Raw genomic sequence first — 59,999 nt, forward strand, 5'->3', positions numbered from 1 at the left:
TATTAATAATTCTATTTTTGTGAACCTTATATTTTTGAAATACTAATTATTATAACGAACTAATTTTAATATTATAATAATATGATAAAATAATAATATAATAATAGTAACAATAAATGAAAAAACTATATTTTTCATAACATTCTGTTCTATAATACATGTACCACTTGAAATATTCTACGGTATATATTATATTTTAAAAATTGCATTTAAAAAATACTACGCATTTTATGAATAAATATATATTTTATAGCTAATTAAAGAATGATCTCTCAATTTTATTATATGTAATTTAAAACTTACTGTTTTTAATTAAATATAATACATATTATTATTTCTAAATGAAAAATTTTTAAAATTACGTATGTAACTTTTTTTATTTTCTAATTAATTATATACCTTCATAAAATATATAAATGAAAATACAAAGAAATAGTATATAGTGTAATACTTATGTAAATATATTAAAATCAAAATAATCTTGATTGTATAATGTCTCTAATTAATTATATCATTAATAAAAAAAGATTACATTTTTTTATCAATACATCTTTTAAAACATTTAAACAATTATTATAAACAAAATTATCCACTATTAAGCTCAAATAATAATACAGGTAAACAAGCTTACTCTTATTTATGGATACATTGTAGTTATACAGAGAATTAATGATACACAACATATAACTGAAACTAGAACTAAAATTACGCTAATAAATATTCACCATTCCTTAAGAGTTGCTTGAATTCAAACTCTAAAAACTAATCTTGCATTTATGAAGTATATATTGAAAGAAATTTTTCATTTTATAAATTATTAAAAAAATGAGAATTATAAATATTAAACAGTTAACAATGGTGAATATATACTATATATAATTACGTGTATCCTCAAATTAATATTATATATTTATGTAATATATATATACTTACAACCACAAAAAATAGGGAAAATATAAAATAAATACCTACACATTACTAAAAAATTGTAGAAAAAACTAATTTATTTTTATTAACCCCTATAATTATGAATCTTTTTGCAATTGAGTAAAATATATATTTAAAAATGTTCTATTATGAAAAAGAAAAAATGAAATTTTGTTTATATTATCTATTAATTTATCTTTAATTTTAATTCATCGATTTAATATTTCATTGACATGGAACATAAAAACTATAGTAATATATTTTATAAAATTTTAACATAATATATATTTACGTAATTTTAGAAAAACTGAATTAATGCCACAATTAAGTATAATGATTCAAATAATTAATTGTTTTAAATTTTCGTCTTATTGTGAATATTTAAATTTACGAAGATACTGCAGAATTAAAAATAATTGACATCTAATAAAGAATTTCTTTTATTATATATATATATATATATATACTTTCCCTTTTATATTATGCGAAAAAAGTTAAAAACATGACAAATTGTTGTGTAGAACATATATATATGTTCTATAAGGCATTCCGCATAAAATATATTTTGTAAAATAAATATTAATTTTTCTTTTAATAAAATTAAAACATTTATGTATATAAATGCAAAAAAATACTTGCAGAACATCTCATATACTCAAGATGGAACATTAATCATTAATTATAAACTAATAATGGTCTTATTTATATTAAGTAGCAAATAATCATTATAGAATAAAACTTTATAAAAAAAAAAAAAAATTTAATTTTCATCTTGATTATAAATTATACAATCTTAGTAAAATTATACTAAATATATATTACATGTTAATTTTAATACAAATACATTTATTTCTAATAATAATCTAATTAAAAATACATATGTGTGCACTTTAATCTATAATATATATTTATTCTGCAAGATGAACCTAAAGTATAAATTAAAAAATATTAAAACATAAAATTCACAAAACAAATAAGAACATAAATTTAACTGATAACTCTTAAATGGATTAGGCATATCTAAATTCATCAACAAAATACAATCATTCATAGGTATGTTTATTGAGTAAATCATTAAAGATAGTAGGCTTGTTACTTCATATTAAATAATTCTTTACAAAAAAAAATATATTCATTAATATTCTTTTAATTTTTCCCTGAACTTTATTTTTCATATTTCATAACTTTTTTATAGTAATAAACAATACACATTATAATTACGACAAATATTATAAATATAGGAATGCAATATTTTACAATAGTCGGAACTCTTATTGCTTCCCTAAACATCCAGTGCTTTAGGTCTAATAATTCTTTTAACGCCCCATCTTGTACTCTAGGAAAATAGCCTTCATGACCCATGTCAACTCTTAAAAGAACTAACGTACTTAATAATCGTTTCCGCACACAAAATAAAGGAATAAATCTATTAAAGGTACCAGTAAATCAATATAGACAAAAATGAACCTAAAGAAAAACGTAGTCTACGTTTTTTAAACTTTATTTTTTTGTATGTTCTATTGCTAATTGTTTTATTTATCAAGAAATTCTCTATTATCAAGTTCGCTCAATATTTTTTTTTCAAAATAGGAATATCTGTTTCCTCCAAATACAGAATATTTATTTTTAGTAGCTTCTTTATTATTTCCAGAATTATTTAACGTATCTCTATTTAATTGTTCCTTTGTCCTATGGTTCCTCGATCATTATTAGAAAAAACTTTTTTTATGTTCACTCCACTATCTGATATTCTTTCTTTCTCTTCTACAATATTTGAATTATTATCACGCTTAATTTTTCAGTATCTAAATGTTCTTGTATTTAATTTTCTAGTAAGTTTGTAGTTCGCATAAAAAGTTTTGTTAAACGTATTCTAAAAGAATAATGTTATTATTGTTATTTAAAGGGTAAATAATTTCATAACAAAAAATTATATTCTTAAAAGTAAAGCATAAAATATATAAATAATAAAATATATCTAAATAATATTATCATACCAAATCACTTATAAAAAAGTACATCCAAGTTAAAATAATAAACGCAAAAAATTTAATAAAAAAGGATAGCCTAATTTTTCGTTCCATGATATATAACCTTAATATTCTAGGATATTCAGTAAAAATAATATTTATTAAACATTATATACATTCAATGATAAATGATGCTATCTTTATTTGCTTAATGATTATTATCGTTTCTTGAAATAGACATTAAATATATATAACAATAGCGCATATTACAGTATAGACAAAATAATATACCTATAAAATGAATAATAAAACAGAATATTAATGATAAATTTAAAAAAATAATTTTAATATAAATGTTATAACTTTATTCTATGCATATATTTCAAAATGTATTAATCAAGTAGATACTGTAGCATAGTAATTATATAATTTTTTATTAATACAAATTAAACTTAAAATGATAAAAAATATATGATTTATCTATACATAAAAAAATTGAATTTAATAATAACATATATTGTATAGAATAGAGATATTATTCTGTTCTAAATATTAATGGAATAAATACTAACGCCAATGGTGTTATCTATTTAATAATTCTAATATATGAACATACAATTTTGGAAAAACCATTAATATTTTTAAAAAATATGTATTAATATAGAACTATAATAATAAATGACTAAGACAAAAAAGATGTAGACCAACAACGTTTTCTCTTATATAAGCTATTAAACATAATTTAAATGATAACTAAACTAAAACTTACTATTTTGGATTATAATATTATTAAAGTATTGAATTTGCAACATGGTATCTAATCTATAAAGAAATATAGTTTTTAAATGCAAATAACAAGTAATTTTTTCATTTTTATATCTTATTTTATAAGTTTCTAATATTTAATTAAGTTTAACTTATATTATTATTATTTCTAATAATATGTTTTAAAATTTCTATGCTTAATATTTTTCTTCTTTTCTTTAATTCAAAATATTTACATTAATATATATTAATAAAAAAGAAAAAATATATATATATGAAAAAGATAGAATTATTAGTAAAATTAGTATAAATAAAAATATTTCATACATTTATTCTTATATAAAAATATTTAAAATGAAATGAGTTTACACATAAAAATAATATGTAGTTTAGAATTTTCATATAACATATAAGAAAGAATAAAATTATAAACTACAAAGATTTATGATTTAGTAATTTTTGTGTTGCCAATTTTTGAAATAATATATTATATTTTATATATTCACTTATAATCATATAATGTCATGAATATATTTTAGATGTGATTTATAATATATCAGGTTAAATATAAAACAACATTTTATTAAAAGCATAATTAAGAGCAAATATATATTTTTTCATGTATTACTCTTCCTTGGGTATTGGAAATATTATAATGATAATTGTAAAAATAATATATTCCCCAAATTTTATTTCAATCATCATAAATAAAAATTTATATTATTTTTCTATATATAAAATATTATAATTCCTTGGAAAGAATTAAAAAATAAAAAAATAAAAAAATTATATATAGGTACAACGATTTTTATACTATTTTCATTCAAAAAATAGAAAACAGTACATATTTATTTTTAATTTAATGCTAATAGTAATTTTATTAATATAAATAACCACATAATCATTATACTGAATTGCATAAATTATAAGAACAGTTATTTATAATTAAAATACGGGTGAAGTCATGACTTCAATAAAATTACATACGAATTATACTATTATAAATTAATCTTAGCAAACAAACATATTTGTTTTAAGAATCTATTTAATTACAAAAACATATATATAATAAGTCATATTTAATTAAAATGAAACCATACTTTAAAATACAAATTGAAAAACATTTATATAGTGAAATTCATAGAAAAAATAATAACATATTTTTTTATTTTTACCTATAAAGTAATCAAAATAAATGAAGTCCATTTATAGTATATAAACAGTTATGGGTGTGTTTATTAAGTATATGACTAATGATATCATATATATTATTTTATATTTAAGGCTCCATTACAAACAGAGCCACATTTCATATTATTCATAGAATGTTTCTTTGAACTTTATTTTTTGATTTTTTATGGAATTTTTATAGTAATAAACAACCGCTGTTATAAGTATTATAGCTAGTATAAAGAAAGGCACGCAATAAAAGAGAATACTCACTGCTGTTTCAATTCCTACAAAATTCTTCTGACTTAGTCCAAACCATGTTACTATAGGTCCACTTATTGTAATATCACCACCTAAAAAAAGCGAATTAATCCTTCTGGTAACAGTTACAGATAACAGCCCTAATGTACCCAATAATCCATTTTTTTGTCCCCCATATGTGAATGATAAATCTAACATGGGTATCATTAACACAAGCAAGAAAACTAATAAAAGCAAACCAAGTCGCAATTTATATTTTTTATTTTTTAATTTTCTGTAAGATTCATCATTATTCATTCTTATCTTTTTCAAAAAGCACATTTTATCAAGTGCATTTAAAAATTTTCTTTCGAAATCGGAACATGTTCTATGAAATATTTTACTATTACATTTCATAGGTTCCTTATAACCTTTATTATTAATTAATGACGTTTTATATGAATGTTCACTTTTTTTTTGTTCCTTTTTTCATTATTAATTGTAAAATTTTTTTCATTCGTTTTTTTAAAAACAATAAGGTATCTCCTTCTCTGACCTTCCAAAACTGGAATATATTTCATTTTCATAGATTACTAGTGATCGATAATTTCTTGTATATAACATTCTATCAAAATTGTTTCTCTCATCCAAGTATTTGTCAAATATATTCTAAACAAACAAATTAATCATTTGTTACATAAAAATAAATAATCTCATTCTAAAATAAATAATTAATAAAAAAAATATTAAAAATATGAATAATAAAATTATAATAAAAAATTTTATAATACCATATCACTGTAAAGAAGACATAACCAAGTTAATATAAACGTAAAAATTTTAATAAAAAAGAGTAACTTAATTTTTTGTTCCATGTTTAGTTCCTTAATACTGCAATACATAAAATATACTACAAAAATAAAAAACAGTATAATACTTCAGCAATAATAAAAGTTACTTAGTTTATTTTTTTAATTTTCCTTTTGTTATTTCTTTATAAAAACATAAAAAAATATATAAAATTATGGTACATGTTTACTTTATACACAAAAAAAAAAAAGAAATTACATTTATAAAGCCATTATAAAATTTTAACAGTAAAATTATTTATAAATAATTAAATTTAATCATATTTATATAATTTAAATTTATTCATATGTGTTCAAAATGCATAAGTTAATTATTTAACTTAGAAGAATTATAAAATGAATTTTTCTATAAATCAAATTCCAAAAAAAAAAACTTATGTTTTTTCTTAATATTTAAAATTATTCTTTTTATTTACCATATGTAACCTATAGAATAGAGATATTATACTGTTCTATATATTAGAAGAATAATAATTAATTTCAATTATACTTTCCATTTAATAATTATAAATGTATACCATTATAATTATAAAAATGTTCTTATTATCGCTAAAAAATATTTTCTGTTTTAAAAACATAATAATAGTAATAATAAACAATAAAAAAAAATAAATTTTATTACAACCTGTTGTAATACATAAACAATATAATATTCTTTAGTTGATACTTTAATAAATATATTCTGTTATACCTTATAATTTATCCAGAGGATATAACTTACAATTTACTATTTCATATAAAAATGAATACATATTTCACAGGAAAATAAAAAATATCTTTTTTTTTTCATCATAAATTTTGAAAAATGGAATTTTTGATTATAATTTTTTATGCTTTTATTTTTATATAAAATGTTATTCAACAGTCTAATACAGTTTTTTTTTTCTATATTATAAATATATTTAGAAAAAATATTAATATGAAAAAGATAAATAAATAATAACGAAGATTAAAATAACATTAATATATTTCATGCTAATTCATCAATTTAATAATATTTTAAATAAAATAAATTTTAAAATAAGAATGATATAAAAGTTATAATACATTCATAAATAGGAAAGAATAACGATAAAATTTACTGAAATATGTGATTTAGTAATTTTTATGTTGACAGTCCTAAAAAAATTATATTAATTTATATTTATTTTTTTTTATACTTGCATGTGAGGTACAAAATGTACAAATGTATATTAAACAATTAACATAAGTAAATAGTATTCTGTTAAAAATATATTTATGAGAAAACATATAACGTGTTTAAATTATTCTGATCTTAACATATTAAACAGAATACAAATAATTATAAACATGTTATGTGTATAAAATATATGGTAACTAAGTAACATTATAATATTTCATTTTACATCTAAAATATAGTCTTTTATGGAAGTAATTAACAAAATTAAAAACGAAAAAACAGTTAAATATATAATACTATTTTTAAATTCCAAAAAAAAATTATAAAAATTAACATAATTATATCTATGTATTTTAAGCGATTTATAGTGTTCTTGCAACATTTTCATAAGAATTGACATAGTTACATCGGTATTTTTATGATAAATTGATCATTTAAAATGTTTGTTTAAAGCAAATATTTCCATATAAAATACACATTAATCCATTATAAGAATTCATAATAATACATATATATAACTATTAAAAATATACACTATATATATAAAAAAAACTTACTAATATTTTATATAAAGAATTTATCAGTATTACAGATTCACTGATTCTGAATATACTTTTAGTCTTCTTTGTTTCTTAGTTATATATATATTTGTCTGAAATACTTTATAAAAAGAAATTATGATGTACAAATAATTTATTGTTCATAATATATTCAGTTTTCTGCATTATATAACTATACAGTGTATTAAGAATATGTATATATATATCAGTCTTGCAATATATTTATTATTCAAATGAATATTCAATAATTTGAGTTGATATATTGTTGTAAATGCATCATTTATATAATATATTGCTCTTTTAACGAAAAATGTTAAATGTTTATACATATAATGTATTTCACATTTTTATCTTGAATATTTTTTTCTAAGATATGGTAAAAATATTTTTACAATTACAATATAAAATTTGTTTGTATTTATTCAGTAATACATAATCCTTTTATATTTTTACTGTAAAAATGTTACCCTTCTTTGTCTATAACCTTAGACTTTAATCATTATTATATCCTTATAATAATATATATCTTAATAAAATAACCTGTTAATAAAATTATATAATTTATATGCGTCTTTTACATTATCATGATTTCCAGATATATATATTTCTTCATATGCCCTTATTATTCTTATTAATCCATATAATAATCCCCCTCTAAATACAAACATACGTTACATGCATATAATAAGTTATTTAAAAAGAATATTACATCCTATTTATATTATACATATAATTTATACTTGATCCCCCAAAAAAGAATTATTTGCTCAAACATTTTTTTTTTATATATATTATTTAATTAATAACCTTTTCATTTATTCTACTCTTTACATAGTTTCTATAGCATTATATATTATACTAAACAAATTCTTATTTAATGAATCATACATATTAATATGATAATTTATTTTATTCACTTTTATATGTACATCTATTTGCATTAAAATATTAATCTTTTTTATTATATAAGTTTCGATATATAAAAACATAACATTTGTAGTTAATTTTAATGAACAGTATATATATGTCCGGGAAATAGAGTATAAACAGTTCATTTCATTAAAACAAAAAACAGACTTATATATTTAAAAAAAAAAAAAATAATAGTTTTTTTAATTTTATCAAAAATTAATAATATTAGACCAATAAAAAAGAAAAATACAAAACCATTTCATATTTTTAAATATAAATTAGCACTTGAATTCTATAAAAGTATATGATTTGTCCTATTATATATAAAAGTTAACGTGTATATATGTATGTTTATTCAAATTTATTTTAATACTAAAATGTATCTGTTAACAATAATATATTATTATGATAAAGTCATACATTAAAATAAGAAATGAAAAATATCAAATATTCAAATTCACATAAAAACTAATAACATATTATTTAATATTGTGTATCAAAAAAGCCACGAATAATTAGGTTGATTTTTAAAATATAAGAAGTTATGCATATGTTAAAATAAATAAATATACAAAGATATTACGATTATTATTTTATAATAATTACTTTACAGAAATACATATATTGCATACTATTTTTTACCTTTTCCTAAACTTAATTTTTTTGTATTTTTTGACTTTTTTATGGTAATAAACAACTCCCAATATAAGAGTAATACCTAATAAAAATAAAGGAATGAAATATATCAGATGACCTAATAATCGTCCTAATACGCACTCACTAGCTATTTCCGTTGTTGTGCACACTCTACATGACGTTCCCGATCCCCAAAAAGTACCGTGCTTCCAAAACCCCTCTAACTTCTTTAATGTGTCTAGAATGGACGAAATAGTACCATTATTGGCCCACGATTTTAAATTTTCCTTCGTTAAGCCTAACTCAAATAGTAAACTATTACTACCTGTAGATCCCAGTGAAAATTCTGCTATGACTACTGCTATAAAAAACAGTAACAATAATACAGGTAAAGAAAATCTGAATACTAACTTTTTTCCTATTATTTTTTGTATGTCTTATCATTAAGCGTCTTGCTGTTTTAAGAAATCTACATAATCTAATTCTTTGAATATTTTCTTTCCATATGAGAATATTTTTTTGTTTCAAATATACAAGATTTATTTTTCAAATCTTCCTTATGGCCTTTGCTATTCCTTAGTGAATTTTCATATGGCTGTCTCTTTTTCGTTGAGGTCCCTTTTTCATTATAACATATATCATTTTTTTCGTTATTTCCATTATTAGATATATTTTGTTTTAATCCTATAATACTTGAATCCTTATCCTGTTTACATTTTGCTAATAATCGATAAGTCCTCATATGCACATTTCTCCATATTTGTGCATCTCATCCAAACGTTTGTTAAATGTACACTGAAAAAAGGTAATTATATCATTTAAAAGAATAAATAATTTCATGTAAAATTGTTGTATTTAAAAAAAACTTAAACGAATATGTACGAATAACGCAAATTTCCCTAACAAAATTATCATACCACATAATTGTAAAATAACATATCCTACATAAAAAAATAAACGTAAAAATTTTAATAAAAAATTTAATGTTCAATTTTTCTCCATTTTATAAATCTTGAATGTTGTAATGTATTCAACATAAAAACAATTAACAGTAATATAATATCCTCTTACATATATGATACACTATAATTATTTATAATTTGTTTTTTTTTTAGAATTTTTTTATTAAAACAAAATAAATTAAATATAAATGTTATGTTTTTTACAACAGAGTATATGAAAAGAAAATTTAAACATATACTATGAAATATTTATATAAATGTTCTTTATAAAAAATTAACGCATTAGAAAAATGTAATTTGTATACATTGATGCATATTAAAAATATATAAAATAATTATTTAAATATTAGTGTATTTTTATAATTTTTATTTAATCCTTTTAAAAATAAAATATGAATGTAATATATTATTTTTTATATTTCAAATTATAGACTTTATATAGAATATGGAATGTATAGAATATAGAGAATATATTGTTTTATATATGGAATTAATAATAATAAATTTTAACAATGAAACTTTATTAATAATTTTTATTTTGTAATAATACAATCGAAAAATATATTATTGTTATAAAACATTAGTAATTGTAATAATATAATAAATATAGTGGTAATTAGGAAAAAAATATTTTGTACATCATTCTATGATACATTAATTATAACATTCTCAATCATTTATAGGCTGTAATATATTTAAAATGTAGAATCTATATCGTACTATCAAATGTAAAGAACAATATGTTTTTTTAAGGTAAATGAATTATATTTTTTTTATTTTGGTATAATAATCTGTGAAAATTATAATTTTCAATTAAGCTTTATTCCTGTTATCAGTAATTGCAATATTTTAAAATACATTGATTAATTTTTTTCCATTTTTTTTTAATTAATATATATTTTTAAAAGAACTGTTAATATAAGGAAGGAAAGTGGATAAAAGGAATAAACAAACATATGTTTTATTATAACAATGTTTTCTACAGGTGTTACTTAAAGTGGATTTTACCTTCCATATAGAAGTATTAAATATAATTTCATATAAATATATAGTATGATATTATAATTTTTCGTGCAAATATTGAATATATATAGTATAATCTTTAAAATATTACCATTATAAAAATATTTTTATTAATGCCACGTTTTACAAATTCTGATACATTGCCTAGTTGTCCATAATATGTGTTATATATGAAATTCTTTTTTTTTAAGCTTGAATGTTTTACATGGTTATTATGAATTATTAAAAATATTAATTTTTTATATCAATTAAAAATCATGATACCACTTATTTTTTATTTCAATAAAATATGTTAAAAGTTATAAAACTTTTTCAACTTAAAGAATTATTCATCAATACAGAAATTTATATTTTCTTTTAATAATTTGTGGTAATTTTGGATAACAATATAATTCATATAAATGTTTTCATATTTGATAATTTAATCACGACTTAAATTAATTTAATATTCTTGAAATTACTCGAAGCCATAATATATATTAGGAAGAAAGATAGAAAATAATTTGATATTTTTACTTTGCGCATTTTTCTGTGCGTTCTAATAATCTATAAACTATATGGCATACATGTAATTCCATGCATTTCTCTCTGTTTATTGATTTAACTGATTTTCATTTTTATTTGCAATTTTATCTAAAATTATTTTTATTTCCCAATATGTAATAAGATATATTTTTTACATTAAAAGGTTAGTGAAACTTTTTGGCCATTTTTATGAATTTCAAATTTTCAAGTATACTTATCTTTTTCTTGTAACATTATTTATTTACATAAAATATTCTAAACATTTAAGAATTACATCATTTATTATATTCTTATTTATTTTAATTTTTGTTTTCTTTTTGGTTATATTCTCTTATTTATGAATTAACTCATCTAAAAGTTTATAATATAAAAAAGATAATATTTAATTTTTGGACGGCTTTATTTCTAGTTAGTAAATTTTATTAATTAATTAAAGTTATATTAATATAATATGTTCAAAAATAACTTGGCACTAAATATTCTTGTTATTAGAGTAAAATTCATTTAGCTATATGGAATATATATTTTGTGTTTGCTTATTAGTGCATACTACATATAAAAAACAAAGTACTATAAGTAACTGTAAAATTATTAATAATGAAATATGAATATTAACAATATAATTCATAAAATAATTCATTTCCTATATATGTAGTCTCTTATATAGAAATAATGCATAAAATATAAACTAATACCTCATATATAATTAATAAAGGTATATTAAAACAAATGAAAGACATTATAATTTTTCATTATATGCAGATATATATTTCCTGTTTATTTTTTTTCCTATATCATATTTTTCATTCTCTGATATATTTATAAATCGAATAAATATAGATATAAAAATATTTCATATGTATATGTAGAAAATAAATGAAAATATATTCGATACAAATGAATTAGTGAGAATAATAACTCACTTTATATTCAAAAAAAAATATACAGTTATACGTTTAAAAAATATTAAGATAATTAAAGCATGATAATACTGCTATGCTGTATGTATAATATATAAGATGAAAAATAATAGTGTAATTATTGTTACATTAATGTATTTATAAATATACATTAGTTTTATTCATTATTATAGCTATTATATACAGAATAAATATATGAATAATATAAAGAAATGTAAGTAAAAAATATGATAATATGAATTATTATTATTTCTGTATTAATAAAAAATAAAATATATATTATTTATATATCTTCTAAAAAAAATATATATTCTATGTATTATATAAATATTTAACGAATTTAAATTCAAAAGTATATTATTCAAAGCTTGGAATATAAAACATGTTTAATCATGTTTTATTTTTAATATTTGGAATTATTTTAGGAACCTAATTATAATTTTTTGCTTTAAGATTAATTAACATATCTTATTTATTTTATTTAGATATTCAAGAAAATAATATTGGACTCATAAAAATCATAACAACTAAAACACCGGATTATATAAAAGATAAGATTTCCCATATGTTAAAATGAGAATAATTGTCACATAAACTTTTTAGTTAAATATTATGCAGAATTATATAATTAATAGATTTATAGTTCACAAAATTTAGCTTAGGAAATATATATTTTATTAAAGAAAGTACGATATATTCATCATAAATTTCTATTCTAATTTATAACAAAATAGAAATTGTTGTAATAGATTATGTTCAAAATAGTATTAACATTAATATCTTATATTAATAAGTGTAAAATATTATTTTCACGATATTTGCATGTTCTAATTATATGTCTACTATTTTATTTTTTATAATTTTTTCTTCATATAAAAATATTTATGAAATAACCTTTTCATTCCTTATATAAATATGAAAATAAATCTCTTATTGTGTATTATATGTATATTGCTAATTTCCTGCAGAATTATAACCTATCCTAATTCTTCCGTCTTCTGTGGGTGAAATCACATTTTCAGAATATCTTTCTAATAATTCACATGATTCCCCTAGAACGATGTTCTTCGTTATTCTTTTTTTTTTATTTCGACAACTGTGAATCCGGGGTCCAATGGGACTAAACTATTATATAAAATAAAAAAGAATGAAAAATGTTATATATATATATAAATAATATTATTTTATTGAAAATTATGTATATTTTTTGTCCTAAATTTTGATAATTTTTAACGATAATTCTTATAATACTTTATACAAAAAATAAAATGTAATCAGAAAAGTTCCCAGAAGCGTAAAACCCACAGATAAAGCAGTCTTCATCTCATGTGAAATAGAACATTTATAGATTGTTGTATTTCTTTCGCACGAATAACTATCCTGTATATCCTTTTCTAATTGTTTCCAAAGTACTTCAATGTATTCTTCCCATAATTTTATATTACCTTCGCATTTGGATCCACTAGAAATATAATCAATTTTTTCTCTATTTAACCATTCATTCAAAAAACCACAGTACTCAGTATCACTAACACTATAACTTGGGCCTAACATTACGTTTATTACTTCTTTATTTTTGTAATAGTGATCAAGCTTACAACCAATCTTATATAAATTTTCATTATCATTCTTTAAAGGATTTAATAATGTAAATGATTTTGATGAATCTGCAAGTTCAACCTCATCATCAAAGTGCATCAAAATTTGATTCTTCTTACTTTCTTCTAATTTCTGAAAGCAAAAGTAAAAAAGCAAAATGAAATAAAAGCACGATAATACAAGTATATTAAACATTTTAGGAAATTAATACTAAATAATCTATATATTATAATATTCAAATTAGTTCATAAAAATTATTAGGTCAATTAAATGTATAAATTCATACTTACAACCATCTTTAAAAAATTCTGCTAAATGTGAATACATTAACAATAAGAAATTCTAATATTTGCACATATAGTTGTTCATACATTATGTAAAAAATCTGTCAATATTGACATTTTTTACTTTGACGTCTAAGAAATTAAAATATAAATTTTTTATTAATTATCAACAATGAAATAAATGGACATAACATTTTTAATAATACTTCTTTTAAATAGTGAAGGAATGAATAACCAATTTTATTATAAAAATGTAAGGAAAAATGATATTTATATATTTTTTTGTATTAACTACTTATTCTATATATGTTAAAGAATGAATAGATATTTATAAAAAATTTTAATACAATACTTCTTACAATGAAATTGTATTTTATCTAATAAACTTATTTCATATTTATTTTTTAAATACCATTTATTTATAATAATAAAAATAAGAACAATGTTTTTTGTTATTTAATAATAGTTCATATACAATGAATAACACATAATTATAGTAAATATAAGTGCTTTAATTTATCATTTATTATGACATAATTAAGAAGAACTTATAGAAATCGTATATATATTATATGAATGTACTTATAATAAGAAAAATATAATATAAAAACTGAATAAATCTATAATTTTTTTCACTTATCATCATGTATAATTTAAAAAGTTTATTTGTCCAAATTCTTCTATCTCACTAGTATATGCATATTTTAATTGTAAAAGCGATTAGCCGATCAATTTATTATTTAAATCTTTTAATTATTTTATGCATATGTATAAATTATATTCATGAATATAGAGATTAATGTATTATATATGACTTATTAAAGAAAAATTTCATAAAAATAATTAAAAAAATTTATTTTGGATTAATTATATAATTTTAAAATGATAATAACATTAATGTTGTAAAAAACAGAAGAGCCAATAAAACATATTTTATTACATAATATCCAGAAAGAAGTATAAATTTCTTTATCATTATTATTATTTCTATTATCAATTTTTATAGTGATACAAACATAAAATATATTAAGTTAAATATACTGATATTATATGCATTTATGAAAATTTGTAAATATTGAAATTGTATATTTCGAATTTAAAATTATAAAGAATTGTGAATATTTTAAAGTTTCGTGTTATATTTTTCCATATAAAGATATAAAATAAAATATTATGCGTGACAAAGTATAATTCTTGGTCTTTTCCAAATACATAGTGTTTTTAATATTACCAAATATGGCTAATAAATATATAAAGCGTTATTTTTATAAGTCTTTTTTATGTTCATAATATCTTCTAATTTTGCCTTCTATGTATACTATTTTTTTATTAAAAATTGAATATAACCTTTATATAATGTTCTCATATATAAAGTATATTATATATACTAATATAATATTACTTATACTTTTAGTTAATTGTATAACTTCAAAGAATACAACAAAGGTAAAACACATTAAAATTATGGTGACTATCTATTTTAGTAATGAATAAGACAATTCCTAAAATATAATTTCTTCAAATTATATTTTAAAGCATTTTTTACTAAAATTCTCCAATTATTTTATTTATCTTCTTTTTTTTAATCAAAAATAATAAATTTCTTTGATTGTAATTGATTCATTATCAAAAATAAAACATAGAATTTTTAAAATAAAATTAAAAAAATATATATATATAATCTAAATATATCTATTCTTCAAAATTCGTACATTTAGAATTAAAATTATGCATATATAAAAAACAAATATATTTATATTCATTTATATATTTAGACGATGCAAACATTTTTACTATTTTATACTTTCTCCGTTATTTATATGATAAGTTTTTTAAAATAAATTAATAAGGATGTTAATACAAGAATAATACAAAATTTATATACTAATTCAATTATTTATGTATATAACAATGTTCTATTAAAATATAACGACTAAAAAATTCTGTGTAATCATCACTAAATATAAATATATATTAATTTTTGAATAACTAAATATTTTGGTGTATATTTTTCAATATATGTAATAATTAAAAAGAATAAAATTTAATTTACTATTACTTTATTAATAAGAGTATTAAAATAGACCATTTAAATTTTTTTTGCTAATAATATAGTAAAAAATTATTTAATGTTTAAAGCACAATAAAATGTATAATTTAATATAAAATAATATTTTCTCTACAAATAAATTAGTATCTCTTTAAAAATATTTTTTATTAAATACATTTTTCAGATTAATATATACATTTTTAGATTATCAACTTACACTTCATATAATTAGTGCTCTGTTTTATACTTATTTATTGTGTTCTTATATTATTAAATATGTAATTTTATTATATTCACAATAGCATTATATCATAATTTGAACCTTAATGTATAAATATTTTGTAATTCCATTTCCATTCATCATATAATTTTTATATATAAATTTAAGAATAGTATAATTATATGTATTTTTTCCTTATTCATAAATATTTTTCTATTAATTTAGAACATTTATTCATCTCAATTTTTAATATCGTTCGTTAAATGATATTTCTACATATATTTGTTATATTTTATATACTTTTATTATGTATATTTGTCTTTTTCCACGCTATTTTTAATATAAATAGAAATAATAATATATTAAAATTACAAAGAATATGTAGAAAATAATATTTTAAGATTTTAATATTAATTTGTTTAAGTAGTCTAAAACAGCGTATAAATAACATATCACTAATGTCTTATGTAATACGAAGTAACTTCATTATATCTAATATAAATATTAGAAAAATACAAAAATAATTCCACAGTTCATATTAAGAAATAATATGTAAACTCTCCATTATTTAATCCCCAACAAAGGATAATTACAAAGAAATCCTGTAAATTATCCATTAATATTTTTTTAATTATTGTCCAATAATTTAATCCTCTAATGACATAAAAAATAAATAAAATATATAGATTATTTAAATGTAAATTTTCAATATAATATATATTCAACTTATTTGTAAAATAATGAGTAAACACTACAATTATATACAAAAATAATATAAGAGTTATTTTAAAAATTTCACATCATTGTACTGATATATAATCCCCAAATGTGTAAACATTTATAAATAATGCATAATTTAAAAGTACAATATTTCATTGTATATTTATAATTTCACATACAAATTATATGAAACATTAAGTCTGTTAAATTCTTACAATTAGTATACTTTTTATAAAATATTTCTCATAAGATATATTTTATAGCATAAATATTAATATTCTTGTTTGGAAATAAATAAAATATACATATGTACTACTACAACAAGAATTGTTCATATAAATACGCTAAATACAAAAAAAAAAAATACACTTATTGTTATTTTAGAAATAATAATACATTTTCTAATATGACCTAAAAGAATTACCATTTTAAAATTTATCAAAAAAAAAAAAAAAAGGGTTCGTTAAATAGAAAGTGACTAAGCACATAAAAGTTATCTGAATTATACCATTATCTATTAATTTTAAAGTACATATATATATTTTATAATATATATTTTAACATGAAGATGTAAATACGTATACTAAATATTTGTTTACGCTTAAGACGTTCCTTAAAATACGAATCGAAAATTAATTAAACATTCAAAAATCCAAATTAGCAAAAGAAATAAGAACATACTTTTTTACTGCCTGCCCATAACATATCAATATATTTAGGTGTATTTATAAAATACAAATAGTTATTGTTATGGTTGTTAAATATGTCACTAAAAATATAAGTTAAATTCATCTTTACAGGAAAACACATATTACTTCTTATTTATTCTTTTTCTAAATTTAATATTTTCATATTTTATAACTTTTTTATAATAATAAATCATCCCTAATATAAATATCAGAACAAATATAAGGAAGGGTACGCAATAAAAAAAAATAGTTGTTGCACATGTTTTTTGTAAATTACTCCATCCATCTATGGCGAATAATGTACTCAACACCCCACCTATCGTATGTGCACCTTCAACTGTATTTATGTAAAACAAGCCTAATGAACCCAACAATCCACCAGTTGTAAGTTTTTCTAGTAAAAGATCTAATATTGGCATCACCAATACCAAAAAAAATAACAAAAGTAAAGAAATTCGTATGCGGCGTTTTTTACGTTTTACTTTTTTATATTCCTTATCTTCAATTATCTTGATATTTTTAAGGTAATCATTATATTCAAGTTCTTTAAATATTTTTTGTTCATAATTCGAATATTTTTTGGTTTTAGGTGTAATACATTTATTTTCATCAACATTTTTACCATATTTCTGAACATATAGTGAACTTCTACAGGATTGCTTATGTTTTCCGTTTGCTCCTTTTTTATTATTAAATATATTTTTTTGTTTATTGACTTCATTATCTGGAATTTCTTCCTTAGAATTTGCAATATATAGATCCTTCCCCTGTTTATATTGTGCTAATAATGGATATTTTGTTGAATTTAATTTTCTGCGAAAACTGCATTTTTCATCCAAATATTTATTTAAAGTGTTCTGAAAAAAACTAAAAATTTAAACATTTTTTACATAAATAGAAAAATATTTTTATCCTAAAAAAAAGCATTAATAAAAATAAACAATTAAAATATAAAGAAAAAAAACTCTTTTGAATAATACTATCATACCATGTCATTATAAAAGTGACATATCCAAGTTAAAAGAATAAACGTTAAAATTTTAATAAATAATAATATAATGTTTTGAGCCATTATATAGTTTTCGAAAGTTGTAATTTATTCAAAAAGATTTATATTTAAAATAAGTAATATACATTCAATCAGAAATCGCACTATATATATTTTTTTAATTTGTTTTTTTATTTTATGTTATTAGAAAGATAATAATATATATATCTATACCTAAAATACGTTTTAGAATGCAAAGTAAAAATAAAATACCTTTAAAAATATATGATAAATTTTTAATATTTACGTTATGAATAAAAAAATAACTTTAAGTAAAATACTATACTTTTAATTCATTCATAAATATTCAAAATGCATAAGTTAATTATTCAATATAGTCTAGTAATTACACGTTTTTTTTTATAGGAACATTTCAAGTAAAGTAAAAATATACTATATATTATTATTTCAGGTTACTCATTTAATTTATAGCATAAAACGTATAGAATATAGATATATTGATATATTTTACATATTAGGATAGTAATTTCTAATTATAATCATGTTTCCCTATTGTTAATTATAATTTCTAATATATTACACTCTAAGGAAACGTGTTATTTATTTTATAAAACATTAAATATTATAACTACACAATAATTGTAATACTTAATATATGCATTACCTTGTACAACTTTTTTTTTTGTTCGAATTATAACACACTTTTTATTTGTCACTTAAACAGGTACTTTATATTATGGTTTACAATATATTTAGGAAGTTCAACATATAACGTACTATTCAATTTATGAAAAAAATATATATATTTAAAAAACAAACAAAACACCTTATATTTCTATATAATATTTTTAACAAATTTAATTTTTAATTAAATTTAATTCTCATCATTATTTATAAATGTATATTTTTCAAATTAATCTCCCTAACGCATTAATCATGTATGCATATATGTATATTTGAAAAAATATTAATATATTAAAAAAATAATGAAAATAGAAACAGCGAAATTAATGTATAACTGTTTCATATAATTAATATGATTTATAAATAGTCAAAACAATATAAAATTACCTATGAGATTGATGCGCAGTTTATTATATGTAAGTCTGAAATAAAGAAGTGTAGTAATATGATTTATCAAAAATATATCATTTAATAAATTTGTAATAACTCTATTAGAGCTAATATATTAGTTTTTGTTTGGTTTTTTACAAACATTTTTTTTCCAAAAAATGATTTTTCCTATACATTATAAATAATAAAAAAAACTGTTCTTTTTAATAATACTTATATCCCCCCAAACGATATGTTCAATTATTTCTGTTGTATATGTAGTGTAATCCAGATAATAACAGTTATAAAATTATTGCGTTTGCAATAAATTATTCTAAAAATTTTTAATTTAACTTAATTTTACTTTATTTTACTTTTCATTTAAAAAAATATTTTTTTTCCAACGAATAAATTAAAAAATTAAAAAAAAGAAAGAGGAAAAAGGAAATTTAAAATACTATTTTGAAGTACAAAAAAAAAAAAAAGAAAATATCAATACAATAAATATAATGGCTTCCTTTTAATATATACAAAACAAGGCATGTTAATGGTTCATTTAAAAATATTCATTTGTTTTCTTAATAACTCCAAAAAATTATATTTTTATACTAGAAAATGACAAAAAATATAAAGAAGAATTATTTATTCTTAATATATAGATTAATAAACAAATTCAACAAAATATTATTAATTGCTATGTTACATATATATTTTAATGTAGAAATATATATATTTATTTTATATTTGAATGTAAACGGAAATATATAAAGGCATAATAATTAATTCAGATGAAAGAATCTATTAAATTACAAATTAAAAAACGTTCAAATATTCATATCTACCAAAAAAAATAAAAAACATTTTCTTTTTACATTTACGTGTAAATAGGACTACATATATGAAAGTTCATATATAAAATTTAAGTAATTATACTGATATTTAATATATCATTAATGATATTATAGGATGTACATAATATTAAAAGGTTCCTTACATAAATAAACATATTTCTTACCATTCATTGAACGCTTTCAAATACTTAATTTTTTTATGTTTTATAACTTTTTTATAGTAATAAAAAATTCCTAGAATAAGTATAATACCAAATATTAAGATAGGTAAACAATATATCAGAATACCAACGGCTTTATATGTTGCTGTTATATTACTCTGATCACTTATAGAGGACAATAAATCAGATGAGCCTTCTGCTGGAGCTAAACTCGGAAAATCAGTTGATGTTGTATTTATTAAGTTATATAATGCAAATAATATATTACCTGGATTTTTAAAACTACCAAGTGATAAATCTAATATAGGTATTATTAATAGGACCACGAACAATAATAACAGTAAACTAAGTCGTAACCCGTATTTTTTACGCTTTAATTTTTTGTAATCGTTATCATTAATTAACATTATTTTTTTAAAAAAATTTTTATCATCAAGTCCATTCATTATTTTTTTTTCATAATGATTATATGACTTATGAAACATGGTGTTTTTAATTTTCATAAGTTGCTTAATCAATTGTTCCTTATATAATAAGCTTCTATATAATTTTTCTTTTTTTTCTTTGTCCAATTTTTCATTATCAACTGTAAATATTTCTTCATTCTTCCTTTTTGTATAATATGGTATATTTAATTCTAAATCTCCAACATTTGCAAAAATACTCTTTTCACATTTTCCTAATAATCGATCAATTCGTTTATATAGTTTTTTATCAGAGCCATGCTTTTCATACAAAATTTTGTTAAACCTGCTCTAAAAAAAAAAATGTGAATATTTCATATATAAGTGGATAAATATTCCCATTCCAAAAAAATAATAAAAATAAACAATGTAAATATGAATAAAACAAATTCCCTCAAAAAACGTTTATAGTACCATGTTACTGTAAAAATGACACGTCCAAATTAAAATGATAAACATAAAAATTTTGATAAAACATGCGAACTCAATACTTTGTTTCATGATATAGATTCTAATATAGTAATATATAAAATAAAGAAAAAATGAACATCACTTTAGACACTTCTAACAATAAAAAAATACCTCTTTTATTTTTATTAATATTTTTTTTTTTTAAATTAAAATGTATAGAAAATTTTACTACTTATTAAAAAAAAATACTTAAAAAAAGATTCTTTAAAACTACATTATTGATATTATTTATAAAAAATTAACGATAAGTAAAATTACAGGATTTCAATTCATTCATATATATTCACAACGTATATTTTAATTACATAATAGAGTGATTAAACAATTTTTTTCTCATTATTTTTAATTATTAAAAAATATTAAATTTATATAGAATGTACAATGTATAAAATATAGGTATATGCTATTGTTCTAGGTGTTTCTTGAATAATTACTATTTTTAAGTTTCCCTAGGAATTATTATAATTTTATAAATATTATATTTCGGAAAGTGTAGTTATTATTGATAAAAAAATTAGTTTTTATAACAATGAAACAAAAGTGTTAAAAAATTAAAAATATATATTTTTTGCGAACATATCCTTGTTTTACTAATCATAACACATGCTTTTTTTTTTTGGTATAATACATGTTAAAAATATCAAATTAATTATATATTTTTGGTTTTCAATTTAATTTTTCATAGAAATTCTAATAATTTTTGTAAAACTAAACTAAATCAATAATTTATTAACTTCACTAATATTATTATTAATGTATGAATCTTTTAATTTATTTGTGGTATACTTTATTAGTCAAAATTAATGATCTCTTATATATATTATAGCTAAATATTATGTTTATACTAATATATTTGAAATTTCTTACCAGTATTTTGAAACATAAACTAAAATAATTTTATACACACAAATATAGATTTTACGAAAAAGAATATAATTACTTAAAGTTTTGTAACATTTAATAGTTACACAAAAATGGAAAAGTACTAATATATATTAAAATGTTTTTTTGTAATGTAGTGAACCTTTTTACTTTCATTTATCTATATATATACCTTAATTATTCTAGATCGAACTATATACTTTCAAAAACAAATTAAATATTTAAGCTGTTTTGTATTCTAAGGTATGCATTTTTATATATGCTAATCGAACAATTACCAAAAAAAATATTGGCCTTAATCCTTTATGTTAATTTTTGTTTAAGTATACCAATTTTAAGAAAAATAAATATCACGTAAAAAGATCGTATATAAATTTAAAGACATTTATTACTTTTATATAATTAAGTCATTTACTCTAAATAAAACATAATATTTTAATGGAGATATACTGAAGTTTATAGCATTAATAAATGCATAATTTTATATGGAAGAATTTACAATATAAAATAATACAGTTTAAAAATACAAAATTTTATATACGAAAAATATACTAAAACTGACGAAATTTTTTTATGTATGAATATTTTTCTTTTAAATATTAACGACACTGAAATAAGGCATTTATGATTTATACATAAATACGTCCGAAAAAATATATTAAATAGTAACTCTTATGCAACTAATATAAATAAAATAAATTTGATGTTTTATTAAATATAATTTTGAGAACAGTAATATTTATATTTGTATGTTTTTATTCCTTATACTTTGATTCATTTAGCGTTGTAGGTATAGAAATATTATATATTAAATGTATTATTTTAATAATATAATGATAATTTATAGCAGTTTTCCTAGGAAAATTACTTTTGTAAAAACTAAATTATAAAAGAAAAAAAGAAATTGTAGATCTAAGGTGTATATATAATGAACATTCTTTAGTTATTTTTCTATTTTTATTTCTTTTATTACCTTTTCTTACTATTTTTATTACATAATTTATATAAAGCTTAATTCATTTTATTTATATATATAATTCAATTTTTGTATAATATACTTTTTTCATTTTTTAACCCTTACACATTACTAATATCCTAATTTTACAGTATATATTTCCTATGATAATATATATTTCAAATTTCAACAATTTTGAATTTTATTGTAAAATAATTGTAATACTTTTTTTTTCTCTCATCCATAGATAGTTCAATGGGATCACTGATTTGATTAAATTATTCTATTCTTTTATAATAGCGCTGATATATATTATTCTCTATAATATTATGCTTTTTCTTTTAATTTTACTTCAATAAATTTAATAATACATTATATATATATTGACCAAATATGTTTCCTTATATATTCATATTTTGACTATATATAATATATTTTTAAGAAACAATATCTATATAATATAAAATTACAAGAATGAAGCAATATTATTAATCATTTCTATTTAATATAACTTTTTGTTTATCATCATTTTATATATAATAAAAAAAAAAATCTTCATTAATTACAGATAACTGCATCCAGTAGATATTTCTATAATGTTATGTTTAGGAATACCATTTTTATCAATGAAAATGCTGAAACCTCTTTTTTCTGTGATGTCTTATAAAACTGTTATTATTAACATGATTTTTTTTATTTTTGTATAATATTTTTCTTTAATGTAAATGTATAAAGAATATTATGTAGATGTATCTTTTATTTATAGAATTATTCATAATAAAAATTACACAAATTATATTTATTACTTTTACCATGTAAATTTATGTTATGTATATTAAGAGCTAATAAAAAACTGATATTTGCATATTCATATAAAAATCTGTTTCGTGGAATTTATCAGCATATATTATTTTCAAAATCAGCCTTTATATTGCAGAATTTACAATATAAATAATAATTTTTTTTATTGTTAACTATTCATTGTACTACTGGTATATTATATATGACCTCTTTTATATGTACATTTTTCTCTTGTCATAATAACTATTATTTACAATGTACTATTACAAAGAATTAATTATTCCTTTTATGGAGTTTGCTACTTTATGTTGTGAGTTTCAACTATACTACTATATATAAAAAATATTTAATTTTAATAAACTCCAAAGATCCAAATATTTTAATTCATTTTTAATTGCATTTTAACTAATGATACATAAATTAAAAGAACGAAAAACATGGAAATTTCTAATTTAACACTCCTTTTTTTTATTAATTTTAATTCTCTATATATTTTATTTAATAACTTTTTTTAGAATGATAATATATCAATAATGTATTCTTATTTACAGTAAATTATAATATCAGTTGCTATATCATAATTTTCTGTCTACTGATATAAACGTTCTAATTTATGTATTTTTTTTCTTTTTTTTTTCTTTCTTTTCTAATAGAAGAATATATGGACAAATATTCTTGTTAAAATTATTATTCTTAATATAAACCTAATATATACTTTTCGTAAAAGATTACTCATGCGGCATGATATGCTACATTTAATTGTTTTCTACCTAAATTTAATTTTCTTCGTTCGTTCGTGTATTCTGTTAATTCTAGTATATCCATTTCATCCAAATTACGTCTAATTGAATTTTTCTTTAATACTTTAGTATGTATCCATGATACAATTGGAGTAAACTATTATTCAAAAGATATATACAAGATGATTATATAATAATTATTTTACCGTTACTTTTTATTTGTTTATCTATTAAACAAATATAAATGGAAGTAAATTAAGATATTTAATTTTATAAATAATATTAATAATTACTTTATATAGAAGGAAACCAATGAACAAAATACCAATAAAGGGTAGAACCAAGTACAGGAAAATTTGAGATGAACTAAAAATAGATGCATATCTTACATATTCTGGGTCAAGATAATTGGTATCATATTGGCTTGTACCTTTGTCTTCTGTGGAAACTTCCTTTATTTCACACTTCAAAGAAGATAACTTTTTATTAAGGCAACTAGTAACATGATTTTTAAGTTCAGAACAATATTGTTCAGGTTTTGTATTTGTACAATTATACACTTCCTCATATGCACTAGTGACTTTAAGAAGATAATCATTAAATTTATTATCACATTTATTAACATATAATTTCAGAGTGCTTTCAATGCTCTCGTGATCTTTACAATAATCATGCACAATCTTCATTTTTTCAAAGTTCTCCTTTTTAATATTTTTAAAAAATTTACATTTGCATTTACCACCTCCAGAGAGAACATTTGAAACATCCTCAAGTATTCCAATAACTTCTGAAAATGAATCTTACTCTAATTTATTAAATAATTCTTTTCCTAACCAATAGTACAAATAATGACATTGCTTATTACATTCATCTCCTTCATTATTAAATGCCACATAACACAAAGGACTCATAAGCTTATTTGCAATACTTTTAATTTTTTCATTTTTATATATCTCAGTTCTTTTTCCTAGAAATTTGTTATTATCATGAAACGATAAGCAATAATCGATTTCTTTCTCGAAATTTTGTCTATAATAAATTTTGGATGGTAGTGTTTGTATAAAATTTTCCTTAGAGTTAATAAAAAAAAAAAAATAATTACACATAATTAGAAAAGCCTTATTTCTCAGATTTATTTTATTAACGTAGTTCATGAGAAAAAGAATATTCCACTGAATATGCATAATTCTCAATTTAAAAAGTTATAAACCTGTAGTACACTGGGCATTTTAAGACATGTCTTCAATCTTGAAATATTCAAAATGGGGGAATAAAAAACATTCTAAAAGTATATTTATTTATATATTATATATAAAAATACATAATATATTAATAATTTTCATAAGTTTTATTAAAGATTCTAAAATGTAAAAATTTATTATTTACTAGGAATCATTTTTACAATTTTATAAAGTACAATTTATTATAACATAATTATACTTATGTAATGGAAACACTTATATATGTTACGTAATCAGCACAATAGATAATTTTATATAATAATAAAAAAGTAATTATAATATTTTTAAATTTGTTCTTATATTAAAATGATACAAATTATAATTACATATCATAAATTTAATATTTCTCCTAAAATACATATAGCAAGATATTACATGTAAGAAGGAATACAATTTCATCATTTAACATTCTTAAAAATATATTATTTATTAAATGGTTTCTTCATAATAAATGTAAGGAATTTTTACCTAACATATTCAACTAGATATGTTCATATATATATAGTTGCATTTTCCTAATAAATTACTCTCTTAGTTAAGTTACTTATAATATCATTGTAAATGTAAAAATCAGGAAAATATGTATTGAACTTAAAATTCATATCATGCTTTTGAGAAAAATTTATTTATTTAAATATTATTTTAATATTTAATAGTATAAATTTCTGTAACTTAGAATTAAAAATTAAAATAAATATATCTTATATACATTTATCTCGATATATAAAGAGTTATTTCTTTAATATATACGATTTACGTCGAATATCTCTCTATACCACCTTATTGGAATATTATGTTTTTATAATTAGTAAAATATGATTGTTAAATTTATTTTCAAAAGTTTTTAATTAAAAATATTAATATATATACCATCATATTATTACTTATATTAAAGATTATTCATTAATATTTTTATAAATTTACAATAAATAATAGATATTGTATTATTATGATTATATTAATCAAATGATGAAAATAATATGATGTTACATATAATTTATTATTTAAAGATATATTTATTTATATTATTCTTAACTTTTCATTATTATGTGACATTTAGAAATATTGATATAAATCTATTTACCATAAAATTAGGATAAAATCAGCTTTGCATAGTTTGTACTCATCAAAAGAAAGCTTATAATGAAAAAAATTCCTTAAATATATTAGTATTAAGAAAATATAATTTACTTAATACCTCCTTTCATTGTGAAATGTTTATAACTATTTTTGACATTAAATTTAAGGAGTAATTAATATATTCAATAAATATTTTTTTGTATTTTTTATCATAATACAAAAAAAGGTAAACTGCTTTAACCTTAACTATCACAAATATTGTATTGAATAAATTATATTTTGAAAATATTAATAACTTCTTTTTTATTAGTTTAAAATTATATAATTTTATTTTTTATGTATATATTGCAATAAGAAGACATTATTTTTACATTATCATTAATGTTATTACATAACCCTAATTTTAACATTTTTAAATATATCATTAGTAATATAATTTATTATTATATATCTTTATGATACATCTCTTACATATATAATTAATTTTTATTCATTTCTTCAAACAGTTCTATATACACATACCGATTACTCTTAGCTATTAGAATTACATATTTTTTTATTATTATTTTCGACTTTTAATTACAAAATAGTTTATATTATTGTTACATAAATATAAGTATTCCTAAGAATGTTCAATTGTAAAAAAATTATGATCTTTAAAAAAATTAATATAGAGTCGCTAATAATATTATGGACAAAATTATATTAATAAGAACAAAAATATCCTCACATATAATGTCATATATTCAAAAAAATTCATTCATTAATCATTTATTTAATGGGAGCTTTATTTTATTAAATGCTCATATTTTTATATTTTTTTTTTATTATGTTAAATGTCTCTTACTTTTTGATTTATTCATTAGTAAACATAAGATTATATTTATGTGTAAATTTTTTTTGTTTCTATTTTATTTTGTACATAATATATGATATAATTTATTAATTTATCAAAAAGTTATTCAAATTTACATATACACAATAAAAACATTCTAGCACTTTGTTAAATTTATTTTCTCTAGAAAAAAATGTTTCATATAATAATATATGTAATAAATAGTGTATAAAATAAATTTATAATATTATAATTATGCATAGTTATCTGCTAAAATACGTAAAAAAAATTAAAAGATAAATTTTATATTATTATTTTCTAAAACAAATATTTTGTATTTTAACAATAATAAAAAATTTTCATTATTACACTCATTCACTATCATTAGTCATTCTTTGACAAATATTTCCTTTTTGAGTTTATAATTTAAATATAATACAAAATGCATTCCACTATATACATATAGATATATATACTTTATTTTTGTAAATTATTTATAAAAATTCATTTCTTAAAATCTTCAGAATAAAAAAATATCTTTTAAAAATATGCCGCGCACAGAGAAACATCCATATCTTTCAATTTATATTATTATTTATGACGTAGTCATAATTATATTTATATGATAATTTATTTAATATTTTAATAAGTCATATAAAATCATATATTAAATATTATATGAATTCAATTACTAATTTTCATGTGTTATTTATTTTTAATTTTATTACAAATTTTGTTCTTATTTAACTTGCCATAATAATTGAGAATACTACATAAGAAAAAAAAAATTTCATGTGTTATTAATATATTATGTTAATAAAAATTTTATCAGAATATTTTTGTGAATTATTATATACTAAAGTAATTAAAAAAAATTATATATAATCATAAAGTCCATTTTATCTTATTATAAATTTTTTATATTAGTTTATATAAAAATACATCTAAATATAATAATTTGTTAAATAAAAGGAACCTTACAACAAAAAGTAAAGAATAAAATCAAAAAATATAAACACTAATTATTATTTTATATATACAAAAAAAGGAAATGTATAAATTATATATATAGATATTTTCATGATATTATTTTTATTATTTAACTTCATTTATAATTATTCTATAACGGAATTTTGTAAAACAAATTTATCGTTGTACATAATATTTGATTATTCAATTTTCTCTTTACGATATCAATCAATGTTTTTTTTTATCACATTTTATAATAAGTACATTATTTATAATTACTTATAATATAAATTATAAAACACTATTTATACTTTTTTATAGTTTTAGAAATATATTTATAATAAAATTTGTTAAATCTTCAAATTTTTTTACTTTATATCTAATATTTTTCAATATATTCTAATCTATTTATTGATAAAAATTTATTGCTAATTTTATCATATGTAAAATATGTGTCATTTTGTATTATTAATTTAAGGAAAACATATTTAATTTACGTTTACGTTATATAGTTTATAATATCATACAAAATTTTTATGTTTATTTATTTTCTTGTTTAATTATTTTTTTATTTTTTTATAACATTACTATTTGAATACTTTATAACTTTCACACATTAGTTCTATGATATTTATAAATATGTTTTTATCCTTTTAATTTGAACTTTTTCTTTTTCCTTCTTTTATTTTGTTCTTATAAAATAAAATTACTTATAAATTATAATTTATTATTTTTTAAATACTCATATTCAAATTCACTTTGTTATATGAGTTATGCTAAGGTAACTTAAGTAAGAGGACAGATCCGAATTACTAGATATCTTTTAAGGTATCTACCAAAACTGCTTGATGTACAAGCTTATGATGATTTCCTTATATTTTTACATGAATATCTCTTTATTTTTCTCTTTTTTTTCCGTTTATGTAACTATGAATATAAGGTAGTAAACTAATATAAAAATGCATAATATGAAAATATTATAATATAATTTTACTTTATAATTATAAAATTTTAAGGAAATTTAATTATATAGAACAATATAAAATATTTATATATTAATATGTAATTTGTTTATACTCTGTAAAAAAGGAGAAAAACGATAATTACTACTAGAATATGAACAACTGATATATCTAGAGAGAATGAAATAGATATAGACATATTATTTAAACTTACTTAAATATAAATGTGATCATCAACAATGTGCAAATTTTTTTAACTTTTTTTAAATCTTCTGTATAATTCAACTTTAATTTATTGGATCCTCTTTTGTGGGCCTCCGCTACTGTTAATATTAGGCTTTGTATCGGAGACGGGGAATTTTGTAAAACTTCTAACGCAACAAATTTTGAAAAACTATAAGAATCTTTCTATCTAATAAAGAAAAAGGAACACATAGCTACTCCTTTTCTTTCATATTTTTAAACATTGCTTTCCTTATCCGAGATATTACTTCCAGTATTTACTTTTTCTTATATATCACTGAACACTAGCACTTTATGCGCAAATTCAGTAACACCTAATTCAGGCTTCACTTCAATATTTTTTCATTTAATCATTTTTTTAGAAACTTCTGGTGTTATTGGTATGCTCTTACATGACTATACTTACTTACCATAAGGAATTCCCCCTCTGATTGTATCCAATTGAGTTAAAAGTAATGATTTCTTCTGGTTGAAAATTCTCGCTTTCCCTTCTTACATCTCAGAGTTATGTGTAACAGAATTTTTTGAGAATTTGAAAACTTGCTTTTCTCAAAATAAAATTTATTTATTAAATAATAGTGATTATAGTCTTCTTCACAATTAAAATAATCTTTGCAAATATCCTTCCAAAATTAATTACAACAATTCATTCTGTACATGTTATATAGTGATTTAATTGAATTAAAGTATTTACAATATCCCCAATACATAAAATCATCAGAACTACTAGAACAAGTATCAGTAGTACTGTGGTTTGCGATATAATCATACAAATCCGTTTATTCCTTCCAATCTTTCAAATGTACACTTGAATTGCACTGAATTTGACATTAACTCTTCCTTTCATTACTAATATTATCATATGTTTTAAATGATGTTAACTCTCTTTTAAGGCCATTACGAAAATTAAGAAAAAAATACGAAATGTATAAATACTTAAATAATTTCAATAAATAAAAAGTCATTGTTCTTCTAAAGAAACCAATCATTAAAATAAAAATATTTCAAAATTTTCGTTTATTATAAACCCAATACGTGCCCATATGAACTCCCTTATAGATTCTATTTTATTATAGCATATCTGTGTTCAATAATATAACGTTTTTAATTAATATATCTTTCTAAATATAAAAAACAAGAGCCCATGATCTTTTATTATGTTATGTATAATTTTATATTTATCTTAAAAATTAAATTGATATTCATTAGTAGGAACATGTTTTTAAATATACGTGATTATTATATTTGAAATTACCATTTATGTCATAAAAAACTCAAGCACTTAATTTTGAAAAAAATATAAAAATAATTAGGTTAGTAATGCTTTAGTAAATTATAATAAATTATTATTTTGTAAATTATTCATATATATCAATATTATATGATCTTGCGGTAATATATAATAAAGCAGTTAATATCAAGGTTAGATAAACATAAATACTAATTTTTATTACAATATATTCATAAGAATTTTAACTTACATATCAAAGAAATTATTATCCTCTTGTGTATTTTTTTTCAAAATAATAATATTTTTTATGAACGTAGATCATATTTCAGGATAAAAATTATGATATACTAATGTATTTATCCAACTTTGAGAGTTATTCTAGTACATAATATCCATTTAATGTTATAATAGTTTCTTCTACTGATATAAAAATTTTAATTAATGAAAAAAATATTATGCTTTAATAAATGTATACTTAATAAATAAATTATATTATATATAAAGTGCTTCTTAAGAATATTTTTATTAATTATATCTAAAATACTTGAAAGGATTGTTATACACAAAAATTATAAAATTACACACATCGTTTTACTTCTTTTAAATATTGGAAACATAAAATATTACGTTGTTGTATATTTCAATTGTATTTATATAATATTATTTATTTTACACAATTTATATCAATATATATACGATTGTACCATAATATTATGAATTATTCTGAATAAAAAATTACATAAATAAAAGCTAAATAAGTTCATTTTAAAAACAAAATACAATAATTAATATATATTTTCAAAATAAAAAAATACAATTTCAGATGTAAATAAGTGCATAATCTTGATAATATATATTATATAATATAAATATATATGTAACAGTTATTTCAAAATTACCTAAATTCTTAATAATTATGAAAATATATATTAAATGATTTTTCAAATATATATAATTATATTCTTCATTTTCCTGAATTCATTATTATTTTTAAAGGAAAATAAGTATATTTACGATCTTTATTATTCGTATTATGTATTTCCTTAAAATTTTTGTAATTATTTTATATAGTTTATTATAGTATCATTCATTCCAAAAACAATAATCATAATAAGTTATCAAAATAGTTAACATTTTTCTCTATATGGTATTCGCTATATGTTTATATGAATTCAAATAATTTAAAATACTTTTCTAAGAGTGGTGACAATATAAATTGATGTCTAATTTTTTATATTAAGTAATAATATAATACACCTTCATAAGAATAAAATTTTTATAAAGCTCTATTGATAACCATTATCATAATAAAATGATATATAAACATTCATATTTATATTATTTACCCATTCAGTTTAAATATATATTTATTAAATAAAATAAAAAAAAATTTGATTATAAATATATAAAAATTAAAAATATATAGTAACATATGTTATATTTGTTTTGTAAACTCTGAATTAAATTTTTAAATTTACATAAATGTATATTAGTAATAGTTGTTATTCTTTTAGATTCTGAGCTTAGAATATATTAACGCTATTAATTGAGAACACAATAAACATTCATAATTATAAAAAAAACGAAATATATTTTTATATTATAATATTAAATAAAAATATAATATTATTGAGTGAAATGTTAAATAAAAAAATATTTATTTACATTTATACCATATATGTATATTAAGTTTTTATTATTTTTTTTTGTTTGTACAATAATATATATTTTTTCTTTCCAAAAATAAAAAATGTAAATACATTTCCCCGTGTTTTTTAATTTTTTATTATATTTTTTATTTATTTCTTAAATTACCCTTCTATTTTTTAGATTTCCAAGTATAATTTTCCTTTAAAATATAGTATTATTCTAGATTAAAAATAGCCTTAAATTAATACATAATTTTTGTGGATTATTTTTATGCATCATAGAAAATAAAAAATAAGTGCATTATGTATATTAATTATATTTACTGCTTTTTAATATAATAAATAAAAAGAATATTATATTCTATGATACTAAATAATAATATGTGCAAATAAAAATAATCATATAATATTATAAATAAATCTAGCCATGTTAAATACAAATTTAAGTTATATGAAAGTTTGTTGAAAGAAAATTTTAGAATATGAATAATATACTATTTTTCCTATTGAAAAAATTATAAAAGAATTCATAATATACTATTCTATTTAAATAAATACTATTGAAAACATATTCTTAAGGAGAAACATAAACAATTAATATTTTTGCATAACATAAAAATTTCTTATGACAAGAAAATTATTTTGTAACATGTTATTGTTACACTTTCTACATTTTTACACAATTAAAAATTAAAAATCCATTATAAGCAAAAAATTATAATTACTTAAAAAAAAAAAACATAAAGTAAATTATTACAATTAAAATGGTTTTTCTGAATTGCTAAATCAAGTTTCGTAAAAAAAAAATAAATATATTTTTATTCCACTAATGTATATGTTCATATGTTTACATTCTTAATGACAACCTCTTGTATTCCATACAAACATTTATCATTTCAACAGCAAAAATGTTACCTAATTAAAAAGAATTTTTTACGTATAAATAAGTTAAAGCATAAAAACTGATAAAGTAAACAGTAGAATAATTGTACTATCAAATAAATTATAATAAAATGTAAGTTCCATTTAATACAATTAAGAGAATACTTTAATTTTTTTTACATCCTCAAAAATTCATTGAAATATTTATTTATCATGATTTTTTTTATTTTTTCCTTTTTCATGTTTAACAATGATAAAAATAATGTGCAAATTTATTATATCAAAATTTTTTATGTAATATATTTAAAACATAACTAAATCAACAATTACTTAATTGTAATAATTAAATAATAAATGCAGAAATACTCTGATTTCCTGGAACATCATAATTCGCATAAATCTAATAATCACCTATATGCGGTTTCTACTAAAACTAAAATTCCATTAATAAACCTATACTATTTTTTAGATATAGCCTGAAATCCAAATCTATATTAATGAATTATATGAAAAAAAATATAATTCGATATTGTTACCCTTACCTTATTAAAAAAATAATAGTTATAAATATTCGTAAATTATTTATGGTAAAAGTAAACTAGATATGTGCATAAAACCATAAAATAATATTAATATTTACATAATTTATTTGTGTATTACCATAAAAGATTGGACAAATATAAAAATAAATTCTTACAGATAATGAAATGGTTGTAGAAAATACATATTTATTTTAATTAATGAAATGATAATTTATGTTTTTTTAGACATATAAAACATTTATAGAATATTACATATATTTCTGGGAAGAATAAATATCTTTTGTACATATTATCTATTAATATGTGATTAAGTTTAATTCGTTAATTAAATATTTGAATGATAAAAAAATAAGAGTCCTATACATTACATTTATCTATAAATATGCAATGTAATTTAGTTTTAAATAATTTTTCATAATCCAAATAACACTGCAATTATGAAGAATAATAAAATTATAAATATTCTTAACTTCTCATTAAACTGTAAGAATTTAGAGTTCCTAAATTAGTGAACTATTATAAATAATCTATATATAAAATGAAGTTCACCCTGTTATATATTAATAATTCCCCATTTTATATCTTTCAAAAAATAAAACTAAATATGTTTTAGAATATTTTTACAGTAAATATGAATAGTACATATCTCAACAGAGATATTTTACAAAATATATATTAAGTTTTTCCTTTAGTAAATATATGTATACATATCAGTGCAATAATATATACTCACTTCATTTCATTAAATACAAAAAAAGACACATTTTTTATTAAATCAGAACTAATAGGTTATTATTCTAATTACTTAAACAAATAGTAATTTTCTTCTAAGAAAAGAAAAAAAATAGTAAGCGTTGTTTATATTAGTTTAAATAAAAATAAACAAAAATACTCTATTAAAATTATGTTAATTCTACTGTTATGTAGGCTTTCTAAAGCACAAATATATACTTATCATAGAATTCTATTTTAATAAGCAAATATATGTATTATTCAGTAATATATAATTACACAATATAATAATTTAAAACACAAGCTATAAAAACTTAAAACATTTAAATCTATAAAAAAACTAAGAACATATATTTTTACTCTTTGGAATTAGAAAATGCATTAATATGTAATTGCTTGCATAAATTTTCAGCAATTAACTATATGTTTATTATACACATAACTAATAATATTGTAGATATTACATCATATTAAAATATACGTTACGTTAAAAAAATAAATTCCTTATTATTCATTTCACTTTTTACTGAACTTAATTTTTTCATATTTTTTAGCTTTTTTATGGTAATAAAAAATGTACGATATAAGTGTAACACCTAATATTAAAAAAGGTATAACATATAATACAATATTAAATAATGCTCCTAATACGCTATCAGATGTACTTGCAGCAGGCAATAACCAACTAAAATATGGCTTCAAAATTGTATTCAAGGAACTTAAAGTCGTGTCTAAATTTAATAGCTCCCAAAATCCCTTTCCTCCAGATGGAGAACACAGGGATATATCTACTATGAGTAGAGTTGATAACAACAAAAACAATAATAAAGGGGATCCTAATCGTAATGAGAATTTTTTACGCATTATTTTTTTGTAAGTCTTATCACTAATATTCTTGTTGCTTTTAAGAAAATCTATATAATCAAGTTCTTTGAATATTTTTTTTTCTCGACGGGAGTATTTTTTTGTTTCAAACATACAGGATTTACTTTTTACAAATGATCTATTGACTTTCGAATTCTTTAATAAACATCCAGCTGGTTGTTTTTTTCTTCTTGTAGGTTCTTTTTCATTATTAGATATATCTTTTTTTTTTTCATATACTCTATTATTTGGTATTTCTTCTTTTAATCCAACAATATGTAAATCTTTATTTTGTTTACATTTCGCTAGATATCTATTAATTCTTGTACATAATTTCCCATCGACAACAATCTTCACATTTCCACATTTATAGAAAGTACTCTAAAAGATCAAAGAATACATTTAATACTTAAAAGAATAAATATTCTATTATTAAAAAACACTATATATAAAAATAAAACACTAAAAATAAAAAAAGCAGAAATATAATTAAATGTTAGTGCTGTACCTTGTCAATGTAAAAATTATATATCGAAGAGAAAAATATATACGTAAAAATATTAATAAAAGGTAAAATCTTCATTTTTCTCCTCATTATGTAGATAGATAATATTGTACTATATTTAAGAAGGCAAAAATTAACAACAATATTATATTCTTTAAAATATTAAGAATACTATTTATTTGTTTAATTTTATTTCTTTATTTTTTTTTGTTAATTTTTTTTTTAAGATCTTTATAAAATATATAAAATAATAATGCTTTATTAATAGAGACAAATAAAAAAGTATTAATATATATGATAAATTTTTTATCATAATGTTGACACAAAAAAGAAATTTTCATTAAAATATTATATTTTGAATTCATTAATATATATTAAAAAAATATTAATTAATAATTTAATCTAAAATAGTAATTAAAGTTTTTATTAATTTTTCTCAGAATAAAATGAAAAAAAATATATGTGATTTCTTATCATTTGGAAATAATGAGTTTATATAGAATATAGAGAATGTAGATAAAACGTTTTTCAATATATTAATAGAGTATCACCTAATTTTGATATATTTTCCCATTAATAATTTTAATTTTTTAAGAAATATACATTTGGAAGAACATAATATTTCCAATAAAATAGGAATTTTTATAACAATAAAATAATTTTAATAATAAGCGAAAAAATTATTTTGTACAATTTTTAATGCTACATTATTTGTATTGTTTGTATTAGTAGCCACAATAATACATGTATCATTTTAGAATTAATAACATATTTAAAAAATATAGTTTGTAGCATGGTATCTAATCTGTAAAAAGTATATATTGTTTAAAGGTAAATAAAGAATAATCTTTTATTTCGTTTTACATAATTTTTAGAGAATAAAATTTTTAATAATGAAAAATTTGTTCTATTATTCATATATTTAATGACTTTTTTTTTTTTTTCTTCTTTTAATTATATATATATATATATAGAATAAACGTAAAAAAAAAAAAAAAAAAAAAACATGTTACCGAGTAATTCATCTATAAATTCAATAACACCAGAACAATTTTCTTTTAGTTAAGCATTTTTTTTTAATTCTATTAAGAATAAAAATATATATCCTTCTTCGTTACCATTTAATTTTTTTACAAATATTTAAGTAAAATTTATTAAACACTATCAAAACGACAATTAAGCAAGTTAAGTGAGAAAATCATAAATGTATCTACCTTTTATTTTTTGCTTAACAACCGTAATATTTTAAAAAATAATCTATTATGTATGCATCTATTATAAATTAAAATTGTATTAAAAAATGTTAATCATTCCCTATGAATAATTTTAACCCTAAGTAATAATACTTATATATATATGTGCATTTTATTTACAGAAAATTATATAATTTCATAAAATGTTATAAATTTTAATACTAAAAAAGAAATAAAAGAAATTGTAAATCATTAAAATTTTTACAAATATTGTGGTGAATTTTTGTGTATAGATTCAAATACTAATCTTATAATATCTTCATCTAACTACATTTTGTGAAAACAGTGAAATAATTAATATGTTTCATGGTAAAATATATGCATTTTCAAAGGTATATACCACTTAAAAAATAAAAAAAACAATAAACTAAATTTTTGGAGTTCAATTTCATATTGTGTTATTGAATGTTTAAAGGAACAAATATTTAATAATAATAAAAGTTCATATGTAAATTTAAGGGATAATGATATAATTCATTACTACATTCAAAATATTGCTTAATATTTTAATTAAAATATATTAGAAATTATAGCATTAGTAAAAGCATTATAAAAATTTTACGAACTTAGAAGTATAACGTGGATTTCCATTTAATTACTTCTATATTATTAAAAAAAGGTTTATTAATAATAAAAAATTCGTAATCGTTTATAAAATTTCGTAATATTTTGTTACTTATTTAAAATTTTACTGCTACTGATTGAATTGCATTTATAGAACAAAAATACAAGGTATTACAAATATATAAATGATTATAAATATATAATATTATTCACTTTCATTCATGTAGTTATTGATTTAGATAGTATAAAATTAATATTTGATTTTGGACACATTTTTGTATCTCACTAATGTTAGATCAAAGAAAAATTCGCTCGATAATGTCACAAAAAAAATATATTAATATTTTATAATCATTAATTTTATTATAGATATCTATGGAATAATTATGCAATGGATTTATATGATCCATTTAATTTAAAAAATTACATTATATATAGAATTTATCTATTTGTATAATCGTAAAGTTTCATTAATTCTAAAATTGGTAAAATAATATTAATAATTTATTTTTATACCTAAAAAAAGCATTAGCACATATTCGCAGTTTTTTTCACAGATTATTCAAAAAATATAAAAATTTATTAAAAAAAATATATATATGATATAATATCTGAATTTCATATTTCTCATAATATTTTATTTTAAAAAAAACACTTGTTAAGTTTATATATAAATAAAAAAAAACATATGTACAACAAAAAAATGGACCTAGTTTTATTAAAGGTATATTATCATGTTGTACTAAAGTTAAAACTAAGTTATAATAAACCTTTTTACATAATTTATCTAACAACTATTTACATTTATAAAAAACAAAAAGCGATAAATAACATGATTATTAAAAATATAAATGAACTCATCAGCTCTAGAAATGTTGCTTTGATTATAATATTATATATTAAATTAACTCTTATAAAATATAATAATACATGTTAACATAAAACACATATATATATAAAATTTTCCCATTTAAAGCAAATATTTCTCTTCTGAACAATGATCTATATTAATTTCACTTTTTTCTAAAACTAAAAAAATAACTTTGTATAACATATGTAGATTTAGATATTTTACACTAGAATAATAAGTACTCAAATAAATACATTATAAAACAAAATAATATATTAAAATAACCTAAATTTTATAAAAATTAAGCATATATTTTTTTCCTGTTGTTCAACTATATACATAAGTATATATCTAGGTTGTCTAGAACAATTTATCTGCATATAAGGGATTTTTTTTTTGTCAAATAACTTCATTTATCAAAAAGTATATCTTTATTAGTTACATAAAAAAATTTTTTTTCATAGAAAAATTTATTCATTATTAATGTGTTTCAGTAATTTCATATTTTCCTTTTAACTCTTTTGCTTTCCTCCCTCATTATATTGCATACTTTAAACATTTTCTATATTATAATAACAAATGAATAGCTTTTAAATACCACATACTAATGAACATTTAAGATATATTGATTATAGAGATTAAACAATAGCCCATATAACTGTTATAATAAAATGGGTTAATATTCCACCAAACGCTAAAACATATCTCTTTAATAAATCATTCACTAATTATGATTTCGTATCAATATCAGTAGATATCAACAATTTTTTTATACCAGTTAATGCTTCATTTTCAATTTTTCAAAAAAATTATCTGTAGCTCCAGAATTTTTACCTAACACAGATGTTCTCTTCTTGTCTAATTCCTCTTCTTCATTTTTGGAATTTTCAATATTTCCTTATTCAGATTTTTCATTTCTTTGAATTACCATCTTTATTTCCAGAAAACTTACCTTCTGTAGATTCTTCATTTCCTGTTTAATACTTAAGATCTGATAATAATCTATAAGTTCTTGAAGTCAATATGGTATTTGCAGTTATTAACTGATGATTCATAAAAGTTACATTACAAATAAGAGGAATATATATAATATATATAATGCGTTATATTTATTTACTATGCAAAGTTTCTTATAAATACGTATATCTATATGTATATATAATATGAAGCAGCAATGAATATTAAGCAACTTTTCTGGAATGTTGTCTTTTTACCAAATTATTTAAATATGAATATGTCCAAATTAAAAGGATAAATGTAAGAGTTTTAATTATAATAAAATATTTTATTTTTCCGTACATGTTGGAATTAGTTCATATTACAATATCTTTCATTAGTAAACAAGTTCAGTTGATACTCGAAAGATACTAATAACATGATACTGATATTTGTACTATTATTTCATTATGTATCTTATTTTAAAAAGAGCTTTAATTTCCATAAATAAAATAAAAATATTATGTATTGAAAAAGGAAAAAAATATTTAAATATTTTTTGCCTAAATTTTAGCAATAATGATTTATTTACAACAAATACAAGACTAATTACAATAATTATAGACAAAAATTATACTATTGATAAGTGATCAGATTATATGTATATTTAAGTTATCTAACCGAATAATTAAAATTTTTAGTTATTAATACTTTTCAAAAAAAACATAAAACAAAACGGCTTTTTTGGCCCTTAAAGTTTTTATTTTTACATTAAAAAAAAAAATATATATATATATATATGTCCTGAATAGGTACGTTAAGACAAATGGGTATATAACTATTAATTATTTTTCTATATATCCTAATAATAAACACATTAGTGCGTAAATATCATATTAAATATTATTTTATAGTTAACATTTATAAATTATCGTACTGCATATAATAGCCATAATATGAGAAAAAAAAGAATAAAACTACAAAACATTATTTATTACGCAAATTATAATCTGTTATTTGATATATATTCACCATATATAAATATTTAATATAATGTTATTTTTATTTTGTTTTTTTAAATTTCATTAAAGTCCAAAATCTTTATATTTACAAAGGAATAACTCCCAATTGTTTTATTTTTTGTATTTTATATTTAAAATAAAAATATTATAATTTTCGGAAAATAAAAAAAAATAAATATTAACTATTTTTACGAAAAATGAACTTTTAAAATTTAAAAATTCCCTTTTTTTTTATTTTCCCTTTTTTTCTTTTTTTTTAAAGGTAAAATTTATAATTTCAATGGAAATATTAAATAAAAAAGAAAATACTGAAAATATTTAATTAAATATAGAAAAAAATATATTTCTAATAATTGTAAAATTTGAAAAAAAAAATTTAAATAAAAATTAATTTCAATTAAAATATTTTACAAGATAAATATTCTTAAATAATAAAAAAAAAACGTAAAATATTACATATAATGTAATTTAGAATGACCATGGATACATTATTTTATCCTTGAAAATTTTAAGGAACGATAAAATTGTATTTGTTTTTTTATAAATATATAAATAAATTCTAGAAAAAAGAACTTATAACGTTAAATTATAATATTTTTTTGTCTATAATAAATAAAATAAATTTGATTTTTTATGAATTATATGTGTGAAACCATGGATATTTATAATTCAAATATTTTTATACTGTCATTTAACTATAATGATTATAGAATTATTAAAATAAGAAATATATATATAATTTTAATTATATAATAATAAATTAATACTAATTTGTATAAAAAAAATTACTCTTATAAGAAAAAATTAATTGAACGGAAAGAATTAAGGAAATAATCAAATTTAATATTTTATATAATATTATCCATATTCGTTAATAAAAAAAAAAGAAAATTACTATTTTATATCATTATTTTTTATGTGCATATATACATAAGTTATATGCAAATTTAGAAATATTTGACTTTTATATTATTAAATATTTCTATTATTTGGTTGTCATCTTGTTACATACTACATATTCGTAATTATATAAAAATAATTTAATTCTCATATTAATAACTAGAATTATATTTTATGAAGAATTTATTATGATACAAACTGTATATGTGCACCATTTTCTATATAGTATGTATTTTCTAATTTAATATGTTACAGATTTTATTATCCTTCTTTAGGAGTATATATTTTTTCCTAAATTTTTTTTTGAATATTATATCTAATAAAAATATGCATGTTATTTAAAATTAATTAATTGTGCTTATTCGTACAAATAACAGTGTCACATATGAATAATTTTTTATATTTACATGAAATATTTAGTTTTTTCCAAGTGTATACGTTATAAGTGAATAATAATATTAGGTACATAGATATATCAAATAGGAATATTTAATTGACTTCCAAAGATAATATAATGCATAAATGAGAAATATATATGTTTAAACCCGAATAATTTTTAGGAATACACAATAATTTTAGTTTAGTATATAAAACTTTTCTCGTATATCTAAGTGATTTTATAAAAATTACATATATTAATATTTAGTCAAGTAACATCACTAAGGATACACCAAATTTTTGTAGAATTTAAAAAAAAATAATGTTTCGTGGAAATATATGTTGATTAAAATATGGAATATATACTCCTTTTATTGGTAATTAAAATTTTTATGTATTTATGAAAGAATAGTTAAGTATTACACCACTTGTTCTTATGAATATTACAGCCTAATAAGATGTAGTTACAAAAGAATGGAACAAGAAAAATATCATTAAAACTTTTGCAAGAATTATTTCAACATAATTCCAAAAATATATTATATTACAAAATTCGTCTTCCTAAAAAATCTGATCTTTATTTTATTTGTTTATATATAAGGAACTGCATCTAATACACATTTTTTATGTTATTTATAATTTTTCTTATAAAAAATTCAGCATAGAAAATATTTTTTTAGCAATATATTTGTCTATCCTCACGGAATTTAATACAACTTCTTCAAAATGTTTGTATATTAATCTAGGTTGTTCTTCGTTCATTTTATTTTACTTTTTTCTAAAAATTCGTTTAATTAAATAAGTCTCTAATTTTTTTAAACTAATTGTTCTTTCTATGTTTTTGACTGATTCTTATAATTCTTACTTTTTATTTTTTTGCACTTTACATAACTTCCTTCATTTTCTAATCGCAGTTCATCTTCTCATTGTTGAGTCATAATTTTCCGATACCTCTTTTTATTTCCCTCTACATATTGCAATTGATATTCTCTTTCGATCTTTACTAAATTTAAGCTAGTTTTGATATCTTATAAAATGCTTATATTCGTCCTTCATTGTAATTTTACTATTAGCACTCTAGAAAAAAGGCATAAGTATTATTTATTATGTATGTAAATCTTCAATTTCTTAATAAGTAAATATTGTTTTGAAAAATAAAACAAATAATCAGGGAAACAGAAAATAACAATAATACAAAATAAAGACGCATTTTAATTATACAAAATTATTATAACATCATATCCATATAAAAAGTATAAATGCAAAATTTTTTGTTATAAATAGACTCTTAATTTTACTTTTTGTTTCTATTACTTTTTAGAAATTATAATTTTAGTAATCAAGAAAGTTCTCATTGAACGGTTCATAACGATAATCTTTATAAAAGCGCTATTTATATTGTTATATATTTTACTCATTTTTTTTAATTTTATCGTAAGAATTTATTATGCTATATACCTATTTTTACGCATATATGAATGCATAATAAGCCACAGAAAAGGAAACTATAAAAATATTAAAGAAATATTACTTTTGTAAGTTCTTTAGGTAATAAGAACTTAAAATATTTTTAACAGAATTAATCCGTGTAAATTTTATACTCAGTGTATACATAAATTCAAAATTTTGTTAATAATTTTTTTTTACATAAATATAATTTCACTAATAAATTAACTGCTTTCAATTGTATTTAATGGATATAAAATTTAAATATAATAATTTTTTTTAGATGAAAAAAATATTTCTCAAACTTGCACTGTATATCCTTTAACATTCTTTTTTTTTTGTGTATATACGACAATGTTTTTTACTATACTTCTACATATTCTTATGATTATAACATATTGTTATAGTTCCATGAAAACAAATATTGTTAATTGGACAAAAAAAAATTATATTCAAGTCATTTTATAGTGCTATAAACAACGTACATTTATTCATAATTTTACAATAATAATACATTTTCATTATAGCATGAACAAATAGTTATTTAAAACTAGAAAAAGTTATAAAGCAAATAGTAGAAATTTTTAGTTTAAATATAAATTATGACAGTTATATAAAATTCTTTGAACTGTTCTATCATATATTCACTTTAAAACAAAAAAAAAAATACTTTCACAGAAATCAATTTTAATACATAAATACATATATTACTCCAAATATAATTAATTAAGCAGATAAAGTATATTAAAATGCAAATAAGAATCAATAGAAAACATATGAATTCATAAAAAAACTCATAATACATTTTCTTACAATTATGTTTCAAGAAGACAAGGTGATAATACAACATTTATAAAGATATAGCAATTATAGTTATGTTTATTAAGAACATATCACTGAAGATATTACGGATCTTACTGCATATTAATAAATTCCTTACAAGAAAATATGTGTTTCCTATTATTAATTTTACTCAGCCATCAACTTAATTTTCTTGTATTTTTCATTATTCCTTAAGATTTTTGGAGTCACTATTATAAGCGTAAAAGCTAATATAATTATAAGTGTTGAAAAAAATACTAGATAAAATAAAATTAAAAAATTCTTTAATTAGAGATAAAAATCTTTCATTTATATAAATGAAAGTGTATCTTGCAGAAAATATACACATAAAAGTATTCTGAATATGATTATGAACTTATATTTTGTATTGAAATAATGATTCTAATAAAATACTTGTTTTTTCTAGTGTTTTATATTATAGCTAAATAAAATCAATTATTATGAAAGTAAAAATATTTGGAGCTATAAAATATATTTTTCATTATATATATATAATATATATATTATTATGTATCTAAAGAGCTATATGTTATTTTGTAATTTTTAAGTATATAATAAAATTTACAGTTAAAAAAAAATACGTATACGTTTTCATATTTTTTAATGTACTATAATAGCGAGTATTACAATTTTTTATAATGATTTTATAAAATTATACCATTCATTCATATACTATTAACGAAATTCGTTAATATTTATAGTGATGATTAAATATTTATATATTTCATACTTTATGTTTCTTTAAAAAGTATAAATAAACATATATTTATAAAGGAAAAAATAATTCCAAAAAAAAAAATAATAAAAGGAAGTAAAAATAAATTTACCATAAATAACTGTTGTATTTAATTCAAGAATTTCAAAAATAACTGTAGTCATATATTATTCCAAGCAAGCATAGTCACATGAAATAAAAATTTAATATATATAAAATAATGGTAAACACAGACTATGAAATATTGAAGATGAACCAAATTTTTTGATAAAGAAATTTTTGAAATAATTAACATTTTACTATTTTATATAAATAGATACTAAAAAATTATTTTTAAAAGAAAATAAAAACAACTGTATCATTTATATAATGTATAATTTTCATATAACGAGAAAATTATTTCATATACTCTTATTTCTACTCCTTGTATATTATAAGAAAACAGATAGTAATTATAATTTATTATAAGTAAAACATTATTTCCCTTTAAAAAAAATAAAATTAAACTATTATAGTTTAAATAGTTTTTTTGATATACTAAATTATGATGCAAAAATTGAAAAGTATATTTTTTATTCCAATACTTTGTAAGTGCTTATTTTAACATTAATAATGACACTCTCTCAGTATTCTTCAATTATTTTTATTATTTCACTAAAAAATATTTTTATGAATTAAATTTTTTTTATATATAAATAAGTTATCACATAATAACCTGTAAAATAAAAAGCATGCAACTTGTGTTAAGTAACAAATTATAATAACGTACACGTTCCATTTAATGTAATGAAGTAATTGAGTTAATTTTTTACTTTCTCAATCATACATTCGAAGGTTTATTTAACTTAAACTTTTTTATTTTCCTTTTATTTAATAGAAATATTTATTTATTTATTTCCTCAATAATAAAAATATTACGGTACAAATAATGTTTTTATGTCAATTTATTTTATCGTAATTATTTACGAAATACATTTAGAATATTATATAATTAACAGTTACGTATATGTAATAATAAAATAAGTGTAAGTACATTCTAATTTTTGGTAACTGTATAATTAATGCAAATATAACTATCCCTCACATACGATTGCTAGTAAGACTAAAATAACATCAATAAATCTATCTATTTCTTATAAGAAACCTGAGTTTCAAAGTTGCATTTATGAATTACATGTAAAAAAGTAATTCTATATTTTCCTTATATTTTATTTAAAAAAAAATATGAGTTCTAAATATCAGAGATTTAGTTATGCTAAATGTAATTCATATATTTTTTTATATATCCTCAAAATATTATTAAAATATTACTTGATTTATTTATGGACAACTATAAAAAGAAGCATAAATATATACATATATCTACACGCGAAGAAAGGATGATATATAATGCATACTTATTTTAATTTCTCCTATTGTTAATTTATATATTTACAGACATATATAACTTTTTGACAGAACTACAATATAGGAGAGCAAAAATAAAGTATTTGTATATATGATCTATCAATATATTATTGGATTTATTTCTTTAATTTAATATTTGAATGGCATAAAAAATTAGGGCCATATATACTATATTTATTTATAAATTTTCAATACAATTCATATTTAATTAATTTTTGAAAAATTGAATTAACACACAATTAGCAACCATAATAAAATTATTAATAATTTTAACTTTATATTAAATTCTACATATTTAAAAATGCAAAGTGTGTAAACTATTACGTCTATAACTCAAATAGAAAAGAAACCTTTCCTTATTATATATTAATAACTTCTCATTTATTACTTTTATATAATAAAATTGAATGTATATTTGAATGATTTTTACAATAAATATTCTTAATAACTCTTACCTCATATAACTTATTTTATACAATAAATATTTTAGCTGTTTCTTAAATAAATAAAATATACATATATATTAGTGCAACAAATTCTCTTCATTTCCTTTCATTAAAAAAAAAACAAGATACATTTATTGTTATTTTAAAAGGAATTTTATATTTTTCAATTACATTAACAAATAGTAATTTTCATCAAAGAAAAGATAAAAAATAGCACACAGAATTTTTATTATTTCATATATAAAGAAAAAAAATACTCTAATAAAAGTGTATTAATTATACTGTTAAGTTTTCATTTAAAAACACATACATATATTCATCGTAGAAATCTATTTTAAATCAAAAATAGATGATATATACAGTAGTATATAATTAAGCTAATACAATAATTTAAAAGACAAATTCAAACAAATTAAAACATTCAAATCCATAAAAAAACTAAGAACATATATTTTTATTCTTTGGAGTTATAAAATGCATTAATATGTAATTGCTTGCATAAATATTCAGCAATTAACTATATGTTTATTATACATATAACTAATGACATTGTAGATATTACACCATATTAAAATATACGTTACATTAAAAAAATATATTCCTTATTATTCATTTCACTTTTTATTGAACTTAATTTTATCATATTTTTTAGCTTTTTTATGGTAATAAAAAACGTACGATAAAAGTGTAATACCTAATATTAAAAAAGGTATAACATATAATATAACATAAAATAATAGTCTTAATACACTTTGAGACGTATCTGAAGTATTCAATAACCAACCAAAAGATTCCTTCAAAGTTGACTCCCAGGTACTTAAAGTCGAATTCAATCCTGATAATTCCCAAAATCCCTTTCCTCCAGATACAGAACCCATAGATATATCTACTAGGAGTAGAGTTGATAACAACAAAAACAATAATAAAGGTGATCCTAATCGTAATGAGAATTTTTTACGCATTATTTTTTTGTAAGTCTTATCACTAATATTTTTGTTGCTTTTAAGAAAATCTACAAAATCCAGCTCTTTGAATATTTTTTTTTCAAGATGACTGTATTTTTTTGTCACAAATTTAGAACATTTATTGTTCATATCTTGTATGTGTCCATGATAATTATTTAATGAACCTCTATATAATTCTTTCTTTTTTCCTGTGCACTGCATTTCAGTATTAGATATATCCTTTTTTTTGTCCATTCCATTATTTGATATATCATCTCTTAACATTACAACTTTTGAATCCTTATCCTTTATATATTTTGCTAGTAATCGATATATTCTGTCGTCTAATTTTATAGCAAGCGTGTACTTTTTGCCTAGGTATTTGTTAAACGTAATCTAAAAATCCAAAATAAATAATAGTTATTTAATGAATAAATAATATAATGATGAAAACAGTATTCATAAAAATATAAAATGAAAAATATAAATAACAAAAATATTCTTAAATAATTTTATCATACCGCATGATCACTTAAATGAGGTATCCACGTTAAAAAGATAAGTACAACAATTTTAATAAATGAGAAAATCATAATGCTTTTTTTCATGTTCTGTTCTTTAAATATTTTAAAATATTTATTTAAAAATACATAAAAAGTTATACTATAACCTCTTAAAGGCAAAGGATATTATAGTAGTTATTTAATTCTATTTTTTTTTTTTTTTTTGTATCTACTTAATAAAATTTATATAAATGTAATGTATTTTATAACATCGATATACAAAAATAATATTAAAAAGGTATTATAAAATTTTTAACATTATAATGTTTATTAAAAAAAATAACTTTCATCTAAATAAAATAATTTTAATTTATATAAAAATATTCAAAATATATATTTTAATTATTTAGCAGAGTAGCTTAACTAAATAATTTTTATTATTAATTTCATTCAGAATATATTAGGAAAAAAATAGTATTTCCGTATTATAAGGAAATACGGAATTTATATACCATATAGATCGTATAGTATACATATAAAATACATTATTTCATAATCCAAAGCAATAAGTAATGTTATGAATATCTTGTCATTAAAAATTATATTTTTATTAACATGATATTTTGAAAGAAATTATTTGTAAAAAAATATTAATTATAACAACACAAAACAGTAATAATAAATGAGGATAACTATATTTTACATAATATTTTGTAATATGTTAATATATCAGCATAATATATTTATGCATAAAGGAAGTACGATCTTTTATATTATAGTCCTTGCTTATAGAATCGAGTATATATGGAAATACCTAATTTCTGAAAAAATATATAAAGTTAAATAAGTTCTAATTTTTCTGTTTTTTCGAAAAATTTTGAAAGTTATAGATTTAATTAAAATAAATATATATCATTATTTCTAAGTGAAAACTATTTGCATCTAACTACTTAATTATTTTTAATTAATTCTAAACATTTAGAAGGAATATTAATATAATCAAAAAAAAAAAAAAAAAAAAAAAGGAGATTAAAGATATAATAAGCATTGATATAGTACAAATAATTTCATTAACTTGGAAACATATATAAAATAAATTTACAAATAATATACAGAATAAAAATGATTTGTAACAAATCATTAAGAATAACAATATAATTTACTAAAAAGTATAGTTTAATAATTTTTCTATGTATGATTTTCAAATAAATTTATTATTTTGTTTTTATTCATTTTAAAGTACGCAATGCTTGTAATGTATTTTAACAGAAAATCATAATAAATCTATATAAATATATAAAAAAATAACATTTTATTAAAAATACTTTTAACGGAAGAAACATGTTTTATCCAAATAATTTATTTATATAACATATAAGGTGAGGATTATATTTATAAAAATATCATAATCGTAAAAATTTATTGTAATAATATAATATATAATTTCAAATTATTCTTATTAAAAAGACTTAACCTGCAAGTTAATAATTTGAAAACTGAAATAGAGAAAAAATTTCCTAAATTTAAAACGCCATTTTAAAATTATAAAAATTAAAGTTATCATATATTTATTCCTTTAATGTATATATTATTATCGTGACAACACTTATTAATTCTTTTATTTAGTCTCTTTTATGTTTTTCTCAAATTTTATTGTCCCATTTTTTTAATTTCATTTATTGTTTCTTTATATAATATAACTTTACCGATTTTAAAAATATATAATAATCCACGTATATATATTATAAAATAATTTTCGAAAAATAAGGATACTACATAATTATATCCTTCCAAGCAATTATTTAAAAATAGTATTTTTCTGTTCTAGAAATATTGGTGATTTTTAAACTTTTTTCTGGGTCTTCTTGGAAAATATATCTTTATTTTTCACATTTATTTATACCTCTCTTAAGTTAGAAAATAATGAACTAATAGTTTAATTTCCTTGTAAATTATTTATTTTTCTCTTTATTAAGTATATATATCATGGATAAATTGTTCTGTTATATATATATTACTCAATAAAGTTAGCGTAATTTTCGTATTATGTATTTTTTATATTTAATAAATAATATAAAATTCATACAAATAAATTAAGTTAAATATATAATAATATAAAATTTAAATATATTATTTACCTTCCTGTGCAAGATATATAATACAATATCTACAAAAAATATGATATCTTTTTTGAATGTTCAATAATTATAGAATTTAATCCACGGTTTAAAAGGTTTCATAATAATTCACATAGAGTAGCTTAAGTTTTTTCTTTTATACAAAATAAAAATATTTGAAATGTTTACTATTTTATAATTTTACATAATAATTATATGTTCTAGTAGGTCTAAAAAAATTTCATACTAAAAATAATAAATACACTCTTAGCTTACAACCTAAAAATATGAACGTTTATATATTAATCATATAAATGGATGTGTTATACAGAAAATATCTAATATTTTTATTTATGTGCAAAAATTTAAAAATTAATGAAGAATTCATAAAAATTATATTATTAAGTGCATAACTGTACCATTCTTAAAATTTGTGATTACATTAAGTGAATTTATTCAATTATAATGAATCTCGATTATTATAAAATATTCACTAGAACAGTTATACACGCAAGCACAATCTTCTTCTACTACTACTTTTTAAGAATTTATCTTATAATTTCTAATGGTTATATTAACATTTAATTCATTACTTTTCATATATTTTCTCTTTTATAGCTTTATAAGTTATTCTAGCTAAAAGAGAGAATACCATTCCACCACCCCTGTAATCTATGAGGACAGGAAATTTTTGGAGTAATAGTGTTTTAATTATATATATATACATATAATTTATATTAATACTAGTTTATTTGGATTCTGTTAATGTCTTCAATAAGAAAAAATAAAAATATTTGGAAATTTCTAGGAAAACCATTGGATAATATAACGATAAATGATTCTTAAAATGCAAATATATATTCAGCCGATAGCATATATTACATGACATATTATAATGTAAAAAATAACTTTTATATATTAAATAATAATAGTTTTTCTTTATATAATTTAATGTCCTAAAAATTTTTTTTTGAAATTTATTTAAAATAAATATAAAAAGGTTTCAAGATAATTTTTTTAATGATATTATTACAAAATTATAGATATATAAATTATTTTAAGTCTAATAGAACTATAAAAAATTTTTATGTAAAGGTGTACATAAACTACTTTAACAAAGTAAACAAAAATATTAAATTATAGCATAAATATTTTATGTAAATTTACATATTATGTAGAAGAAATAGATATAATATATAAATTTTTTATTATTAATATTATTACCAAAATATTTATTTAGAACATCGATTATTTATAATGAGAAATGAATTCCTTTTATACGTATATAAGTGCAATTAAATAAATAATTTTGCATAACCTTATCATTATATTTCTAAAAAGTGGTTATAATAAAGATGTTCCGCACATTAATGTAATTTTATTACATCAATAATGATTTTTACTTTATTATAAATAATTTGTCCAAAATATGAAAAATTATGTAACTCGTTATTTCAAATATCAGTGCTAAAACCATAGAATATGATGTTAAATAAATTATATAAAGAAAGATAACGAATAATAAAAATATCTTTAAAATAATATTAATATATATAACAATAATATCACATATTATACATTATAATAATATGGATAAATGAAATTTATAACATTGTACATGGAATTACTTAAAATGTTATGTTTCTCCTATGAGACACTGTGCCCCTATATTTCTGCGTACAAATAAAAGGATTAAATAAATTTGTAACATATTCAAAATAAAATAGATTTATTTATTTCTATTTTTTTCATATATATTATTCTTTAAGACTGATATTATAATTAGAATGTATTGATAACTATAAATTCTAGTATAAATGTATGTGACCTATAAATTTATATATGTATGTGCCTAGATATAGAAATACATATAACAGTTACTGTATTGAAAATTTATATATTATAAATGAGAAAAAATTATCATATATTGTTTAAAGAAACATAAAAAAAAAAGTATTAATTTTATCCATATTCTTAGATGCATTTTGCGATGTTTTATACATATAGCAATAAAGTTGTTGAATTATATGATAAAAGTTTAAATGTGCAATAAAGCTATTTCATTGTTAAATATTATTTCTTAAATTAATAAATACTATATTCATAATAGTATCATGAAATATTCAATAATAAATTCGAATTGCAATTAATTCTGAATTTATTTAAATTAATTGTTTTATATAAAATACAGTATCATAAAATTATTCTAATCTTAAAAAACAAAAAATAGAATAATTATATCAAAAAAGAAAATTTCTTTTTCACATATTTATAAAATAGTAAAAAAAAAAAAAAAATAAATAAATTTTTCATATAGATGTTTCAAATAAAATTACGTTCAATTTTATTCTTATTCTTACAAATATTTCAGAAAATAATATGGACTTTTTATTTTGTCATATATTCATTCACGATTATTAGTTCACTATATAATATTTTAATAATACATGTAATTAATATACTCACATTAAATTATAAATATATAAAATTTCCTAAAACATCAGAAATTATTTATATATATTTCCCATTATATTCTTACTAAGCAATACGATTTAAAATGGATTAGGACGCAATATAAAGGATTAAAATTAAAACAAACAATAGAAGGCACAAAAACCTTGTAACAGATTAAATTAAGAATTAAAAATAAAAGCAATAATTACATTATATATTAGATTAATTATTCATAAATATTATAACTTAATTGTTTATGTGAAATAATTATTTACAAATATATACTATCAATTAAAATTTTTTTTTTTTTTAATATCCTCACCATTATCTCTTATTATATACATGTTTCAAAGGAAAAACTCTAATTAGAAATAAATACTACATTATAATATAATATCCTATATTGTTAGTAATACGGTTAGAAATTTCTGTAAATTCATTTACAAATTCATGTCTCAAATAATATTATAAAACTATATATAGGATTTTTTATTTTTCATGCTAAATACATATTTATTAATATTGTTAAAAAGTTATTATTTTTAGATAGTTATTAAATGTAAAAAAAGAAAAAAAAAATATTTAACAACGTTTTGATCTATTTATCCTAATATATATACATATTATCAAAAAAAAAATATAACTATGTGGCTTCAAAATAGTTTGTATTCTATAATGTAATACATTATTCTATTTACATGGAAATATAATATTAAATTTTTATTTCAAACTTATAATATATTTTATTAATTTTTAACCATACATTATAATTAATTTACCATACGTGTATCCTAATAATTTTTCATATTTTGTATAAAAAGCCAAATTTATTTAATTAATTAATATACCTAAATGTACATTAATTAATTAAAACTTAGTACATATGAAATCATTCTTATCTATAAGTAATAATAGGATTATAACGAAGTATATGTATACAATAAATTATACTATTAAAAATTATTCAATGGTAAAATATACACCATAAATATTTAATATTTAGGAAATTGATATATATATATATATTATTTATATTATTAAGAGTTATAAGTACATTTTTATCGTATATACCTTTTACAAAAAATATAACATATATTTATAATTTACATATTATTAATTTTAATCTCTATAATATAGTAGTAAATGTAAATAATAATTCTAAAACTATAAATGTTTGTATCAAAAGTGACAAACGTATAATAATATAAAGAAATAAATATTAGTACTTTTAATTATATGATTTATAAATTATTTATTTTCAAAAAAAAATGTGGATTAAAAAAAGATTTATTTGCAATAGTACTGATAATAATATTCATATTTATAAGTTTGTATTAAGAAAAAAAATAAATAATAAAAAAGAAATATTACTTATAATAATGCAAACTTTATACAATAACTTTTATATTACTTCTTAATGTTACTCATATAACTTTATATTATTATTTATTTGTCTTCTTTATAGGACCAATAAGAATTTTATATAAAAATATGAATATAACTATGATTTAAAATAAAATTACTATGAATATATTACTTGTGATATATTTATTGAAGGTTAAAATTTAGTAAGCGTATAAAATAAATAATAATGTATTCAATTATTTTATAAATCTCATATATATTTTTACATATTTGATAATTTTATATTCTCTTTTAATTAATATATATTAATTAAAAATAAACACGTTGATAAATAAAAAAGATATTGATTTGCATTTTTACTACAGAATGTTGTATAAAAAAATTCTAGCGTAATAATAGAGTGTCACTATGGAAAAATGTTTTTCCTTGGTATTATTCGTTAATTTTGAATATGAATAAATTTGTGCACATATTTTTATTAATTATAAAAAAAAAATGATAACACAATAAGCGTAAAAATTAATTCTTATATAATTCTTAAAAATTTTTTTGAATTTAGCACATCAGTGTTAGAGGAAAAAGTTTTTTCAGATTTCTTCGAGATCAAGATTTTAAAAATATTACTAAAAATATAATTGAGAAAACGAGTTTATTAAATAATGAGAATAATAAAGAAGAATTTAGGAAAAAATGCCTAGATTTGGCTAATTATGTAATTCATAATAAGATAGCACCCTCATATCATAATCAAGTAATTTGGGAAAGAGCAATAAAGGGTTGGGTAGAATCTCACTATGAAAAGCTGAATAAATATGGAGGATGCCCTTTGATTTTAGAGGAAAAAGATAAAAACTTTTTAAAAATGAAATATGAAGAAGTAGATTTCTGTGAAAAGAAAAATGAATACCTAAAAGAAATAAAACGTTTAAGTAAAAAATCAAAGGATTCTTATCGTTATTCAAACAAATGTAATGAATATAATGAATGGATTGGACAGATGAAAAAACATTTTGAAGCAAAGAAAAGCCTTTTTGGAACATGCTACGGAACAAAAAACAAAAAAAAACAAAAAAAGAAAGTTCAGAATTTACATGCGACTTAATGAATGATCAAACATTCGAACAACCTACTTACTGTCCCCCAGTAGATAAATTACAACCTCGTGAAGGTGAATCTGAAAATGTACAAATAGTTTCACAAACAAAAGATAAAGAAAAAAAGGGGGAATCACCTGTATTACATGATTCACCCGAACAAGCTGAACCTACAGAGGGAGCTGCCACTAATCAAATGAATCATGATACAAAACATAATCAACATGAAGAGAAAAATAAAGAAGAACTGGAACCTCCATCTGCACCTGAAGCACAAACGCAAGCTCATTTATCATCACTTGAATCTCCTTCTAATGAAGTTGAAGCTAATTCTGAAAATTCTTTACAGTCTCCGACACAAGCAGTTTTCTCAAATTCCCAACCATTCACAGAAGTATCAGGTGAATTTGTATCTCTTGCTTCAGTTCCACTAGATACAAATCCAGAAAATCCTTCCAAAAGTACTCTATCTTCTACAATATCAAAATCCCCTCCAAGTTCTTTAGCTTCAACTATACCTTCTGTAACTTCAGGTAACTGTAATGCATCTTATGTTACTAATTTTGAATTAACAACAATATATGACATACATATTTAAAATGATATTACAGATCCAGTAGGAAATTCATCTAACAAATACATATCATCTATTTTAATAAGCTTCCTAATTATTATCGTATTTTCTCTTTTTATTAAAGTAAAATAAAACTTAAGTATTAAAAAACATTATAATCATTAGTTTTCAGTAATAATATATTTCATGAATATGTATTTTTTATATGAAAGTACTCATTAATAGGACAGTTAAAAAAAAAAGAAGGATAAAAAGAAGACAACCAACATTTCTTAAAATACTAATACCTTCACATTCGGACAGAATAAAAGAATTTTTAAATCATAAATCATTTGGAACACCCATGTTATGATGATGAAGAAATTACTAAAAAAAATAAAAATACGTGAACATAAGATGATAAAAAATTTACGTGAGTCGAAGCAAAAAAAGGAAAGGTCTAAAACTATTATAGAAGTACATATGGAAGTACTTCAAGAATGGAAAAATGAAGAATGGAATTACAAAAAAAGAGAATTTTTAGAAAATATGCTTAGAAGTGTTCACAAAAGAGTTATATGGACTTTATCCTAATTTAACAAATGATGAACTAATAATGGAAAATATTAAAAGTAGCAATGATATTGAAAAACAAAAAAATTTATGGAATAAATGGATAGAAAGACATAGAAATATTTCTGAAAAATTGAATAAAGTGGACTGGTATAATAATTTGAAAAATGAATGGAAAAAAGAAAAATTTTACATAAAAGAAATGGAAGAATTAAAAAATATATCATCGAATAAAAATCAATATAATCTATTTTTGGAAAAAGAGAAAAAATTTGTGGAAAAAGTGGATATCAAAAAAGGCGGAGATTATAGAACAACATTTTGAACAAGATTGTTTTAAAGGATTAACTGAGGAATACCAGAATTTGCTAAATGAATATAAAAAATGATGAATACGAAAATGATGTGTCAATAATAAATATAGAAGAATTGGAACATAAAGAATTATGAAGAATTATATAAATATATAAAAACAAAATTACTATCAAAACTTTGTATATTAGTACTTATGACAATATTAGAAGAATGCAAAAAGAAGAGTATATAGAAGATAGAGAATTACATTTAGATAGTTCCATAAATGAAAGGAAAACTAAAAAAAATTCAGTAAAAAAAAAAGAAATTACAGATATATTTATTCAAAAGCATATTAATGTTTATGAAAATGGTAAAAATAAGGATATTCATAATAATATAGGGGAAAACTTCTTGCGGGAAGAGATCCATGATTGGATAGGAAAAGATGAAACATATATAAATACTATAGAGTGTATGAATAACGATGATAAATATGATCATATAGCAGAATAGTTCACCCTAGTGATTGATATGAATATATTCAAAAGTTGTTCAAGTGAAATCTTATGATATCTATAAAATTTTTTTTTTGAATTTTGTCATACTAAAGGAAATTAAAAAAAAGAATAGTGTATTGTAACAAATAATACAAAAAAAAAAAAAAAAATAAGGCATAAAACATAAAGTTCTAGTTGCAGTTATTTTAAAAATATTCTAGTGACATATAACTTTTTTTTTTTCTGTAAGAATATGTTTAATAACATTTTATAAAACATATTCAATAAAATAAGACGTTAATATGCATATGTATGCATAAAATTTATAATATATTAAACGTGAGCTCATTTATTAGTGAAATTTAAAGCAGAGTTCTTTTGTTTTTTTTCTTAATAAATGATTTCTTATAATAATATATTAAGACATATATTGAAATTTATAACTTATATTTTTAAAATGTATACATTTTTTGTATATATTAGAATAATATATTGTTATATTGAGAATACGTTTCTCACAATTGTACTGTTATAACATACATTTAGACACTATATAAGCATTCTATATTGTATATATTATATTATATTTTAATTTTTTTCTTTTTTTCTGTATAATTTATTTTTATTAAACTTATAATTAATATTTCAATTTTAAACTTATATAGCATTATAATATTACGATACAGTTATAAGAGATTAATTTTTCTTCTTTTTAATGATAATAACATTTTTAAAAACACTACAATAAAAAAAAAAATTATTCAATTTTTGAAAATTTATTTTTATTTCATATTAAGATAAAATGTTACAACTTATGCATAACTGCACTATGTAACATATGTAATCTAATATAAATGTTAATCAAATTTTTATCAACCTAATATGTTATTTACAAAATATAATTATTCTTTCGCCAATGATAAATATGGGAATAATATACACTTAAAAAATAAATATATAATGCAGGCATATAACAATATTAATAATAGTATATAATATTCCTTGTTTTACCAACCTACTATTTTGTAAAAATAAAAATAATATGTATAGATGCGTCTAATATATTCGCCCTATTTATTTTTCATATATAATATAATTTGTTGTCTAAAACGGAATATCAATATATTTTGGAGCACTTGTCGAGCAACAATAGCTTTGTTAAATTAATTCTAAAAGACAATTTTAAAACAGGTCAAAGATTTAATAAGTATAATTAAATATTAATAAATTCAATATATATATATACATATTTTTTCTTAGGTGTTTACTTCATATAAATATATATCACATTTATATTCATCTGAACACTTATTAATTTCTTTCTTATTATTTTATACAAAAATATAGCACAAAGAATATAATACACTAAGCTAAATAGATTTTTTCATATGATTTAGCATAGGAGTTCGGATGTTATATATAAAATTCAAGAATAATGGAACTTCAATAACCTATGAATTTTATCGACATAAATGTTTATTATATTCGACCCAAATACTCATGTATAACTGTTCAAGTTAATTCCCATTTTTTAACAT

At 18.8% G+C, this 59,999-nt stretch overlaps 5 protein-coding genes and 6 pseudogenes across 11 annotated transcripts; 1 reads left to right on the forward strand and 10 right to left on the reverse strand.

Moving 5' to 3' along the window:
* Positions 1-2,062: 2,062 nt before the first annotated feature.
* PmUG01_00038100 lies at positions 2,063-2,770 on the reverse strand (annotated as a pseudogene). The gene is given in 5 exon segments: positions 2,063-2,089; positions 2,104-2,220; positions 2,234-2,476; positions 2,490-2,618; positions 2,633-2,770. Coding segments are annotated over 5 exon segments (654 nt in total).
* A 2,206-nt stretch (positions 2,771-4,976) lies between these two features.
* On the reverse strand, positions 4,977-5,974 carry PmUG01_00038200 (annotated as a pseudogene). The gene is given in 4 exon segments: positions 4,977-5,543; positions 5,558-5,596; positions 5,610-5,741; positions 5,864-5,974. Coding segments are annotated over 4 exon segments (849 nt in total).
* Positions 5,975-9,192: 3,218 nt separating this feature from the next.
* On the reverse strand, positions 9,193-9,932 carry PmUG01_00038300 (annotated as a pseudogene). Its single transcript is given in 2 exon segments — positions 9,193-9,663; positions 9,678-9,932. Coding segments are annotated over 2 exon segments (726 nt in total).
* A 3,642-nt stretch (positions 9,933-13,574) lies between these two features.
* Positions 13,575-14,515, reverse strand: PmUG01_00038400 (PIR protein; the record flags this gene model as incomplete). Its single annotated transcript, XM_029008763.1, has 3 exons — positions 13,575-13,745; positions 13,872-14,351; positions 14,510-14,515. 3 exons carry the CDS (start codon positions 14,513-14,515, stop codon positions 13,575-13,577), a joined length of 657 nt encoding a protein of 218 aa, XP_028858926.1.
* Positions 14,516-18,304: 3,789 nt separating this feature from the next.
* Positions 18,305-19,254, reverse strand: PmUG01_00038500 (fam-l protein; the record flags this gene model as incomplete). Its single annotated transcript, XM_029008774.1, has 2 exons — positions 18,305-19,039; positions 19,171-19,254. The coding sequence occupies 2 exons, from the start codon at positions 19,252-19,254 to the stop codon at positions 18,305-18,307; spliced, it is 819 nt and encodes a 272-aa protein (XP_028858927.1).
* A 2,001-nt stretch (positions 19,255-21,255) lies between these two features.
* PmUG01_00038600 (Plasmodium exported protein, unknown function) lies at positions 21,256-22,221 on the reverse strand (the record flags this gene model as incomplete). The annotated part of the gene is made up of 2 exons (XM_029008785.1): positions 21,256-22,011; positions 22,135-22,221. 2 exons carry the CDS (start codon positions 22,219-22,221, stop codon positions 21,256-21,258), a joined length of 843 nt encoding a protein of 280 aa, XP_028858928.1.
* Positions 22,222-25,561: 3,340 nt separating this feature from the next.
* On the reverse strand, positions 25,562-26,797 carry PmUG01_00038700 (annotated as a pseudogene). The gene is made up of 3 exons: positions 26,780-26,797; positions 25,863-26,639; positions 25,562-25,726 (listed from the first exon to the last, which is right to left on the reverse strand). Coding segments are annotated over exons 1-3 (960 nt in total).
* Positions 26,798-30,552: 3,755 nt separating this feature from the next.
* Positions 30,553-31,675, reverse strand: PmUG01_00038750 (annotated as a pseudogene). Its single transcript is given in 6 exon segments — positions 30,553-30,642; positions 30,736-30,894; positions 30,909-31,219; positions 31,252-31,309; positions 31,323-31,382; positions 31,397-31,675. Coding segments are annotated over 6 exon segments (957 nt in total).
* Positions 31,676-36,451: 4,776 nt separating this feature from the next.
* On the reverse strand, positions 36,452-37,382 carry PmUG01_00038800 (fam-l protein; the record flags this gene model as incomplete). The annotated part of the gene is made up of 2 exons (XM_029008796.1): positions 36,452-37,180; positions 37,308-37,382. The coding sequence occupies 2 exons, from the start codon at positions 37,380-37,382 to the stop codon at positions 36,452-36,454; spliced, it is 804 nt and encodes a 267-aa protein (XP_028858929.1).
* Positions 37,383-48,678: 11,296 nt separating this feature from the next.
* Positions 48,679-49,616, reverse strand: PmUG01_00038900 (fam-l protein; the record flags this gene model as incomplete). Its single annotated transcript, XM_029008808.1, has 2 exons — positions 48,679-49,404; positions 49,530-49,616. 2 exons carry the CDS (start codon positions 49,614-49,616, stop codon positions 48,679-48,681), a joined length of 813 nt encoding a protein of 270 aa, XP_028858930.1.
* A 6,239-nt stretch (positions 49,617-55,855) lies between these two features.
* On the forward strand, positions 55,856-58,477 carry PmUG01_00039000 (annotated as a pseudogene). Its single transcript has 6 exons — positions 55,856-55,876; positions 56,007-56,415; positions 56,523-57,094; positions 57,476-57,571; positions 57,639-57,941; positions 58,130-58,477. Coding segments are annotated over exons 1-6 (1,749 nt in total).
* The last annotated feature ends 1,522 nt before the right edge of the window (positions 58,478-59,999 follow it).

This window comes from Plasmodium malariae, assembly GCF_900090045.1.
Source record: "Plasmodium malariae genome assembly, contig: PmUG01_00_19, whole genome shotgun sequence".
Taxonomy (NCBI): domain Eukaryota; phylum Apicomplexa; class Aconoidasida; order Haemosporida; family Plasmodiidae; genus Plasmodium; species Plasmodium malariae.